Source organism: Engystomops pustulosus, chromosome 1, assembly GCF_040894005.1.
Source record: "Engystomops pustulosus chromosome 1, aEngPut4.maternal, whole genome shotgun sequence".
In the NCBI taxonomy this organism is placed as follows: domain Eukaryota; kingdom Metazoa; phylum Chordata; class Amphibia; order Anura; family Leptodactylidae; genus Engystomops; species Engystomops pustulosus.
This window is the reverse complement of record NC_092411.1, coordinates 242,424,788-242,484,749: the sequence shown is the minus strand read 5'-3', so window position 1 is coordinate 242,484,749 and position 59,962 is coordinate 242,424,788. Positions and strand designations below refer to the sequence as shown.

General features: G+C 41.8%; 1 protein-coding gene across 1 annotated transcript; it reads left to right on the top strand.

Annotated features, from left to right (window-relative positions):
• Positions 1 to 5,595: 5,595 nt before the first annotated feature.
• CYP4V2 (cytochrome P450 family 4 subfamily V member 2) lies at positions 5,596 to 39,974 on the top strand. The gene is made up of 11 exons (XM_072122607.1): positions 5,596 to 5,908; positions 11,409 to 11,521; positions 24,866 to 24,951; positions 26,356 to 26,546; positions 27,049 to 27,118; positions 28,322 to 28,448; positions 30,112 to 30,303; positions 31,859 to 31,961; positions 34,932 to 35,066; positions 35,860 to 36,039; positions 38,778 to 39,974. The coding sequence occupies exons 1-11, from the start codon at positions 5,710 to 5,712 to the stop codon at positions 38,948 to 38,950; spliced, it is 1,569 nt and encodes a 522-aa protein (XP_071978708.1). The 5' UTR covers positions 5,596 to 5,709; the 3' UTR covers positions 38,951 to 39,974.
• Positions 39,975 to 59,962: the final 19,988 nt, after the last annotated feature.

Genomic DNA, 59,962 nt, shown 5'->3' with positions numbered 1-59,962 from the left:
GGTCTCAGTGATGAGTAGCACAGCTCCATAGAGATGGATGTGGATAGGACCTAACTTGTTTGGTGAAAAAAACCCTTTAAAGGGGTTGTACCAACTGATTAAGATAACCCCTATACACAGTATAATATTGTGATTGATGGAGGTTCATCTGCTGGGACCACCAACGTTCATGAGAACGGACACCCAGCAATCTGGAAAATGGGAGTCGAGTTGTCACTAATGGACGGAGTGGTAGGTTGAAAATGCGTCCTACTGCTCCATTCAGTAGTATTAACAGAAATTTCCTAGCACAGCACTCCCCCCCATCTGTGAGAGTGTGCTCTGCAATTTCTGACAATCCCTTACAATTGAACATATGCTTAACCCTAGTTAATGTCCGCATTGCTGGAGGCCCTGTTATTGTGATCGGTGGGGATCCCAGCAGTTGGAGTGTCACTGATCGGCATGTTATGCCCTATCCTATTTTTGTGTCACTAAAACCAATGTGACCAGCAATGACGTAACTTGAAGCTGCTGAGCCCCAGTGCAAAGTCTGTGCCAGGCCCCAGACTATAATGTGTAGTTTATATTACTCATCTTCTCATATTGGAAAGTAACATCGGCCCCATTATGGGCCCCATCAGCCTTTTGGGCCCGGTAGTGACCTTCTGCACCATTTCAAGTTACGCCCCTGTTGACCACAAATTAGCAGAATAATAGTGTTTATGGGAAAAACTTAAGCTCCATTTACAGTAGGTTCACTGCTAGTTAAAAATTAACCACTTAGACCATTGTAAACAGGTATCAAATAACAATATGAAACTTTAGTATGTAATGTTATAAAAGCAATGAATAGAGTTTGGGATATTTTGGGCCAGTATCATATTCTGTATACAATAACAGCAGTATTCACAGTGTAATCCTAACTTTGCCTTGATGCATGTAATAAAAATATCTTTATCGTACTGTACACTCATTTTACTACCTAATCAGTGTGTGTCCATTAAAATGTATATGCTTGTATTTACTTGCCAAAATGATATTTTTATACCCAATATTGAATATATTCGTCTTTTTTACATTTTACGTTATTGTCAGTTATGTATTTAGTTAAAAAATTTAAAAAGAATCTGTCTCTGTATTACTATGACTGTATAAACTGGAAATAAATTGTTGGGTTTTTTTTGTACTTGTTTGTTTCTTTTTATGAAGGATATTTGTTGTCTTTCTGCTGCTATCACAACCTTGAATCGTCTTAGACCAGCGATTTCCGGCAGAAACAGAAGGCTATGTGGGCACAAGGTCCAGCAACACAAATGGGAGAATGTATCATTGTAGATACAAAATTTGCTACATTTGCCAACCTACTGCACTTTGCACTATAGCCTTTTTATGCCAGAATTGTCAAGTGGATCCAGATTTGAAAGATTTATAAAGAGTGATGTTTCAAAAAGTAGTGAGGTCTCCACTATTAATATCTGCTCTAGGGTTTCCAATATAAGGGGGCTGCTCTGGGAGTCTCCACTATTAAATGTGTGCTCTGGGGATGTCCACTAATATACATCTGCTCGGAGGGTCTCCACTTTTATACTTCTGCTTTGGGGGATTCTACTATTATACATTTGCTTTGGGGTTCAATATTAGTATCTGCTTTGGGGTCTCCACAATTATACATCTGCTGTGAGGGTCCTTACTATTATATGTCTTCTCTGGAGTCTCCACTATTGTACATGTACTCCAGGGGTCATTAATTTTGTATATCTACTCTGAGGGTCCTCACTATTATATGTCTGCTCTGGGGGACTACACTATTATATGTCTGCTCCAGGGGTCTCAAGTTTTATACATCTACTCTAAGGGTCCTCTCTATTATGTGTCTGCTCTGGGGTCTCCAATATTATAGGTCTGCTCTGAGGATATTATATGTCAGCTCCAGAGGTCTCCAGTATTATTGGTCTACTCTGGTGCTCTCCACTATTATTGGACTGCTCTGGGGGTCTCCAGTATTATTGGTCTGCTCTGGCTGCCTCTTGTATTGCTGGTCTGGTTTGGGTGGTCTCCAGTATTATAGTCTGCTTTGGGGGCCTTGTGCATTATAGCACGGAACAAAAAATATAGAAAAAACGCTGGCTTACCCGTACTGAAGGTGTCAATAGCACGTCCGTACTCCAAATCACTGCAGGTGTTCCGGAAGCCGGCCTCCATCCACAGGCCCAACAAACATTAGAAACAAATTTGGGATCCAGCACTCTGTACAATACAAGGAGACGGTCCGTTGTCAAACAAGTCTTCTTTTATTGAGATTAAAAGTCATGCGGACACACATAGCTGTAACATAGATCAACGCGTTTCGGCAAGGACTGCCTTAGTCATGATCTGATTTGTACAAATGAACACAATACTTTTAAAACACCCGCTTCATGACGTCACGGGTCAGGTGATCAATGTAGGAGGGGTGATACACACGGAACTAATGCAGAGGCTGTCAATCATTAGAACATGGTGTAAATACATTTTCACATTCCCTAAATAAAGATAGAAGCTTTTTCAAGTTCCCCTTTGTTCGTGTTCATTTTCATATCACTTCTCTAATTGTGCACTTTAATCATTTGACTGGATATCAACTTAAAGGTTGACATTTAGTCATAAGTGAAGTCACAGAGGTTGAAGGCGATAGAAAAATGATTGCAACATTCATCTAAATCAAAATAGTTTTAGGTGGCAAACAGTGGCGGATTAAGTGCCCTGGGCTGTTCACAGGATTAGCGCCCCCCACCACCATCCAAACCAACATATGTTCGAATGTTAGGACTTAAGTACTACTCTATATCCTTAATCTTGTACTGTTTATAAAAGTAATTTAATAGTGAACTACAGGCCCCCTATCAATGAAATGTCAGCCCCTCCATCATTACTGTTATGTCCACAGCCGGGCACTTTTCAAAAAACATTAACAAAAGCTATACTCATGCTCCGTCTTCTCCATCGGCCCGCGGCTACGTCTTCTCCGTCTTGGGTGCATCACTATGACACATGTGTCGGGCCGCATGATGTCATAGCGTAAGGATCCGCACGGCACAAACTATGATGTCACATGGCCGCAACACTGCTGCGTCATAGTGATGTGCCCAGGCTGGAAGAGAAGACGGAGCTGCGGGTCGAGGAGAAGAATCCGGAAGGCGAGCATAGTTTTTTTTTAAGACTGATTGCGGATCTTCATATAGGGCCCAGGTATGGTCGGACATGGGCCCCTCCCATGCTAAAGGCCCCGGGCCCCCATACCCCATACCGCCTATATGAAGATCCACCATTGGTGGCAAAATGGTAAATTGTAATGATATTCTATTCTTCAACTTAACAAATCATATCATGAAAACCAGAATATACCTGTAAATATTTGTACATGATTTGGAGCCAAACATATTGATATGAGAATAACATGAGGATAAGTACAAGAGGGCATATGATGTGTCATTGGTAGAAACTAGTGATTAGTGCCCTTGCTAAATATATGTTGAACAGAACCTGTCATCAGGAAAGTGATTTTTAGCTGGTGACATTTTCCAATAGTCTATGCTGTGCTGATTTTTAAAAATGTCTTTGTCTGCATTGAGTAATAATAATTTCAGTAGTTTATAATAGTTGGCTCCCTGCCAACAGCATGTGGTGTGTCCTGGGGGAGGGGCATCTGCAGCCTTTGTGTGCCTGTGTCTTAGTCTCCTTCACGTTAATGCAGCTCCCTCCCCACTTCCTGTCATGTGCATTGAGTAGACAGGGGAGAGACATGGTGTGGAATAGAGGAAATAGCAACAGAACTCAAACAATATGACCAAAAACGTGCACTACATTCTGTTGTGACCTGTCCAAAAAGTCAGTGGGACTGGGTACATCATGTATCATTAAGAGATTAATGATCCCCACAACATCTGAATAACTCAAAGAACCTTGATAGTATTCAGGAAACAAATAATCAAACCACATCTTGCTTACAAACTTTGAAGTTTCATAAAATGTGGGAAGTTTGATATAATTCCACTCTTGCTGTCATGGGGAAAATATACAAGATGTAAAGGTTGATGCAAGTGGATCAATCCTCCTGTTAACATCTCACTGTCTAACTGGGACTGGGGGCTTCCTGTTGTGTTTCCAAAGTGACAGCAGTGATTGTCATTGGAGCAGACAGTTGGTTAATGTACCCATGCAGTAGTACACTGGGGCACAAGTTCTCTTTTCTGGTGCCCAATTTTAGCAGTGTTTTTCACTGTGATTTTATATTGTTGTGCTCTGCCTTAAAGGGATTGTCCCCTCAAGGCACATTCTTGCATATAATTGATATTGTAAGTACATGTATAATGAAAGTTATACAATTTTCCAATATACCTTCTTTTTCACAGTTTTCTAGATCTCTGCTTGCTGTAATGCAACATGAACTTCCTGAAGATAAACACCAGTCCTTGCCCTAAATATGGGCCTTTTAAATGGTGAATATTGTTATGATACCACATTTCTAATTAGTCAGCATAATATTTGGTCAATTTATTGGCCTTTAATTCTTAATATTCTAATGGTTTGACAATTACTGACTACATATGGTACCAGAACAAAGCTACTTTGTAAAGTAAGAGTGTCCTCCTTATGCTGCCTTTAAGTTCTGCAGTTTAAGGACCTCTGAAGGATCTTCAAAGGTCCAGAAAGGGTTCTAAATGTGTTGTGATTCCACACACATAAATGATGTTTTTTTATCTCAACAGGGCAGTATAAAACCAATTTGGTGGTTTTAGGGGCATGGGCCTTGTGGAATCCTTTGGGGGTGGTGTACCACCGAAACCACCCATATTTTAATCTGCTACTGCCATGGATAGCGCTGGCATGAGGTAACTTCTCTTCTATGTAATATTACATAGTTTCCCTTCTTTGTAATATTACACCCTTCTGTGCAACCCAAGACTATGACCTTATTCCTTTCTTCTATATTTTCTGTGTGCTATGCTCCCCTGTGCTATTAACTCATGTAACCCTCTTTATATACTATTACTCTTGTGTTAAATTCCCCTGTTTCTCCAAACTTATTACACTCTATGCCAGACCCCCTGTGCCAACCCCTCTAAAAACGTATCACCTAAGCCTTATTTTCTATATACTAAGAAGCGCCACCATTGCTGCACTCCTATGAAATATAACCACCTGCGCCCCAACTTCTATGGACTTTTGAGGATCTCAAGTGCCTATTGTCGTATACAGCCCTGATCGGACATTTGTTGGGGTTCTGTATATCAGCTGAAGTGCACAGGTATGCTATGCTGCAGAGATGTGCTGTGAAAGATTGTATCATATATCATTTATACTTGTAAATACCTTTATATTATCAACATGTTATTATTGCACTTGTTCTTCAGCTACAAATCCAATGATCATTACAACATGTTTTGCCTGAAAACATCTGTGCCCTGATGGTTACATAATATAAAGTATATATCAATTGTATTATGTTACAATCTGGATACAGTAATATGTAGAGAGCGTGTAGTGTAAAGTACACACTATGTAATAGCGGAGGAGAGGCCTGCATGCAGTCATGTATAACCCGCCCCTCCAGTCATTGTCATTGGCTGCACACTGACTGGCTGTGTATACAACAGGGAAGCAGAAGAGAGGAAGCAGGGATCATATATACACAAGCAGACACGCTCACTACCACCATCATCATCCACATAAGAGTGTAATCCTCCCATGGAGCTGCTGCGGGGAGAGGTGCATCTGCTGGTCTGGGTTACTGCAGCAGTTGTGCTGCTGACCATCCTACTCTTCTCTACTGCCCCTTTCTTTACTGACTATTTTCGGAAATGGAGAATAATGAGACCAATCCCAGGAGTGGGTCCCAACTATCCTCTGGTGGGAGATGCACTGCTTCTGAAGCCAGGCGGTGGAGGTACAGTATACTGCATTAGTGTTTGCAGTAAGAATTCTGCTACATTAATAGGTTAATGTGATCCGTGGGTCCTATGCACAACTACATACACAACAAATAGTAGATTTAACTCTGCTCTTACACTTGAGGGGGTACAGCGGGAATGTATTAAACTAAATTGTAGATTTCCCTCATAGACCTCAATGTAGCATTCAGTAATGATGAGGTCAGGTCATGCTGTACAATGACATTTATCAATGTTGTGTAATCTGTACTCTTACCTGGAGTCGGAGTTCCCTTTCTGTGTATTTGGTATAGTTATGTCATGCTCCATATACCTGCAATGTAACGTTCAGGGTAGCAGCACAACTGCTAAACATGACTGTCATAACTCATATAGAAGTCCTGCAAATTCTCTATAAAGATACTTTACTTAGCATTATTCGTCATTGCAAATTCTGGAGCAGGGACCCTACTTACTGTAATCTTGTGTGGCAGAGAAGTCACTGACCCCTGGGGTACAAGGGACACTGGAGAACAACTGCTACCTCTAGACCCCCAAGAAATAAATCTCAAGTTCATAGACCAACAACAATGACTAATACAATAGTCCACTTAATATCGGAAAAATTCCAATAATCGATGTTGCTCATCCTTCACCACTTTTGTCACAAACACAGGTAAAAAAATACCATAGGGGTAATTTATCTTATTTCCCCTTCCCTGAGCTCTTTTTGCACCTTTTGTGGGGCTATTTTTTGCACCTTATTTTTTCTTTGCAGTTTTGTCTGTTGTCTGTCAAATGCTGATTTTTTTGAGACTTAATAAGCTAAAAAATTTTGTGCAACTTATACCATTACTTTTCCTACTCATGGTCAAAACTGGGGTGCTTTTTTGTAATTATTTGTGACCTTTTAGCACAAATCATTGTTAAATCAGGCACAAACATCTGGAAGCAGTTGAAATACAAAGACAAATTAGGCGTAAACCAGGATTACTGCTACACAGCGAACTACGACAAACTGCTGGGAAAAGGTGCAATGACACCTGCCCAAAAAGACACTAAAATAAAATCATAAAACGTGCATCAGACAAGATAAAATCATAAAACATGCATCAGACAGAAGATAAATCTGCCCCCATATTATGTAGTATAAGTTTGTACTGCTCTATTTGCATTATTTCTAGTTTTAAAGGCATTATGGGGTATTAAACCTAAAAACAGGTAACTGTCATTGAACCCAGTGGCCCACATTTATCAAAAATAGTGCAAACTGTACTAGGTTTCAGTTTGCCTGTCAAGTGTGCAGGGGGCGCCAGATTCAGAAAAAGTTTTGCACAGTTTTCATGAATCTGGCACCCGCTGCTCTGCTCCGGGTGCACTTTGTTCATGCAGCAGTATTGTGGCGCATGGCCTGACTTAGCACTAACACAGCACTTTTGGTGCACATTTTTCCGTCTTGCCGGACACAGTGCTGCCGTGATACAAAACTGACACAGACTATTCATAAATATATGTGCAAGCAGTTTGCATGTTCTTTCTGGTGCAAAGTCAGACAGAAAACTGCTCAAGCACTTTAAAGGACACCTGTCATCAGGTCTGTGTCACTTGTCCTGTCACTACTACCTGTTGGAGCAGCTCACAAGGATCCCATTCCAGAATTATCTAGTCATTTCATACATTATTCATTGTAAAATCATCTATTTTTTATTATGTAAATGAGGCTGGTCACATGGTCAGAGGCAGTGATGTCACCCCTGTTACTCCTCCCCTCTCCTCCCCCTGCTCATGTCTGTGTGTAATGTATAGTAAAGCATAGTCGGTGCATCTGCTGATATGCTGCATCCTCCTAATACACAGAGACACAGACATCAGCTACACATGAATCTGACATGTTCTGCTGTAACATGGCTGCCTGGAGCTGCTGTATCTCTCCTATACACACACACATACACACACAGGCTGCAGGGGGCGTGGCCACCAGCACCTGGAAGCACATCATTATACAGCCTCACACCATTATATAGGCTGTCAGTCATGCACTGGGGGTTTGGCTGTACCTCCCACTCATGAATAGAGTGGACAGCTTGAATATGCTAATGCTTCATTGGACATTTCACAGGTCATTTGCATACATCTATAGGACCTCATTGCTTAGGTTTACAGGCATGTAGAGGGACAATGAAGGGATAGAGGCAATGCTCTCTAATGGCAGTTTATGAAAATATCTTTAGTTTAGGGGGGTTATTTGGCATGACGGGTTCTCTTTAATACATGTGGGCCATTGCAGGCCCGGCACCAGCACCCAGCTTACCCGGGCAAGTGCCGGGGCCTCGGGGAGCTGGAGGGGCCCACTCGCTTTAAGACACTGGTACAAATGATCCCATTCCGGCTGGTGTGTTTTCTGCCTCTATGCTGAGCTTGTCGGGAGCGCAGCATAGAGGCAGAGTCCGAAATTCACCTGTCCTGTTTCCCCCGAAGCTGTGCTCCGCACGGCTCTCTGTAGCGCTTCCATTTCCCTGCGCTACAGGGAGATGGGGGGCAGTGTAGCTGGAGGGGGGGATACAGTGTGTCTACAGGGAGATGGGGGGCAGTGTAGCTGGAGGGGGGGATACAGTGTTTCTACAGGGAGAGGAGGGCAGTGTAGCTGGAAGGGGAAGAGGCAGTGTGTCTACAGGGAGATGGGGGGCAGTGTAGCTGGAGGGGGGGATACAGTGTGTCTACAGGGAGATGGGGGGCAGTGTAGCTGGAGGGGGGGATACGGTGTGTCTACAGGGAGATGGGGGGCAGTGTAGCTGGAGGGGGGGATACAGTGTGTCTACAGAGAGATGGGGGGCAGTGTAGCTGGAGGGGGGGATACGGTGTGTCTACAGGGAGATGGGGGGCAGTGTAGCTGGAGGGGGGATACAGTGTGTCTACAGGGAGAGGAGGGCAGTGTAGCTGGAAGGGGAAGAGGCAGTGTAGCTGGAGGGGGTGGACACAGTGTGTCTACAGGGATGGGGGGCAGTGTAGCTGGATGGGGGGGGGATACAGTGTGCCTACAGGATGAGGGGGCAGTATGGCTACGGCGGTGGTAGGGGCGGCAGTGTGGTTACTGGAGTGCGGCCCATGAAGGGGCCCACTGAGGCTCTATCCCCCAGGGGCCCACAAAAGCCTGGAGCCGGCCCAGGGCCATTATATTTTACAAACAGGATATAATTGTGCATAGATGTACAGTGAACTCACAACATGGCCTTGTTCAGAGTGTCTCCTGATTTCATATAGAGAGTTGTAATAAGAAATTTTGGTAACAACATTGGGACAATATAATTTGCAAGAAGCACTTAAGGAGTATCGGAGTACATTTTCAACAGGTAGAGTATTTACAGAGGAAATTCTGCTAATCTTAAGAGCATACCATTGTACTTGTATTCTGTGCTAAGCTTTGTATTCTGTAATAGGTATAATACAGCTCAGAATAGGAATACTTAAAGGGGTTTTCACATAAAAAAATGTTAGTGACCCCCCCAGATCACTAGAACAGGGGATCCGATGGGGTCCATGGTATCTCCATCGGACCCCTCGGCCCAAGATGAGATGGCCGCACATGTCCGTTCTGCTCCATTCTATGGAGCTGACGGAGATTGCCGAGGGCAACACCCAGATGTTGCAGATCTATATGGCACTGTGTATTTAAGGATGTATATAGAGGGCTCGTAGGCTTAGCCCTCTTCATATGTACCGGCCGTTGCAGCATAATGCAGCAAAAACTCACTATGGGTGTTAACAGTGGCGTAACTAGGAGAGACAGGGCCCCCTAGCAGGCTACTGCATGGGGCCCCTGTTCCCAATTAAAAAATAAACATATTAGTAAACTCACACATGCGAGTTACAATCACATATAAATACACTCATGTGCACACACAGCATATACACATACATATAGTGCCATATGCAACATACTCACATACAGTGTATACACACATATACTGTGCCATATGCAACATACTTACATACAATGGGGCACATTTACTTACCTGGCCCATTCGCGATCCAGCGGCGCGTTCTCTGCACAGGATTCGGGTCCGGCCGGGATTTATGAAGGTAGTTCCTCCGCCGTCCACCAGGTGGCGCTGCTGCGCTGAAAATCATCTCAACGAGCCAGAATGCACCACCTCGGACCAGGTGAAGGTAAGCGCTTCCCGAGCGACACTTTTTCGGTTTTTAAATGCGGCGGTTTTTCCGAATCCGTCGGGTTTTCGTTCGGCCACGCCCCCCTATTTCCGTCGCACGCATGCCGGCACCGATGCGCCACAATCCGATCACGTGCGCCAAAAACCCGGGGCAATTCAGGTACAATCGGCGCAAATCGGAAATATTCGGGTAACACGTCGGGAAACCGCGAATCGGACCCTTAGTAAATGACCCCCAATGTATGCAGACACCTTATACGCATCACAGATACTGCATATATACATCACAGTATATGTTATATACATATTATGCCGGACATGTGCAGTACAATATAGATATAATGGTGCACATCCTCCATTCTTTATTGTGCCAGGTCGGATGACGGGGGCCCTGACACTGCGGGCCCCATAGTGGCTGCTTTGGCTGCTACCGCTGTAGTTACGCCCCTGGGTGTAAACCATTTAAATGCTTTAGGCAAAGCCATATCCTGCACTTAAATGCTGGGGGGGACATGCGTTATGCCATTTTGGCTCCGACTGACTGCTCACATAGCGTCATCAGGAGGTGCTGAGGTGCAAAAAAATTACACCTTATACATACATCTTAGTACACTCAAGTATGAAAGAGTTAAAGGGGTTGGCCACTTTAAATGAATTCTGCTCTGGGGCTTTTGGAAAAGAAAATTAATTAAATTGCAACTTACCCTCCGATGGAATTCTCCAGTGTTGTTCCGATCCTTTTTGGGGATCAGACTGTGGCTTCTGCATGTTCTGTCTTCTTCTCCTGTTTGCACGTCCAGCTCAGCCCCCAGACAGGAGAAGTACAGAAATCCTGGGTGTGCTCCTGCCACGCAGCCCATCCTGTGCTATGATTGTTTCACAGCTCACAAAGATATGAGGCATAAAATAAGAAAACAGGGATACTATTCATTGCTATTTAAAGATTTTAGTTGGTTGTTTGCTTGTAATTTTTTAAAATAAACTTTATTTATTTATTATTTTTGGCTCAGGGTGGTGCTAGAACCCTTCTATATTTTTCAGTGAGATGTAAGTTAGTGACACAAGGGATTAATGAATAGGCGCATAATCTGAAAGGTTTAGAACTCCCTAGACCAGCTTTTAGTGCTTGCAGTACTTACGCCACAAAAAGTGCCAAAAACTGGTGCATTCACAAGCGGTACCAAAATTTTGCGCCCAAAAATAGAACAAGTGGAGAGTGTTGAAAAACACCAATATTATAGCACAGACACTTCATAAATTCAGCTGCAAGAGGTGCAGAGGGGAAATTTAAACCCTAGTTTTTTGTGTAAAAGTGATAATAAATGCCCCCCTATGTTTTTTTTTCCAGATTTCTTTCAGCAAATCATTGAATTCACTGAGGTGCTGAGAAACCTTCCTCTGATAAAACTTTGGATTGGTCCAATGCCTTTCTTGATTGTGTACCATGCAGAAACAATAGAGGTGAGTGACATTCACTGTTAACTACATGTTCTTTACACTTCCCCCAACCAATTAAAGGGTTATTTTCAGAAAGACAAAATTCTTAAATAAATGGCAAAATAACCCTTTGGGGCAAATTCACTGAAAACAGTGCAGTCTGTACTATGTGCAGTTTGCCAGTGTAGTGTGCAGAGTGTGCCAGATTCAGGATTTCTGGCGCCCGTTCTTCACGAATCTGAAACTTTTTTTTTTGGTGCACCTTTAACATGGGGAGTGTGACACACTTCTGTCAGAATCTGCAGGTTAAATCTGGTGCATGGTCCGACTGAGCACCGGAACGCCCCCTCAAGTGCAGAAATTTGTGTCGCATGAAGAATAGTGCAGCTGCGACACAAAAGGGACACGTGCGACACACATGTGGCGCGGACACTTCTTTAATGCAGTTTGCACTAGAAAAAATGTGCAAAGTCCAACAGAAAACGGCCCTTAGTAAATGTGCCCCATCGTATAACTCAATGACATTTATGAAAAACAGTGCAAATTGTGGAGTGTGAAGTTCGTGTCCTGGAAATAAAGGAACTGTAAGTTTATGGTTGACATCTCTTGTGTCCATGTGATCCCTGCCCCGACGCTGCTGACAACAAGGGCCTCCTATCTATCCTCTAGCCAGGGATCCTTACACACCCATCAGGAGTGACTCAGGGAGAAGTACTATTCATTCGCTGCATCTCCCTACCTTTTCTTGCACCCAGCGACCGTGACCCCGTCAAGCGCTAGACCCACTCAGCAATCCATTCAGGTACCAGAGGCATCCAGCTGCCCCCGAGGTTACACCCACCTACATTCAGGAGAAAAAGCAGCAGTGAAACTGAGTAAAATTGCAAATTAAGGGGTTAAAAGTTATCTTTATCATGTGAGGAATTAAGATTTATGATCTTTTATAGTCAAACTCGTTTAACGTAGGCTTAATTAGCTTACCCCATTTACTTGTGCATTCCCTCAGGGGATCCCCCAGAAAGCAGCAGTCTAATGTGCAGGTAGTACACCAATCTATAGGACACGAGCTACTAGTCATAGGGAGGTTTTACTCAGTGATTGGAGCCCTTACTACATGTTGGTGCATATAGTGAAACCTGTTAAATACTGATAAGACCACAGCCGCAACTTATCCTGAAATTTTTCCCATGAAACTGCTCAGCTGCTTATGTTCATACTGCTGTGCAGATAGGACACTTTATGAGATCTGCTTAGCTACTCCTTCTCATGCTGTTTGCAGACAGGACACTATGGGGCATATTTACTTACCCGTCCTGCCCGATCCCCGAAAATACATTGTCGGACCGCAATGCACATCTGCCTAGATTCACAAACATTGTGCTCCTGATATCCTGCATGTGTTGCTTCTCCACTCAGGTCCGCTGGAGTTCACCTTCTTCTTCCTGGCGCATGTATGTGAATTGTCTTGCGACACAAATTGAAAGTTAAATCCCGCATTCAGTCTGAATCAGTTGGATCGTCCAACGGCCCGCTCCCCGATTTCCGATGCATGAAAGCCAGCGGAGCTGCGCCCCAATCCGATTGCGTGCAACACAATCCCCAGTTAAATACTGCGACGCAATCACCGAAAATGCCGGAAAATCCATGGTCCCTTAGTAAATAAGCCCTTATGTACAGTCTGCTTATCTCATCTATCTGCTGCAGTTAAGACACTAAGGTCCTGTTCTCTGACATGCTGCACTTCCTGCTCTATAACATCCTACCTGCATATAGGGGATCATTTATAATCTGCTTAGCTATTACTATTAAAGAACATGCTGCCTGCAGATAGGACAAAGTATACGATCTCCCCAGTCCCTCCTGCTCTATGAAATGCTGCCTGTGCATGAGACACTAACACAGTCCAGAGCAAGATAAGTGGCGTTGTCACTCTTATCCCATTAAATAGGTCCCTGAACTACCGCAATTCTTGACCTTGCATTATTCTTCATTAGGTCAATATGATGTGGCTTTTTATTTTAATGAAGATGTGGTGCTCCATCTTCCAAAAGTATCACCAATATAAAAAATTCCAGAATAGAAAAAATAGAAGCAAGATGGCAAGAATCAAGAAGTCCAATAGGGCTAGCGTGTAGCCTACCCAGGCAAGTGCCTCTCCGCACCTGACAAGATGTTCCTTTAAAGAGAACCCGTCATGCAAAATAACCCCCTTAAACTAAATATATTTTCATAAACTGCCATTAGAGAGCATTGCCTCTATCCCTTCATTGTCCCTCTACATGCCTGTAAACCTAAGCAATGAGGTCCTAAAGCTGCATGCAAATGACCTGTGAAATGTCCAATGAAGCATTAGCATATTCAAGCTGTCCACTCTATTCATGAGTGGGAGGCACAGCCACACCCCCAGTGCATGACTGACAGCCTGTATAATGGTGTGAGGCTGTATAATGATGTGCTTCCTGGTGCTGGTGGCCACGCCCCCTGCAGCCTGTGTGTGCATGTGTGTGTGTGAGAGATACAGCAGCTCCAGGCAGCCATGTTACAGCAGAACATGTCAGATTCATGTGTAGCTGATGTCTGTGTCTCTCACCTGTATATTAGGAGGATGCAGCATTTACTATACATTACACACAGACATGAGCAGGGGGAGGAGAGGGGAGGGGTAACAGGGGTGACATCACTGCCTCTGACCATGTGACCAGCCTCATTTACATAATAAAGAATAGTTGATTTTACAATGAATAATGTATGAAATAACTAGATAAAGGCTGTGATGGGATCCTTGTGAGCTGCTCCAACAGGTAGTAGTGACAAGACAAGTGACACAGACCTGATGACAGGTGTCCTTTAAAAGCTACTTGTCACATATTAAATCATGGTTTATTCAACTTCATTATGAGCCTGGATATAGTATCACTAGTCCATACTGAGGCCGGATGAATTACTAGCAGACATGAAACTGCCTCATTTATGTCATGAAAAAATTGTTTATGTAACTATTATATCTCAAATAAAAGCCTGAATAATTTGAAGACAGGTGAGTGCTATATTGCTTCTAAATTTTCTCTTATGGAATTTTTTACAGATTAGACACTGTTTACCATTCGCAAATCTCTTCCTCCTCTATAACATGCTGGCTGCAGATAGGACACTATGTACAGTTGGCTCGGCTCCTTCTGCTCTATAACTTACACCATACACCATCTGCACATCTCCTCCTGCTGTATAACATGCTGTCTGCAGATAGAACAGCTCCTATGGTGCTCTATACCATGCTGCCTGCTGGAAGGACACTATGTACAATTTGCTCAGCTCCTCCTGCTCTATACCATGCTGTCTGCAGATAGGACACTATGTACAATCTGCTCAGCTCCTCCTGCTCTATACCATGCTGTCTGCAGATAGAACACCATATACAATCTGCAGATCATACTGCTTTTCCATGGTAAAAGCTGCTTCTGGATGCTTATCCTCGTTGTTACCTGCTGTGTAATACTTGTTAGGCTCATGTGGTCCCGCTACGCAAGTTTCTTGTTGTTCCATACAAGCAGTGTCAACAGAGAAGCAGAATAATTTCCCTGGGGTGCACATAGCGGTTCGAGAACTTGGCAGAAACACAACTGCACTGATAGTAAAAGCTCAAGGGCCTGAAAGAAACAAACCAAATTTATTACAGCAATCATCATAGAGGCGAGACTGTAATAGGGGTGTGCCAGCGCTGGTAAATCAGGTTTACTTACTCTATCACAAAGTGTTATGTAACCTCCTAATCCTTTTTTAATCTGTACATTAAATACCAGAGAAGGGCATAACTAATTCACAATTATAATTTAAAAAACATTGGAATGGGGATTCAAAGCAGACGCAAGTTACCGGATCTCATTGCCCTTTTCATCCAATAACTACAGAACTTGGTAGTAAGCTTAACGGGTTAGAGATCCTAAGCACCAGCTGCTGGTGTGGTAGGTGCTATTCCTGCCAGTCACTGGGGGACATGTATCTTTATTTCTGCTAGTCAAATTTTTTTTTTTTTTTTAAATGTATTGGTTACTTTGTTAACAGTAATGTAATTAGGCAAATCACCTCTCCTCAGCTGTTGTAATGTGTTTCAAAACACAACCAAAACGCCACGTGTGACCTCAACCCTTAGAAGTAACCAATAAATTAAAAAAATAGAATAAAAATGCTAAAATGTATGAATTTTCAAAAAACAGGTAACTATGCAAAATTTTAAACATCTAAAGCATGTGAAATAATTCCAATTTACATGTTAAAACAAGGTCCATGAAAAAAATCCTTCATTTGCACCTGCCCTGGATCATTTGCAGATTTGCACCTAAAAAGTCACAAAAATAAGCAAAAAAAGTGATAAGTAAAAAGTTGCACAGAATATCTGGAAAATAAAGATACATAAAGCATAAAACACAAGGTGCAGAACAAGGTGTACCTGAAAAACAACAGCAAAAGTTGCAGTGAAAGGTCGCAAAAATGACAAAAGTCGCAAAAATGAGACAATTTGGGGCACATGTATCATAGTTTCCTGGCTGTCACTTTTTCGAGTTTCCTGAAGTTCTCCTAGTTAATCATTGCAATGTATCTTATGTTTCCCCCCTTTGTGATACATGTAATGAGTTGCCTGTTTAGTCTCACTTTTGGGACTTTTCGTGATGTGCGACTTTTTAATTCCAAATAGCAGTTTACCAAAAGTAAGTCTGGGTCTATCATGCTCTGTTTTGCAATTTATTAGGCGCAAGAATGGGCAATTCCACGCCAAAAAGTCTCACAAGTTGTACAAACATCTGGGCTACAAAGATAAATACGGCAACTGCATTAAATCCTTGAGGCAGCTAACTGTGGTACACTGCTTGATTCTGTGCCTAAAAAGTTGCAAACTGCAGAAAGTTGCACAAAAAGTTGTACAATAAAAAGAAAAAGGAAGCAATAGGAGTGATACATGTCCACCTTTGACTAGCAGAAATAAAGATACATGCCCTCCACTGCCTCACATGAATAGCACACACCCTACAAAGTTAATTTTATGAGGATAGGAACTATGCATTTTTAAGCTAAAAACTGTGTTGGCACAAGCAGGGGTATAACTTGAAGGGGTGCAGAGGATGCAGTTGCATCCGGCCTAAAGAAGCTTAGAGGGCACTAAATGTATCACTTCTTTAAATGATAAGGATAGTACTATAAACCATGATAGTTAGGCATCTGGCACTGGGGCCCATCGGCTTCAAATCAAGCCACTGGGCACAAGTTAGTATGGTGCTATGGGAACTTGTTTTAAGACTTATTAGTGAAAATCTGGTAACAGGGTCTCTTTAAAGGAGTTGTCCACTTTCAGCAAATAATTGACATGGTTTGTGTAAGAAAAAGTTTTACAATTTTTCAGTATACTTTCTGTATCAAGTCCTCACCATTTTCTAGATCTCTATAAAATGCTATTCTAAAGGAAGCTTCTATATTTGCTTTCAGTAGATATAAACCTGGTCCTGGTCTTGTGATGCACATGCAAGTGCACAAGTCGTTATTATCACAGAGAGTAATAGAAGCCATGTGATACTAACAGCTCATGAACCTGCATGTCCATCACAAGACCAGCAACAGATTTCTATCCAGCGGAAGTTAACATAGAAGATTTCTACAGCAGGACAGCAAGCATCTTGAAGAGATCTTGAAAATCGGGAGGAACTGCTACAGAAAGTAAATTAGAAAATTGTATAACTTTTCCTTGCACAAACCATATTAATTATTTGCTGAAAGTGGACAACCCCTTTAAGATATTTCTCTTTGTAAAACAGTTACTCCAGCACTTAGGTATTACCAGGTCTTAGCGGACATCTACCACCAGTTTCTGGGTAGAAGAAATAAATTAAAACATAAATTAAAACTGCTTTCAAGTTTAGTTAACTACATGTCATTAAAACTGTCAGGAACTGAAAAAGTTTTTGGACACTACACATATATTAGCTATACTGCAGAAAATTCTCAGCTATAAGGCTTGGTCTGTACAGGTTTTCAGCCTCTGGGTAGTGACAAGAATGTGTCTGATTTCTGGCAGCTAAACAATACAAGCAATTTGTGAAGGTAACTAGAAATTACTTGTTAGTGACCATTGACATTCAGCGACTGCCAAGCAAATACAATGGGATGTACCAGGAGAGACATAGATTCTCATGATAAGGATGAAATGTTGCAGTGGAGACAGACACAAATGATGTGTTAAAGATTAAACTTTTACTAAATGATAAAGGAATACAGCAATTTTCTATATGTTAAAGAAATAATGGGGCACCGCTAGGATTTTCAGGGCCCCTAACTGGCAAATTTCCCTCCATTCCCCACTACATGTTACATGTATAGAAGGTCTCCATCCTCCCTCCATTCCCCATAGTGTTACATGTATAGAAGGTCTCCATCCTCCCTCCATTCCCCATAGTGTTACATGTATAGAAGGTCTCCATCTTCCCTCCATTCCCCGTAGTGTTACATGTATAGAAGGTCTCCATCCTCCCTCCTTTCCCCATAGTGTTACATGTATAGAAGGTCTCCATCCTCTCTCCATTCCCCATAGTGTTACATGTATAGAAGGTCTCCATCCTCCCTCCATTCCCCATAGTGTTACATGTATAGAAGGTCTCGATCCTCCCTCCATTCCCCGTAGTGTTACATGTATAGAAGGTCTCCATCCTCCCTCCATTCCCCATAGTGTTACATGTATAGAAGGTCTCCATCCTCTCTCCATTCCCCATAGTGTTACATGTATAGAAGGTCTCCATCCTCCCTCCATTCCCCGTAGTGTTACATATATAGAAGGTCTCCATCCTCCCTCCATTCCCCGTAGTGTTACATATATAGAAGGTCTCCATCCTCCATCCATTCCCCGTAGTGTTACATGTATAGAAGGTCTCCATCCTCCCTCCATTCCCCATAGTGTTACATGTATAGAAGGTCTCCTTTCTCCCTCCATTTCCCATAGTGTTACATGTATAGAAGGTCTCCATCCTCTCTCCATTCCCCATAGTGTTACATGTATAGAAGGTCTCCTTTCTCCCTCCATTCCCCATAGTGTTACATGTATAGAAGGTCTCCATCCTTCTTCTATGCCCCATAGTGTTACATGTATAGACAGTCTCCATCCTCCCTCCATTCCCCATAGTGTTACATGTATAGAAGGTCTTCATCCTCCCTCCATTCTCAATAGTGTTACATGTATAGAAGGTCTCCATCCTCCCTTCATTCTCCAAAGTGTTACATGTATAGAAGGTCTCCATCCTCCCTCCATTCCCCACAGTGTTACATGTATAGAAGGTCTCCCTCCTCCCTCCATTCTCCATAGTGTTACATGTATAGAAGGTCTCCATTCCCCATAGTATTAAATGTATAGAAGGTCCCCATCCTTCTTCTATGCCCCATAGTGTTACATGTATAGAAGGTCTCCATCCTCCCTCCATTCCTCAAAGTTTTACATGTATAGAAGGTCTCCATCCTCCATCCATTCTCCATTGTGTTACATGTATAGAAGGTCTCCATTCCCCATAGTGTTACATGTATAGAAGGTCTCCATCCTCCCTCCATTCTCCATAGTGTTACATGTATAGAAGGTCTCCATCCTCCGTCCATTCCCCATAGTGTTACATGTATAGAAGGTCTCCATCCTCCCTCCATTCCCCGTAGTGTTACATATATAGAAGGTCTCCATCCTCCATCTATTTCCCGTAGTGTTACTTGTATAGAAGGTCTCCATCCTCCCTCCTTTCCCCATAGTGTTACTTGTATAGAAGGTCTCCATCCTCCCTCCATTCCCTGTAGTGTTACATGTATAGAAGGTCTCCATCCTCCCTCCATTCCCCGTAGTGTTACATGTATAGAAGGTCTCCAACCTCCCTCCATTCTCTATTGTGTTACATGTATAGAAGGTCTCCATCCTCCCTCCATTCCCCGTAGTGTTACATATATAGAAGGTCTCCATCCTCCCTCCATTCCCCGTAGTGTTACATATATAGAAGGTCTCCATCCTCCCTCCATTCCCCGTAGTGTTACATGTATAGAAGGTCTCCAACCTCCCTCCATTCTCTATTGTGTTACATGTATAGAAGGTATCCATCCTCCCTTCATTCCCCATAGTGTTACATGTATAGAAGGTCTCCATTCCCCATAGTGTTACATGTATAGAAGGTCTCCATCCTCCATCCTTTCCCCATAGTATTACATGTATAGAAGGTCTCCTTCCTCCCTCCATTCCGCATAGTTTTACATGTATAGAAGGTCTCCATCCTCCATCCATTCCCCGTAGTGTTACATGTATAGAAGGTCTCCATCTTCCCTCCATTCTCCATTGTGTTATATGTATGGAAAGTCTCCATCCTCCCTCCATTCTCCATAGTGTTTTATGTATAGAAAGTCTCCATCCTCCCTCCATTCTCCATAGTTTTACATGTATAGAAGGTCTCCATCTTCCCTCCATTCCCCGTAGTGTTACATGTATAGAAGGTCTCCATCCTCCCTTCATTCTCCATAGTTTTACATGTATAGAAGGTCTCCATCTTCCCTCCATCCCCCGTAGTGTTACATGTATAGAAGGTCTCCATCCTCCCTCCATTCCCCATAGTGTTACATGTATAGAAGGTCTCCATCTTCCCTCCATTCTCCATTGTGTTATATGTATAGAAAGTCTCCATCCTCCCTCCATTCTCCATAGTGTTACATGTATAGAAGGTCTCCATCTTCCCTCCATTCTCCATTGTGTTACATGTATAGAAAGTCTCTATCCTTCCTCCATTCTCCATAGTGTTACATGTATAGAAGGTCTCCATCCTCCCTCCATTCCCCATAGTGTTACATGTATAGAAGGTCTCCATCCTCCCTCCATTCCCCATAGTGTTACATGTATAGAAGGTCTCCATCCTTCTTCTATGCCCCATAGTGTTACATGCATAGACAGTCTCCATCCTCCCTCCATTCCCCATAGTGTTCCATGTATAGAAGGTCTCCATCCTCCCTCCATTCTCCATAGTGTTACATGTACAGAAGGTCTCCATCCTCCCTCCATTCCCCATAGTGTTACATGTATAGAAGGTCTTCATCCTCCCTCCATTCTCCATAGTGTTACATGTACAGAAGGTCTCCATCCTCCCTCCATTCCCCATAGTGTTACATGTATAGAAGGTCTCCATCCTCCATCCATTCCCCATAGTGTTACATGTATAGAAGGTTTCCATCCTTCTTCTATGCCCCATAGTGCTACATGTATAGGCAGTCTCCATCCTCCCTCCATTCCCCATAGTGTTACATGTATAGAAGGTCTTCATCCTCCCTCGATTCTCCATAGTGTTACATGTATAGAAGGTCTCCATCCTTCTTCTATGCCCCATAGTGTTACATGTATAGAAGGTCTCCATCCTCCCTCCATTCCCCATAGTGTTAGATGTATAGAAGGTCGCCATCCTCCATCCATCCCCACAGTGTTACATGTATAGAAGGTCTCCATCCTCCCTCCATTCTCCATAGTGTTACATGTATAGAAGGTCTCCATTCCCCATAGTATTAAATGTATTGAAGGTCCCCATCCTTCTTCTATGCCCCATAGTGTTACATGTATAGAAGGTCTCCATCCTCCCTCCATTCCCCGTAGTGTTACATGTATAGAAGGTCTCCATCCTCCATCCATTCTCCGTTGTGTTACATGTATAGAAGGTCTCCATCCTCCCTCCATTCCCCGTAGTGTTACATGTATAGAAGGTCTCCATCCTCCATCCATTCCCCATAGTGTTACATGTATAGAAGGTTTCCATCCTTCTTCTATGCCCCATAGTGCTACATGTATAGGCAGTCTCCATCCTCCCTCCATTCCCCATAGTGTTACATGTATAGAAGGTCTTCATCCTCCCTCGATTCTCCATAGTGTTACATGTATAGAAGGTCTCCATCCTTCTTCTATGCCCCATAGTGTTACATGTATAGAAGGTCTCCATCCTCCCTCCATTCCCCATAGTGTTAGATGTATAGAAGGTCGCCATCCTCCATCCATCCCCACAGTGTTACATGTATAGAAGGTCTCCATCCTCCCTCCATTCTCCATAGTGTTACATGTATAGAAGGTCTCCATTCCCCATAGTATTAAATGTATTGAAGGTCCCCATCCTTCTTCTATGCCCCATAGTGTTACATGTATAGAAGGTCTCCATCCTCCCTCCATTCCCCGTAGTGTTACATGTATAGAAGGTCTCCATCCTCCATCCATTCTCCGTTGTGTTACATGTATAGAAGGTCTCCATCCTCCCTCCATTCCCCGTAGTGTTACATGTATAGAAGGTCTCCATCCTCCCTCCATTCCCCATTGTGTTACATGTATAGAAGGTCTCCATCCTCCATCCATTCCCCATTGTGTTACATGTATAGAAGGTCTCCATCCTCCCTCCATTCCCCATTGTGTTACATGTATAGAAGGTCTCCATCCTCCATCCATTCCCCATTGTGTTACATGTATAGAAGGTCTCCATCCTTCCTCTATGCCCCATAGTGTTACATGTATAAAAGGACTCCATCCTCCCTCCATTCCCCGTAGCGTTACATGTATAGAAGGTCTCCATCCTCCCTCCATTCTCCATTGTGTTACATGTATAGAAGGTCTCCATCCTCCATCCATTCCCCATAGTGTTACATGTATAGAAGGTCTCCATCCTTCTTCTATGCCCCATAGTGTTACATGTATAGAAGGTCTCCATCCTCCCTCCATTCCCCATAGTGTTCCATGTATAGAAGGTCTCCATCCTCCATCCATTCCCCATAGTGTTCCATGTATAGAAGGTCTCCATCCTTCTTCTATGCCCCATAGTGTTACATGTATAGACAGTCTCCATCCTCCCTCCATTCCCCATAGTGCAACATGTATAGAAGGTCTTCATCCTCCCTCCATTCTCCATAGTGTTACATGTATAGAAGGTCTCCATCCTCCCTCCATTCTCCATAGTGTTACATGTATAGAAGGTCTCCATCCTCCCTCCATTCCCCATAGTGTTACATGTATAGAAGGTCTCCATCCTCCATCCATCCCCATAGTGTTACATGTATAGAAGGTCTCCATCCTCCCTCCATTCTCCATAGTGTTACATGTATAGAAGGTCTCCATTCCCCATAGTATTACATGTGTAGAAGGTCCCCATCCTTCTTCTATGCCCCATAGTGTTACATGTATAGAAGTTCTCCATCCTCCCTCCATTCCCCGTAGTGTTACATGTATAGAAGGTCTCCATCCTCCATCCATTCCCCATAGTGTTACATGTATAGAAGGTCTCCATCCTTCTTCTATGCCCCATAGTGTTACATGTATAGAAGGTCTCCATTCCCCATAGTGTTACATGTATAGAAGGTCTCCATCCTCCCTCCATTCCCCATAGTGTTACATGTATAGAAGGTCTCCATCCTTCCTCCATTCTCCATTGTGTTACATGTATAGAAGGTCTCCATCCTCCATCCATTCCCCATAGTGTTACATGTATAGAAGGTCTCCATCCTCCCTCCATTCTCCATAGTGTTACATGTATAGAAGGTCTCCATCCTCCCTCCATTCCCTATAGTGTTACATGTATAGAAGGTCTCCATCCTCCCTCCATTCTCCATAGTGTTACATGTATAGAAGGTCTCCATTCCCCATAATGTTACATGTATAGAAGGTCCCCATCCTTCTTCTATGCCCCATAGTGTTCAATGTATAGACGGTCTCCATCCTCCATCCATTCTTCATATTGTTACATGTATAGAAGTTCTCCATCCTTCTTCTATGCCTCATAGTGTTACATGTATAGAAGGTCTCCATCCTCCCTCCATTCTCCATAGTGTTACATGTATAGAAGGTCTCCATCCTCCCTCCATTCCCCGTAGTGTTACATGTATAGAAGGTCTCCATCCCCCCTCCATTCTCCATAGTGATACATGTATAGAAGGTCTCCATCCTCCCTCCATTCCCCATAGTGTTACATGTATAGAAGGTCTCCATCCTCCCTCCATTCTCCATAGTGTTACATGTATAGAAGGTCTCCATCCCCCCTCCATTCTCCATAGTGATACATGTATAGAAGGTCTCCATCCTCCCTCCATTCCCCATAGTGTTACATGTATAGAAGGTCTCCATCCTCCCTCCATTCTCCATAGTGTTACATGTATAGAAGGTCTCCATCCTCCCTCCATTCTCCATAATGTTACATCTATAGAAGGTCCCCATCCTTCTACTATGCCCCATAGTGTTACATGTATAGACGGTCTCCATCCTCCATCCATTCTCCATATTGTTACATGTATAGAAGGTCTCCATCCTTCTTCTATGCCCCATAGTGTTACATGTATAGAAGGTCTCCATCCTCCCTCCATTCCCCATAGTGTTACATGTATAGAAGGTCTCTCTCCTCCTTCCCTTGTTTTACATGTATGGGGCTTCCTTCTGTCATATTCTTCTGTTATTTATAGAGCATAAAAATGGGCTGCAGCGTTATTTTTCTATTTTAAATAATGGAAGGACATGATGAAATCTATGCTCACACCAGCATGTTTTCTGTTATGTTATTCTGTTTCCGGAGAGAATAACGGAAACTAAGTGAAAGGTGAACAGAAGCTCTTGCTTTCATCGTTCCCGTGTGGACACATGTACAGGAGGCTCCTTCTAATATGTCTTCCATAAATACAACAGCAATAATTATTTTAACTGCATCTCAATTTTTACTGTTATATATAACAGAACAAGATGATAGACATATACATATATACTGTAAATACCGGTCATTATATCTCTGATAATGTGCCTATATAACTTTTACACAAATAAATCACCTACTCTATACAATTATACAATTACATGATCATACATACAGAGAAATGTACATATTATCATACACACCCAATATAAATATTATATACACACACGGACACATACATGCGGCGATATGTACATACATATATACGCCAGACACATGCACACACACGCACAGATTATGTACAGCATGTTCACAGAAACATACATACAAACACACATATCTCACACATCCTTACCCACAGTGAAGTCTGTCCTGTATGCAGGAGGGCAATCCAGGTTGCAGGAAGCTACATTGGGGAAGACAAAGCCTGGCATGATCTCCAGCTGTGGCCCAGCAAAATGACCTGAACGTGATTGAGGCTTGTGTGGATTTACATACGACTAGGACTTTTTGGGGGTGTTGCTGATAGGGACAGGGCAAGTTTAGGGCTCAAAATTGTCTTCAAAATTTTGACATGTATGCTCATTAGATGTAAAAATAGTTTATTATTCATATTTTGGTACGGGTGTGACAAAAACCCCTTTAATATTGCTATTTACACATTTTTATTTTGTAGCCATTGCTGAGCAGCTCAAAACACATGGACAAATCATTTGCTTACAAGTTCCTTCATCCTTGGCTTGGTTTAGGTCTTCTTACAAGGTAAAAAATGTTCTGTAGCTGCCACTTGCTGAATTGCAATTGCAGAAGTGCATGGTAGTAACACTTTCTCCTCCTCTACAGGATGTGGCCACTTTCACCTTTTTGTTTCTCATTGAGTTGTAAAAGCAATATTATTTTTTATTTTTCCATCTATAACTTAGTGACTGCATTTTATTTCTGGAGAGGTTAAACCCCCATTAATTGTGGCATTTTATTTTTAATTAAAAAATGTGCACCTTTTACCATATGGAATAAATAACATGTTCATAAAATAGCAGAAAATTCTTCATGTTTTGGATAGTGAGGACAATAAGTGCACAACAGAAGCTCCCTCAATCTTCATAGAATACCACAAATATGCACTAAAGATACTTACCGTATATATATTTTCACAAGTTCCTGTTATATTTCTATTCACTGTTCAGTGCACAATCGGAGCTCGGCACATGCGCAGTAGCTTCGGCATCAGTACTGATGCATATGTGTATAGCAGCGCTTCCGTCAGCACTGATGCCAGAGCTACTGCGCATGCACAGACCTCCGATGGTGCACTGAACAGGTACATAAAGTGCAGCTTAATATAGAAAGCGTTAAAAGGTTAGCTAAAGATAGTAGGTTAATAGGAATCTACCATCAGATCTATCTTAACAGATAGATTCCTTTAAGTCGTGGTGTCATAAAGTTTATATTGGTTTTCCCATGCAGATATTGATGAACTATCCATATTCACCCAAATTAGAGCTCATCTGGGAGGAGGATGTCCATATTTTCTAATTGCTAATTAGTCGATAGAGAGGCTCATGGGACAACTAGGTCATCATACATTTCATATTCCAATGAATGTATGCTTCCTTCAATGCAAACCAGAATTATAAGAGGCATCTAGGGGTCACATAGTTAATTGCATGATAACATATATAGAGGTTTCAAGTGTTACCTAAAAAGAGTTGTCTCCTGACATTCTTCACACAAAAATGACACAAGAAATTAGAGACCTCTCCAACCTAGAAGTCCCTACTCTCATCTTTAAGATTGTTTCTCCACTCAATAACCACAAAATGCATTTTTATAATAATATAATGTTAATTATTTTGAATGTACTTCCAGCACCACTTCTTTCACTGGTGATCACCTTGGGTGTCTATGGGGTCTTATTGGTGGCAGCAGTGGTTTAATGGTGGTTTTAGTGCCTTTTTCCCAGTGATGGAGAGCTTTGTAGTTATATTCTGAGCATATTCTGAGCTTATTCTGAGCGGTAAATAAGCAATGACATCATCTATTGTCAGTAGTAAATGTAATGATAGAGGTCTTGTCTTCTACTGTTTTCCTTTCTGTCTTATTTGTGATGTGATGTTGAGATTTTTTTTTATCTTAAAATTGATTTTTCCTATTGTAAACTTTCAGCACTGGAGAGAAGTGGCGCTCCAGAAGAAAGATGATAACCCCATCATTCCACTTTGCGATTCTTGCGGAATTCTTGGAAGTTATGAATGAGCAATCAAAGATATTGGTGGAGAAGCTCAGCAGTCGTGCTGGAAAAGGGTCTTTTAACTGCTTCATGGATGTAACCCTTTGTGCTTTGGATATAATATGTGGTAAGTGGGAATCTTGAGAACACATTCAAAACATCAGGGCATTTTGAAATTGCTTATTGTTAGCATTTGTGACTATTTTGCCCTCTCTGCCACCTTCATGCCAGTAGTGCATAAAGGGGCGTGAGGGGGGTCGTGGCCCTCCAAGTGGAGGGTTCAGCAGGCCGGAAGGGGGCTGGCGATAAATATGCCTATGATAAATATGCCCCATTGTCTTGATGCAAGATCCTCTAAAATATAGAAATGAACAAATGTGTTCTAGTCCCGTAATTTTTTGCTGGCATGACCCACAAGAACTTTTATTTTAAAATCCCTAACACTGGAATGTTATATATGTTTAATTAAAAAGATATTAGTTCCAGTTATTGGGTAATCATTTAGACTGCATCTGTGTAATGACCAGGGAAACGTTTTAAATATACTGTATGTCACCAATTTATTTTTTAAATGTTAATATTTATTTAACATCAATATTGTTGGTAAATATGATTATTCGTATCTATAGAGACAGCCATGGGAAGGAAAATTCAAGCACAAAGTAACAGTGATTCTGACTACATCAAAGCTATTTATGAGTAAGTGTTCAATAAGAGGGTCATATATCTTTAGTCATTTGTGTGTGTGTTTTCTGGGGTTTTTCTGGGGTTTAGACTTGTCTGATTTATCTTAAAGGTCGATATGTCAAGCAGCCGCGTCCGTGGGGTTTATGCAACTTTTTATTAAAAAGTTGCACAAAAATCTGAACTCTTCTGCAACATCTTCTAAAGTTTTTCTTACGCCTGATCAGGACTGCAGCTTATTTGTAACTTTTTAATCACGATTTGCGTCAACATTCTGACTTTCATATACATCCGCATCTGATTTTTAAAGATTTATCGGGTGCAATACTGAAAAGTTTTTGCGTGCCATCTTTGCTAGGCGGGTAGAAAAGTCACCAATATTGGCGCAAATATACAAATGTGCCATATAATGTCGCAAATTTAAGACAGGAAAGAGAAAATACTAAGATAAATGGAGTAAAACGATTTCTGTACATTATACAATTTTTATTCTGCATTTATTAGCAGTTTTTCGCTTTGCACTTATCAGTTTTCTCTGAATAGTGGAGTCCAGCTAGTATAGACTGCACAGCAGAAAAAACACTCTTACTAATTCAGAAGCAGAAGCATGTGAGATGTTCATGGTGTCCCTGTTTCCCTCAGACTTGACTCTTCTTTTAGTATTATTACTAATTCATAGAGCATGAGCATGAATTCCACGGCAATGTACATTCAAAAAGAGGCTTATTAAGAAAAGAACAAATGGAAGTACAAAAAACAATTGAACTGGAACAAGTGGAAGGAGGACCCTGCCCGAGGGCTCACAGTCTATACGGGAGGGTAGATGGAGACACAAGGTGAGGGAGCAGTGCAGTTATTAGGGCACACTTAACACCGCTAAGAGCCAGGATTCCCTATATGGAGGTTGAAACCGAGTGTGAGGAATCCTCTTTACAGAAAGCAGGAGCTGAGTGTGTGGAGATCTCCCATATGGATGGCAGAAGCTAAGTATATGAAACTTCCATATGGGTGATGAGTGCAGTGCATTTTAGGGATGGGGTGCAGGCCTGTATTCCTATATTCCTCTCATTACACAACCACACAACTACACCCCATGTCCCTTTCCTTTTAACATCACCTCAGTCCATTGTCCCTTTATTTCTAGTTAACTTCTACTTAACTGAAGTTTATAAATGATCCATGAATCAACGTATACATATATATATTTTCTCTCATCAGAATGAGTGATTTAATCCATCGTCGTCAGAAGATGCCCTGGCTGTGGCCAGATTTTATTTATCATAATTTAAAAGCTGGAAAGAAACATAACAAAAACTTAGAAATTCTGCATTCATTTACAGACCAGGTTGGTGAGATTGCTATGCGTTTTATTAAAATGTTGCAAGGGTACAAAGGACATTTACCACCAAGATGAAGGATTGTAAACCAAGCACACTTACATGCTGTTGTGCGCCCCTCTGGCAGGATCCGCTCTTCTCTAAGCTCCCTGTGTGCTTGTTCTTTTTACAAATAAAGGTTTTAAAAATTATACAAATGACCCTGAAGGGCTCCAGTCGCCCCTAGCTGTTAATTGAGCCTGGAGCCCTTCAGGTTCATTTGCATATTTTTTAAAGCCTTTTTTCATAAACAAGGTCATAAGAAGCTAAAAGGAAAGTGGATCTTGCCAGAATTGGCACACATCAACATTTAAATGTGCTAAGTCTTCATTCTGGTGGTAGATTACCTTATATTGTTTAGGATTTGCAAAAATCTTAAATAGGTGAATCGAGAAAATATAAAATGAGAGCTCAGATTTCTTACAGTGTCTTAATTAGTGTCCAATTGCACAGTAACCTGTTCTGCTATTCAGATAACATCCCTTTGTTAGTAGGGTCTCCTATTGAAGTGCCCTTGTGTCATTAGTACTACTCAAGTGACCAGCAATCAGAGTTGGTGGAACGTGTAAAGTTTTGTAGTGCTATATGCCCTACAGAAGAGTAATTCCTTACTTGGTAGTGCCTTGTGGTTGCCAAGTGGTACCATTAACCATGTCTCCTGACATTATCATGCTCTGCCATCTTTTTTCAATGTTGACATTTAAAGGGAACCTGTCATAAAGAGTCATTTTCTGGCTCCCCCATGTCCCCATAGAGAATAGTGCACACATTGCCAAAGAGATTTTATAATAATATTGGGTTTTCCAAAAAAAAGAGAAGTTAGATGAAAGTTTACCTTTCTGTATGCATAGCTGTGTCCCTGATCCCCTGGGAGTAGCCAGTGAGGAGTGGGGCAGACATGTATGACGTCCTAAGGGTGGATGAGACTGTGAGGAGGAGACTCAGGGACATGGGAGGGTTATTTGATTTTAAATGGATGCATGACGGAGCGGTTTCCCGAGGGTGGGCGGAAACCAGTTCTCACTGGCCACTACCGGGGGACTCGGGACACAGCAAAGGTAAACTTTCTTCTAACTTATTTTTTTTAGGATAACGGCAGTTTTACTATAAAAACTCTTTGGCGATGTGTACATTATTCTTTATGGGGACATGGGGGAGCCAGAAAAAGGTTCTTCTGATGGCAGTTTCCCTTGCAGGGGTTTGCTTAATTATGAATAATAATAACATTAATTTTTGGAGGAGGGATAGACCTTTGATGGAATATCCTCTGGAGTTTCCATAAATGTCTCTGGAACTAAGGAGTCTAAACTACAAATTAATTTAACAGTTATCTACCTAAGTTCTATGTCTCCTTCTCCTAGTTAAGAAAGTTAAGAAATTGGACTTAATATTGAGATTACTGTCAGCTTAGATTTGAGCATCTTTTGTAGATGTGTGTTGACAAATGACGTCCCTGGCTCCATAGTGGAGATATTTTAGCCGTGGTATTTTCATAGTTTCATTACTATGTTAAGTGGTGGCTAGGGATATCCATTTACTCTAATACCACACAACTTTCATCATCAGATTTTGCCAACAAACCTTAAACTTAACCTTAAACCTTAAACCTTGTATGTTTTTTTGTGTTCTTAGACAATTTTAGAAAGAGCACAAGAAGTAAAGAATGCTAAAGCCAGTGCAGAAAATGTGGATGATGATGGTGAAGAAAAGAAATCCAAGAAAAGAAGTGCCTTCTTAGATATGCTTCTAAAAGTAACTGATGAGGCAGGAAATTCCCTGAGCTATAAGGACATTCGTGAAGAAGTGGATACATTCATGTTTGAGGTATAATCATGTTTAATAACTCTATAATTTTCTTTGTAAGTGTAAACATACCATGTGATATCCACCTCACGGAAATGTTGCATACCATAGTGTGAGTCAAAAACCCATAAAATTGAGGAATATTTTATGGCCACATACTCTAGAATATTGCATGGCTTGAATCTGGGAATTTTGGAAACACCATCAACACTTGATATTGGCTTATTCTATACCACTTCACTCTGGAGAGTTTCTATTACAGTAGCTGTACCAGCTGGGTCACCAACACTTGGCAGCAATGTACTGGTTGTAACTGAATTGGCCTTATTGCAGCTTCTCTATTGCTTTGTGAACTTCATAAAACTAGAGTGCCTCTCAATCACTGAGGTATCATAACTCCCAGGTATCTTTAAGGTGGCACTCTTCTTCTCACTCATGCATCCGCTCCCAGACCATGGTGTAGTAACTTAAAGGGAACCTGTCACCAGGGACCTCATTTTCACTAAAAACAGATTGTAAAAGCCCATGACACCTGCATTGCAACAATGCCTCTCTGCCTTTTCTAAGCATTTGCATTACAATATAATTGTGTGTTATAACTTACTCTTGTATCCTGGGGTAGTCACAGGGGCTGGACTTTGGTTTGGATGCATTTCAAAAAACAACATGTGACTTGTCTGAGCTGCAGGCTGCCTCCATCTTTGTGCTCCTGTACAGCTCTGTCCCTCCTCCACTGATGTCAGGCTGACCAGTCTGAGAAAGAGCAGGAAGTGGAGCTGTACAGGAGCACAAAGGTGGGGGGCTAAGCCCTGAGGAGTGAGTAACACAGACAAGGCACATGTTGTTCTTTGAAATGCATCCAAACCAAAGTCCAGCCCCTGTGATTACCCCAGGATTTTGTCAGGATGCAAGGTAAGTTATAACACACAATTATATTATACATATATATAATTATACAAATGCTTAGAGAAAGCAGAATGACATATTTGCACTGCAGGTGTAATGGGCTTCTGCAACCTGTCTTTAGTGAAAATGAGGTCCCTGGTGACAGGTTCCCTTTAATTCTTCAGTAGGTGAACTGACTTCCCCTAATAGAAGATACTGGGGGTCATTTACTAAGGGCCCGATTCGCGTTTTCCCGACGCGTTACCCGAATATTTCCGGTTTGCGCCGATTGTACCTGAATTTCCCCGGGATTTTGGCGCTCGCGATCGGATTGTGGCGCATCGGCGCTGGCATGCGCGCGACGGAAATCGGGGGGCGTGGTCGAGCGAAAACCCGACGGATTCGGAAAACCCGCCGCATTTAAAAACCGAAAATGTGTCGCTTGGGAAGCGCTTACCTTCACCTGGTCCAGCTTGGTGTATTCCGGTGCGTTCAGATGATTTTCAGTGCAGCAGCGACACCTGGTGGACGGCAGAGGAACTACCTTCATAAATCCCGTCCGGACCCAAATCCTGTTCAGAGAACGCACCGCTGGATCGCGAATGGACCGGGTAAGTAAATCTGCCCCACTGTTTCTCTTTTGTAAACTGCAACCTCCTGTTAACATGTTAACATTTGTTCACTTTTTCAGGGTCATGATACCACTGCTGCTGCTCTTAACTGGTCCTTGTTTTTATTGGGTTCTCATCCAGAGGTTCAGAAAAAGGTGCACAAAGAATTAGATGACACCTTTGGTAAGATGGTTTTCCAAAAAATTCCCTAACCTTATCATTACTTGCTGAATGATTTGAACTAGTTCTAAGTACCTGAATTCTCATACTATAAGACGAAAATTATTAAGACACACAGCCAATTTGCATATCAAAAAAGGAAAAATATATTTTGCACCAATTAAACTATCCATGGGGCTCATACTCACATGTCTTCAATAGCTCCGCTACACACACACAGTCATAGCCCTGCTACACTCGTTTACAGAGAGCTTTGCTACATTCACACACACTAGTGATGGGCAATCCAGCTCTTTATAGCCGGTTCATTTAACTCAGCTCATTATAAAAAGCCAGCTCTTCTGGCTCCTGAGCAGCTCCCTATGTAATAACGACCCATTATTAACACACACAGCCCTGCTACATTCACACAGCTATGCTATATTGGGCACCACCATTAGCCCTACATATCCTCAGCTTAGTATGCCTTCAGATTACCCACGCAACACATACACACACACACACACACAGACAGGGGCACATTTACTAAGGGTCCGAACAGAGCATTTCCTTCGGGTTTCCCGACTTTTTACCGTTTTGCCCTTAATTGCCCTGGGTTTTTGGCGCACGCGATCGGATTGTGGCGCTTAGGCATCAGCTTGCATGCGACTCAAATCGGGGGGCCTGGATGCCGGACAACCCGACTGATTCGGACAACCTGCCGAATTTAAAAACCAAATTATGTTGCAAGATCAGCACTCACATGCACCGGGAAGAAGAAGGGGAACTCTGGCGGACATCAGTGGGGGAAGCGCTAGATGCAGGAAATTGGACGCACGATCTTAGTGAATCGTGGCAGACCCAAATCCTCGTCGGACAACGCACAGCGGGAATTGCGACATGACAGGTAATAAAATGTGCCCCATAGTATCAGCTCACAAACCCTTCAAAATAATACTCCCTATCACCTTCCCCTGCAGCTCCACAGCCTGCATAACCACAAGCAACTCATCCTGTGTAGCCAGCCAAGATCTTCATTTTCAGGTCATGTGACTTGAGATTGCCTTTGAGGTTTGAGCATAGGAAGAGCTGCTGATTGGTGGGAGCCATTTAAGTTGCAACTCCATGCATTCTTCATGCCGGATATACTCGAGCACTCTGCTAATCAATGTTCATCAGTCTCAGATAAAATGAATTGGCTGGCAATGTCCATGCATACTTTTCAGGATCGATAAGGGTTATAGGGTCAGGGACGGTAGGCCTATCCTGTAGACAAGTCATTATTTGTTTTAAAGTATAAATCGTTAATAAATTCTTAGTGTTTTCTAGAAAATTATAATATATGATTTCCCCTTTCAAAACAAACAAAATGGTGCCCATAACTTGCTGCTCACCATTGGGTTATAGTTTTTTCTGTTCTGAAGCTACTTGTCAGAAATCTTCCTCAGCAGCAAGAGACAAGCCTCTCTATGTCATTGCCCTACAGTTCAGACAATTATAGACAGCCCCCAGTTCCCATGATGCTTTATGTTCTTTTGTAAAGTTACTTAGCAGTAAATCCAGTGAGATTCCCACATTAAATAAATTACATAGTGGTTACACAGGAACTATATAGCCTGGCAGCGTCATCACCTAGAAGAAAGATGGAAGGCCCAGATTTTCTGTGTTTACGTCAGAATTGGGTCAGTAGGCAATGTTAGATTTCCCTCAATGTTCGGAGTACAGATGCTGGATAAAGGAGTGAAAATTCGATGACACATTTTGAGGTGCAAAGAGAGATATTGAAAGTTTTGCAGGATCATAGATTGGGATGGAAGGACTCATAGTGAACAGAGGAGGCCTTCTACCTCTATTCTTTTGCAGGAGTCTTCTGCATCCACAGAGCTGCAGTCACAGGGTGAAGAACACTGCTGTAGATGAAAGTAATAGGCAAAGTTATATTAGCTGCAATGATACATTGTAGTGGAGGAGCCTGGTAAAGATTTTGCATTCAAGCTCATCATATTCAAGCCTCTAAGTTGAACCACTGGGATTTCCACATATCCAAAAACATGGTCCCATGTTAACTCTATAATGGAGTAATAGGCTGCACTTATGTATTAATATTACAATTATCTATTTGGGAACTGGCTGGAGATAAACTGTCTCCCTAAAACTCTAAGAGTAGGCAATGGCAAAGGCAAAGGCCTTTTCTTGTTCAGTGGCTATTCTACCAGTGAGACTGACCACCAAAGTATCTGCATTTCTGTAGATCATTGACATAACTTGCATAGTCTTTAAGGGGTCATTCATAACTGGAAATTTCTAATAAATTTTCATAACTAGTCAAACGGATATACCAAAAATTTCAGATAGATGTCCGCTTTGGAGACCTCCCCTTCCTTTTCCCAACTGCTGAAAATGGTGATGTTTATATGCATGTGTGGCTCTGATGCTCAACTTCACGCCTGCCAGGACTTTTTTAAATGGGTTGTCCAGAGATGAAAAAACATGTCTGCTTTCTTCCAAAAACTGCACCACACCTGACCATGGTTTGTGCCAGTATTGCAACTGAGCTCCTGGCAGGAGGGATTGTGAGCATTAGAGCCACACATATACACATCAACATTTACAGCAGGCATGTGACATGGGTTGAGTACAGGAAGGGGAGGTCTCAGAAGTGGATATTCAATGTTGATATCAACAGTAATGATCCAATAAATAAGATGATATACTGTATATTTGGGTAATTACCATGACAAAAAAAGAGTCTTTGTGTTCCTCACCTCAACTTATTACTGGTACATACTGTATATAACAAAATTTCTGGCCTAAAGCCCAGGATCAGGTTCTAGTTTCCATCCAGCATGGGTTGCTTTTTAATGTATTATTCTCTGATATTCTTATAATCACTGGTATAGGGTACTGAAAGTTGTGCCACCTCTTAATAAATCAGACAAAGTATCTTTTTTTTCTCATGTCCTAAAACAACTTTCATTGTGCTTTCCATATTAGGTCTGTCTGACCGGCCGGTGACAATGGATGATATGAAGAAGCTTCGATATCTTGAAGCAGTGGTGAAAGAAGCTCTTCGACTTTACCCTTCAGTGCCATTCTTCGCACGCACCATTACTGAAGATTGCACCATTAGTAAGGAACATTAACTTAATGCAAATCTGTCATCTAGAAAAAGTACTGTTCATATAAATGTGAATAAATATTATGCATTTGCATAAATTTATACATGAAAATTTGGAAGGTGTTATATGCAGTAAAATGCTTCTTTTATGAGCTTACTATAAGCATGGCTACCATGACCTCTGACATGCTTGGCACATTAGGTGCCACATCTGAGAAAAATTCGAACTTAGGCCTTATGTTCATGAACATAAACTGCTTCCAGGCTACAAACAACAGGTCTATGTTTCTTTGTCCATCCTTATTTACATGCCGTTGGCAGGAGAAAAGGACTACCGAGCTGCAAATTCGGACAGGCATAGGACCTGTGCTATAATTCGAGGCCTGGGCAGTTGGCTCATGCACTGGACCATGGAATCCATGGCGTTGGCATGAACTAATAGATGTAAATCGGGATGTAAGCTAGATGCTAAAACAATGGCTAACACACCTCCACATCATATGGTTATGTGTGTGATGTATTCAATCGGCACAGTGCGGCACATGAAGATAAGCACTTGGAATAGGCCCACACTAAAGGGGGAAGTCAACCATTGGAGACCCCAGCAGTTGTAAAGTTTTGCTTGTTGGGTTAATTTTCATGTGTGAAGTTGCCCTGCCAAGTCTTGACAGTAGGTCTCAGCTGAGAACCTCATCTTTAATTGATTCCTTTGGCTTGCCATACAAACAGGGTACCTACCTGTGACATGTCATATGGTTATAATGTAGAAAAGTAGGACTTATGTGTATATGTTTGACATTGCAGGAGGTTTTGCTGTGCCGAAAGGTGTGAATGTAGTCATTGTGCCTTTTGCCCTTCACCGGGATCCAGAATTTTTTCCTCAGCCTGAAGAATTTAAGCCTGAAAGATTCCTTCCTGAGAATGCAAGTGGGCGTAATCCCTATGCATATATCCCTTTCTCTGCCGGTCTTAGGAACTGCATTGGTAAGTTATGAAATGGATAATAATATCATAAATGTAATATGTAGCACTTTTTGTAACATTATTTAAGAGAACATTTTTTCCATGAGAATATTATATAATTATTTTTATTAGTTTATAGAGCCTCATTAATTCCACGGTGCAGTACAATCAGTAGTGGTTGACATAGATTACATTATGACAAAAACAGGTGCAAGTACATAATACAAAACTACATTGATCAGCAGACAAGTAGGAGAATGACCCTGCCCATGAGGACTCACAATCTATATGGGGGGGGGGGGGAGATAGAGACATTAGGTGAGGGAGCAGTGCAGTTAATGTGCGTTGTAGGCGATCCTAAACAGGTGGGTTTTTAGGTTAGGTTTGGAAAGTGGGGGACAGTCTCTCACATTTGGGTAAAGAGTTTTAGATTATTGGTGAAGCACGATTGTAATAAGAGCAGATGGTAATAGATTCAAGCTAAAAAGTCCTGTGAGGAATGGAGATTACATGTGGGTTGGTATTGCCTGATGAGTTCAGAGATATATGGAGGGGACAGGTTGTGGACAGCTTTGTAGATCATGGTTAGTATTTTAAATTGAATTGGCTGTACAATGGGTAACCAGATTACAAAACTTAGTATAAAAGGATATACAAAAAGGTACCAAGAAAAAAAAGTTATATCGGGCAAGTCACTCTATAAAGGGATTGACCCCCTTGTACTGGTCAAGACACAGAAAATCCTGTAATGCCAATGAAACATAAGACATAAATAGTAACACAAATTTTTGCAATACTAAGGTATAGATAGACAGTTTGTGGTGCCCCTACGAACTCAATAAAACAAAATAACTGTCGGCACAGCAGGACCGAGTAAGAGAAATAGTAAAGCATACCAACAAGAAGTGAAGGGGGAGGGATAAGGAAACACACAGAGGAGGGGCACAAACAGAAAAAGGTGGGGGAGCTGAGTGTTGGGGAAGTCAGAGGGACCCACAGGTAAAAGTTTATATTCAATTAATACTCAGATGCTCAAAAGATGTGACAGGTATTAGCCAAACCTTGCAGTAGGAGTCCTTGGTATTTATAAGATCTGCTGTCAATTCTTCCATATGTTGTAGGTGCATGATCTCCCGCAATTATTCATTAATTGTGTGGACGTGGGGCTGGGATTTTGCAATGATGGGAAATTACTGTTACTAGAAAAAGAAAACCAGTCAGTGTGTAATTCACCAAGCCCAATACAATGGAGAGAAGTACTGCTTTAAGAGAATTAGTAATAGCGAAAGCTGTCACTTGGCACATAGTAATACTAACCAAGGACTAAAAAGGATTAGTATGGGGCACTGTAGGTAGAACTTTTAAGCAAACATTCACCTTTTTACTGTTTTTAGAGTTGAGTTACTTTGTTAGTGTTATGTTTTGTGGTTCTTGCACAATGTTATGTAGTTTTTACAGAAACTTATTGACACCCAGTACATCCATCGTGTTGTACTAATGCTCCATGCATATGGAGATACAGAAAAAAACATATTAATCATATGCATAAATCATTACTTTCTGGGATTGAGAAATAATTACCCATCAACAGGAGCGCCACAAACAACAAGCCTATACTTGCCTATCTTCTCCACTGCAGTCCAGGTTTTTGTATACAGAAACAGCAGCAGTAATGTCATATTGATAACATGTGACCACTGCAACATAGCAATGGTCTCAGCATTGTTAAAGGAAACCTACCACCACAGATCTACCTATTAAAGTAGATTGGGTGGAATGTGCCTCTATTGTATGTGAGGATAGCCCTTTTAAGGGCTAATCCTCACGTCCCCTATATCTTTTTCTAACTTTTATTGTACTAATATGCAAATTTTCTCTTTGATCCTCCTACCCACGCAGCTACGAGGAGCACCATAGTCAGCGAAGCCGACATTCTGCACAGAACGCCGAAAATATGCGGGTAGGAGGATCAAAGATGCTACTCGGGGTGTGGAGTAACCGCGCTGTATAGCCTCAGCTCTGGCTACTCCACGTCCCAATAGCCTCTTTAGAAAATTTGCATATTAGGGCAATAAAAGTTATAAAAATATACAGGGGACATGAGGATTAGCCCTTAAAAGGGCTATCCTCACGTCAAATAGAGGCATCTATCACCCTATTTACCTTAATAGGTAGATCCGTGGTGGTAAGTTTCCTTTAAAGGAAAGCTGTGTGGAAGATTTAGGTCACTAAGCCACTCACAAGTCCATGTGGCTTAGCGATTTAACGTCTCAAATTTATCTCTGTTTTTAATAATGACCACGCCCTGACATGATATAGGGCATTGGTTGTGAACGTCTCTGGGGTTAACCAGGCCATGACCCCAGCAGTGAGTTTGCCAGGGGGGAGTGAGAGGTGCAGACAGGGCTGGGTTATCATTGGAGCTCTTTCTGCAGGCCCAGCAATTCTTTACGTCTGAAAATAAGCTACAATGATAATCCAAATGTTCTCCTTCTCTGGTGCCTCCGGCTCATTTGCATATTGTTATAAAGTCGTTTATTTGGTGTAGTAGACGTGCCGGAACGTACCAGAAGGGCTCCCACTCAAACCCTAAGATAACAAGCATTCCTTTGGTGACAGTCTAGATGTCCTTTAACGTGAGGCCACTATTTTGGATTTGTGTCATATAAAGAAATTCATAACTGTGAACTTAATTACCAAACTGTATTATTTTCTTAGTAGATTGAATCATGATCTCTCATATGTCTTGTCACACACAGGCCAACGATTTGCACTAATGGAGGAGAAGGTGGTGTTAGCAGCCATTTTGAGAAACTTTTCTGTAAAAGCAAACCAGGATCGTGAACAACTCCGTCTGGTGGGAGAACTCATTCTACGTCCACAGGATGGCATTTGGATTGAACTAGAGAAAAGAAAAGCCAATTCTTTTTGATAAACCTAATGGAATAACCTCATTTCTCTCAAATTGTTATTAATTGTAAATATTTTAGTGTATGTGACTGGTGATGTTGAGAATTTACTGGCTGGATGTTTCATCAATGTCTGAGCCTAGTGTGAAGGTTGTCTTTACTTGTATGTATTGCTCAGGACACTTTATTTGATGGTATGCAACAATTACAGCTGAAACTTAAAAAAAACCACACCAGCAGAGCTGACTGGACCCGGACTTCCCGTTTGGGTTCAGGCGTGCGCTGCAGGACCATGACATGTTGCTGGATTGGCTTCCAATCCTGCGAATTAACCCCCGCTAGCAGCTAGCCATCACTTCGATTGGCCTGTTGTGTCATCTTGGCCGTGCAAGGAGCCCGTTCAACTATAGAAGTGCCCCTGCGGCACTTATTTGAGTCAGTGGCATGAAAAGTAGCAAAAAAAATAGACCAAGGTAGGGACTGGCATCAATTTGGGCCAAAACTTGTGACTAAGCGGAAAGTTGCAAATCTTAAATTCAGTCCTATTGTAAAAACTAGTCTATGCAAATAATGAATATGGCGCAAGCAGGGTCTATTTCAAAATGACTTTAAATTGCATATGGAAAGTCGCAAAACAGCATTTGCACCAAAACAACGGCAAACGTAGATAGAAAAAGCAATGATAAATTACCCCCAATGAATCTGCTCTAGTACTGTGTTTTTACAGGAACAGCAACTGCTAATGTGAAGATCCGACCTCTTAATGGATACGACGGGGGGTCTTCGTAGTGTTTATTTCTACGCTGAGCCCTACTTGGCATAGAAATAGACGCAACAGGTGAATTTTCACATATAAATATAAATACCCCCCATTGCCTTTTTATTCACTTGAAAACAATATTTATACAGTTAATTAGCCAGTTGTCTGTGAGATGTGTACTAGAATTTAGCTAATACTGTCTATAGACTGAATATTTAATGTTCAATTATCATATGTTAATTAGGAAAATATGTAAAATTTCAATAAAATGTGATAATATCTTTTAATTTGGTCAATGCCTCTCTGTAGTTGTATTCTATTGCATGCCACAGGTTGTCACCCCGACATGTTATACATAATATTCCAGTTGGAGAATACAAAAGTTCTCGGTCTAGGAACATTAACCCCTTAAGGACGCAGCCATTTTACAGCTTAAGGCTCAGCCCGATTTTTTGGATTCTGACTTGCTTCGCTTTATATGGTTATAACTTTTGAACACTGTTACTTATCAAAACGATTCTGAGATTGTTTTTTCCCCACATGTTGTACTTCATTTTAGTGGTAAATTTTGGCAGATAAGTTTTGCGTTTATTTACAAAAAAAAGAAAATGTGATGAATTTTTTGAAAAATTTGCCATTTTCGAAATTCTAAATCATCACGTTTTCAGGCAGATAGATTTACCAGCTAAATAAGTTGCTGAATAACATTTCCCATTTGTCTACTTTACATTTTCATAATTTCTGAAATATCTGGATAATTTATTTTGACGTCACGCGGCTTGCAAATAGAATATCGCTTTTCCGGATTTTCAGAATTGACTATTTTGGGGATAAATACAGTTTTGAATGAAATTTTACATATTTAGCATCAAAACCCCCTATATAACCAACCCATTTTCAAATCTGCACCCCTCAAGCTATCAGAAACAGCTTTTACGAAGATTGTTAACCCCTTGAGATCTTCATAGTAATTGAATCAAAATGGAGGTGAAATTTAGAATGGTCATATTGTTCCCTTATACGTTCATTTAGCACCAAAATTTACACATTTCCAAAATATAAAAAGAGAAAACCCACCATACAATTTGTTCTGCAATTTCTCCTGAGTACAAAGACCCCCCACATGTGGCCGTTACTTGTTTTATGGGGGCACAGCGAGGCGCAGAAGGGAAGGAGGGCGCTGCAGCTGCCAGGAATTTAGTTTCCTCATTGGCCCCTTTTGAAGGCTATAAAATTTTCGCTTTTTCGTTATTGGGGCCATGTGACGGCATTTTTTTTGCGGGATGAGATGCTTTTTCCATTGTTACCATTTTGGGGTTGGTATCACCTATTGTTGAAAATTTAGAAACTTTTTTTGAGGGCAGGAGTAGAAAAGCATCAATTCTGTACTGGATTTTTGACTTTTTTTTTTTTGGTGTTCACCGTATAGACTAATAGTCATGTTATCTTTATTCTATGGGTTGATACGATTACGGGGATACCAGACATGAATATATTTTCTTACGTTTTACTAAATTTGTCAAACAAAACCCTAATGTGGGGAAAAATCTATAATTTTTGTATTGCCATCTTCCAAGTGGCATAACTTTGTTACGTTTTTGGCTACGGAGCTGGTTGATGGCTTGTTTTTTGCGGGACATGTTGTACTTTGCACCAGTATCATGTCTGAGTACATATGGTTTTTTGGTCGCATTTTATATCATTTTTTGTGGGATTGAAAAGGTAAAAATCATAATTTTTGGAGGGTTTATAACAGTTTTTTTTTACGGCGTTTATCGTGGGGGTTCAATAATGATTTACTTTTATTCTACGGGTTGTTACGGACGCGGTGATACTATATATGTGGGGTTTGTGTTATGATTTAGACTTTTTTTTTGAGTTATATGTCTCTTTATATGTTTTGGGGGTTTGGGGCATTTTTAGTGATTTATGACTTTATTTTTTTATTGAATAACTTTTTTTTTTACTTTTTCACTTTTACACCATGGGACATGAAGAAGCAATCTTCTGATTGCTTCTTCATGATAATATTCTGCAATACTCATGTATTGCAGAGTATTATCAGTGTCAGCCTATGCACTTGCATAGGCTGGCACTTTGCCAGTAAGATGACGTCACAGACGCCATCTTACTGGCAATTCTTGCTAGTAACTCTGGGGTCCAGATCGGACCCCAGAGTTACTATAGCAACGATCGGCGCCCCCCGAAAACGGTTCGGGGGGGCCGATCGTGGGGGAAAGACCCCCCAGATACTTGTTAGATGCCGCGGTCGCGCTGACCGCGGCATCTAACGGGTTAAGCACCCGCGATCGGAGACAACTCCGATCGCGGGTGTTACACTGGGGTGCCGGCTATTAGTTACAGCCGGCACCCCGTGTTTCCCGATGCCGGTTCGGCTCTGATCCAGAGCCGAGCCGGCATAGGAGCCGTGGCGGATATATCCGCCACTGAGCGCTAAGTCACTGCGCTCCGTGGCGGATATATCCGCCGCGGAGCGCGAAGGGGTTAATACAAACAAATAGGTCATTTTTTTTTCTACTACATATATTTAAGATTTTCAATTGATTGCTAAGATTAGAAGAAAATATTTACCCATGTTAACAGCTGCTGAACATCTTTTTTCTATTTTGCAGTCGAGATGTAAATTCATTGCTTGTAGGACTCAAACTATCAGTAATATAGTAGCCCCTTCAATACTTGCCTCACACATGGTTACCTGTCAAAGGTTCATATTCCTGTAGTGGGAATAGATATAGAGGGTCATTTACTAAGGGCCCGAATCGCTATTTGATTCCCGAAAATTAAGTTTTGTGCCGAATTGCCCGGGGTTTTTGGCGCACGCGATCGGATTGTGGCCACAAACCACAGGCTGGGAATAACTCCTTCCTTTAGAGGCTAGCAGACTGTAGAATTGGCTGTCTGTAGGCAATAATGAGCACCAGCGGCTTGCAGGACAGAGTGGACCAATGGTCAGATTTGCTCAGGAGATCTCCTATGGAGTTAGGTGGGCTCTGCTGCCTCTGCAGCAAAACAGCAATTTCTGTGGTGGCAGCACCTGGAGACACAAAGGGGCAGATTTACTTACCCGGTCCATTCGCGATCCAGCGGCGTGTTCTCTGCGGTGGATTCGGGTCCGGCTGGGATTCACTAAGGTAGTTCCTCCGACGTCCACCAGGTGGTGCTGCTGCGCTAAAGGAACTCAAGTACACCGGGCTATTCCTAGTGAAGGTAAGTGCAAGCTCCGCAACACTTTTTTTAAAAAAAATGCGGCGGTTTTTCCGAATCCGTCGGGTTTTCGTTCCGCCACGCCCCCCGATTTCCGTCGCATGCATGCCAACGCCGATGCGCCAAAATCCGATCGCGTGCGCCAAAATCACGGTGCAATACAGGGAAAATCAGCGCAAATCAGAAATATTCGGGTAACACGTCGGGAAAACGCGAATCGGGCCCTTAGTAAATGACCCCCAAAGTCTTCACACTAAAATCTTCAGAGGGAGACCATGCGTGAGATTTATCACTGCTTCTATGTGGCTATGCCACTTCCACGGCATGTGGACGTGGAGGAGGTGTATAGGGGCGCGGCGGCTGGAAGAGTGAGTGGGAACAGGACTTTCACACCCCATGTCTGTGTACTTTTGGAAAACCTAAGAATGAAACTTTTTGCTCACAACTATGCTGTATCTGGCTGGACATGGGGGGCGTTGCCACTATCATACGCCGGTGCAAAAACGCTGGGGTAAAATAAATCTCCCCTCAAGCATTCAGACCAGTCTCAAGAATGATACATAGAACTCCAGACAGACCCTATATTTATAGGTTCAATCCATCTAGACACCCTGGCCCAGCCTATAAAAACATGTAAACACACATTAAGGCTACATTCACACGAACGTATGGAGGACGTATATACGGCCGACGTATATACGGCCAATATACGTCCCCCATACACTCCTATGGGCGCACGGCACCCTACAGGAGCGGTACGGTGCAGCACACGTGCGGCACCGTACCGTTCCGTACCCGGGAAAAAGATAGGACATGTCCTATCTTTTCCCGTAATACGGCGCCGTGCGCCATAGGTTGCTATGGAGAGGGGCGGGGGTGAGCTGCGCTCACCTCTTCCTCCTCTCCCCGTACACTGCCGTTGCCCGCTACGGTACGGGCGGGCAACGGCAGTGTGAATATAGCCTAACCCTTCCAGGTTACAGATGTATAAAATACATTCAAATATTGCACATGCAGTAACGTATTTGAGCCACTTGGTGGTAGTGTGGTACCCTGCAGCCTAACCAGGGAAATAAGTATGCAGTTCAATACACAATTAAAGTAATCCCGAGTGCAGTGGCCTAACTAGGAGAGGCAGGGCCCCATAGCAGACTTCTGAATGGGGCCCTCCTTCCCCCTTAAAAAATATACATATTTATTTACTCACAAAATGTGAATTACAGTTACACAGTATACACAGTACACATATAGAGCATAATGCAGTTGTAACAGGTCACACAGACAACAGAACCAAAAGTCTCTATGGGAAGAGACCAAGCCTGGGATGACAGCAGCAACACAGAGGAACACTGGTAACGCTGGCACGGACTGCAGACACCGCTGGACTGGAACCCTGGAAGGCACAGCAGGAAGCGTATGGGAACGCTGGTGACAGGAAACACGGAGGCATCTGGAAACGCTGGAGGAAGGACACACCAGGAGCGTATGCAGGGCCGATTCTAGCATATTTGCTACCTGAGGCGAATATTAAAATGCTGCCCCCCCCCCACTCCCTGTTCAGTAAATGCTGAAAACTTTAATAACAAGTAACATCCCTACAGACAGCTCCCTGACACTGTGTGACTGGCTACAGGATCTGGGAGTCATTAGTGGCATCTAGTACCTTATAGATGACAATCTCTTCCATCAGGAGAACTTTATTCCGGGTTCTCCAATCCATGACGTATCACTGCTGAGGTCACGGCCAGATATCTTCAGCTCCGTGCAGCATCTCCACCCGGCGTCCCTAAAAATACCACAGTCACTTACAGTATAAAGTCTCCTGGATAACAACACTGCGCTCCTAAATAATATATACCCCTCACAACACAACTGACCGCACTCTCCCCACATATAACACATCCCTTCATTATATATATATATATATATATATTAGTCTACTGGAATTATAGCATGCTAAGCACCAATCAATATACAACACCCCCAATTTATTAATACAGACCCCCGCCCAACATTTGGTTTACATGAGGCAAAGTAATCCTAAGTATGGTATCCTATAACTAATATATCCCACCCTGTTATTATGTTACATGTGAATTTATATAGAGTGCTACCCTGATTAATGTAAATATATAGCACCCCCTAATGAATATATATATATTTTATTTTTATAGCCCCCCCCCCCCAGTATAAACAGTATCCGGCCCCATATAAATATATACAGCCCCCCAGAATAAACAGAGTATGGTCCCCCATATAAATATATAAAGCCCCCCAGAATAAACAGAAAACGGCCCCCCCATATAAATATATACAGCCCCCCAGAATAAACAGAGTATGGTCCCCCATATAAATATATAAAGCCCCCCAGAATAAACAGAATACGGCCCCCCCATATAAATATATACAGCTCCACAGAATAAACAGAATACGCCCCGCCCCCATATAAATATATATACGGCCCCCCCCAGAATAAACAGAATACGGCCCCCCATATAAATATATACAGCCCCCCCCAAGTGTAAAAAGAATTTGGCCCCTCATATAAATATATACAGCCCCCCCAGAATAAACGGAATCTGGCCCCCCATATAAATATATACAGCCCCCCCCCCCCAGGAAAAATTGGATCTGGCCCTTTATAAATGTACACAGGCTCCTCAGTAAAAAAAAAAAAAAAAAAAGGAATCTGGCCTCATATAAGCATATACAGAAGATCTACTAGTACCACTACAACCCCCCCCCCCACCCCCCCGTTACAGGAGTAATCGCCCCCTAATATATATATGGCCACATTTATTTGATTGGAAGGTAAAAATAATAAAACTTCTACTTACCCCCGGGCAGGGTGGTCCCACGGCGCGCGGCTCCCGTCTTCAGGCGCCTCTTCTGGCAGCCGCGGCTCCGCTGAGTGACACTGAGCATTACGTCATCATCAGCCGCCTGTGTCACTGCACTGTACGGAGCGACGCCAGCAGCCGGAAAGGCGCTGTGTCGCTCCGCATGTAAATCGCACCTGTTTCTTAAACGGGCGCCCAAATCGTCCGTATGGGAGCGGCAAAATGCCGCTTTTAAAGAGGTACGCATTCTGCCGCCATCTCATGGCAGATGCGGCCCTGAGCGTATGGGAATGCTGGAGACACACAGGAACACAGGAAAGCGTTTGGAAACGCTAATGGGCTTTCTCTTCCACAGGAACGGCTTAGGGAAGCCTGGCATGGAAGCCATAGGAGATCCTAGGAGAAGATCCGGTGGGGAGTGAAGGGAGGTGCTGGATTATAAGGGCGAGCCGGATTAGCAGGAGCCAATCAGGAGGACGCTGGCCCTTTAAGGCTTGAGAAGTTCGCGCGCGCGCCCCGTAGTGGTGAGAGCGCGCGACTGCAGGCAAGGAGACGTGTTGCCTACACGCCGGGAGCCGGAGCACAGACAGGAGCCAAGAGAGGTAAGTGAGGGCAGGGAGGCGGGAACCGGCAGGCAGCGGAGCACAGGTGTACCCGCGATCCGCGTCATGAATCGCAGGAGCACCCGTGACAGCAGTATATATACACATCATACATTCTGTACACATAAAGCATATATACATCACAGATACAGCATATATACATCACATGTATGTCATACACATATTATGTTGTACAATGTGCAGCATAATATGTAAATAATGGGGTACATCCTCCATTCGTTAGTGTGCCAGGTTGGATGATGGGGCCCCCTGACACTATGGGCCCATAGCAGCTGCTATGGCTGCTACCACTTCAGTTACGCCCCTGCCCGAGTTAATTTCGTAATGACCCAAGTTCAGGACATTACAACTTTTCCCTTACTCCAATGACATATTTTCAGTTCCACTATTTACGTGGAGACAAAGGCAAATAGAATATATTACCCTTCTTAATGGAGTATGTCAGTAATATCAACTTATCGCCTATTCACCTCTACATTGACATAGCTACAATATTTGGATGGGGTCTGATGTTTCTTGTTTTCCCAGCAGCTAGGCCAAGGCCTGGAGGAACTGAAGAGAGTTGTGAAGATCACCTCCCTAGAAGTCCCATTTTTATATTACATAGAGTCGTATTCACAAAAAGTGCTCATTGTATTCCTTATCATTTTTCATGAAGGTTTTCTGCTTCATGTATGTTTCATGATTCATGGGATCAGTTGGACTAGATAGGCAGTGACTATCAAATATTTATGGATATATAGATATAATATTTCCATGGTGTATTGGAATGAAATGCCTCAACCAAGATGTGTAACTCTCCAATCCCCCTGAGGCGCCCATGACATCCCCAAGTGTTAGCCATGGAATCCAGTAGTTCATGAATTTCATTTCATGTCACATTGGCACAGATGATAATATGAACATAAGACAACGTATAATAGATATTACAGCACAGTGATTTATAGTATAAATCTCTACTGTACTGTATGATGAATTGCTTCATGATGCTCCCAGTATAATCCTAATTGTATGAATAAAAGTATAAAGAAGGCAAAGGACCAGATCTAGTAAAGTGGCTGCACAAGTTTTCTGTTGTAGTTTGCACGAGAACGAAAGTCTTTGGAGCTTACACATGTACAGTATTTAAGAAGTGTTTGTGCCAGTTTTGTGTTGCGGCTGCAATGTGGTGACAAGGCAGAAAAATGTGCACTAAAAGCCTCACTTTTTATAGATCTGAGCCAAAAAGTCCATTAACTGCACCGAAAACATAGTTGGATGGGAAATCAGTATAAAAATTCTACCACTTAATTGGAATGTTTTTTAGACCTAGAGGAGTGTTATGTGACTATAGATCATATATCTATGATTGGAAGAAGTAAGGAAATCTAGGACAGCATGATGCATAGATATCAACCCTGTGTACTATACAGTATAAAGTACAGAAACAGTGATTAATAACTTTTCAGAAGTAGAGTAGGACTGGGATTTGGTTTAGGGAATTTCTGTTCATATAGGACCATAACCTGCAATTACTCATGTGTCACTGCAGAGGGAAATGTGAACTAACAATTCTGCTGTGCATATATATACTATACACTGGAATGGTTTGTGTCTTAGTATCAGGGTAGGGGTATGATTACATAGTGTAATTGTAGGTTCATACAACCCCTACAAACTATAATTTATGGGATGGTCCATGTTACTAAATGAAGGGTGCAAGATAAAGATGAAAACGCTACTTCTTTATTATTTTTTCCAAATAAAAAAATACACCCTATTTAGTAGAGTCGTAGTATATGGTTGGTGACTTCAACTTAACCAAATTTGCACATATACAGCCAGTGACAGGTTCCTATAGAGCTCTATTAACTGACTGAAACCTTTCTTTTAGCTAAAAATTGTTTACATCCACATAAATCACATTTTATCTAATATTACCTGGCATCAAATAGGGCATGTCCTGCTCATCTAATACTCCCTATGCCTTATGCCTCCCTACTGGTCACAGTTCATGTCATGTGACTAGAGTGACATCATCTCAGGTCCTTTAGCCTCTTAACAATAGCAAACTGTACCCCATGCATGTATCTGACCACGTGAAGTCACAGTAGCCTCCGTGGACTTCTACTTCTTTCCATCCTCTATGGAGACTTCTGTGATTTCATGTAATCACATACATGGGGTACAGTTTGCTATTATTAGAAGGCTAAAGGACCTGCGAAGATGTCACTCTGGTCACAAGTCATGAATATTCTATATATGTAATAATTTTCATATATGCTGCACTATTTGCACTTTACAGATCTAAGCTATATACATGTTTCAAGCACGTATAGATAGGGCCTGAGCTCACATACTTAACCCTTCAGGATTTGGCATATCGCTATTAGATTATCACAGGACATTAATGCGAATGCATGGCTCTGTTATTCACCGATACCGGAAGAGACGCATCGCCACTTTTCGCGATATCCCACAAACAACGAGGCAGACATGGGTGCTGTAGGCATGGCATCACCAATGTACACAGGTATTTATGCACAGGCACCCCTGAGGAAGCCGTGTTTCCCGGGGATACGCGTGGGGCACATTGAGCCCTGATTCTCCACACTGTTCGGGCTACATGGTATTATATATTTTTTCAGAGCAGGTTCATTTTTTCACATGTGCTTTTTCCATTCTGTGGGTCTTTTTGGATCACATTATTCATGCTTGTAGGCTGTTGGCGTATATATAGTCAATGAATATTTTTTTGGCACTAGCATGTGCTCTTTGGTTTGGTTTATTTCATACTGCCATTATTTTTTGAACATTAATGTAATTTTTTCCCAGTAGTTTCGGGAACTGTGTGCTTTATTAATAGAGATTTGACTTTTTGCTACTTAACACATGGTTTTTGTATATTTTTCATGAAATTGTTTTTCATGTGTGTAGGCATTTAAACTCATTATTTTTGTGTGTTATGGTCCCATTTTTCAGTCTACATGTCATGAATGTAACACCATGTAAAAAAATTTAACACACTGGTGCAAATTTACTTACCTTGTCCAGTCGCGATCCCTGATTAGGACCGTCGGACGAGGATGAAGTCCGGCACGATTCCTGAAGATCGTGCGCCCAAGTTCCTGCATCTGTCGCTTCTGCGCCAAGGTCCACCGGAGTTCACCTGCATCTTCCAGGTGCTTGTAAGTGCGTGTATTGCGACACAATTCTAAATGTTAAATCTTGCGTGTTGTCCGAATCCGCCCCCCAATTTCTGTCGCGTGCAAGCCTGCGCCGAGGCATAAAAATCCAATCGCGTATGACACAATTCTCGGCGCAATTCGCCCCAAGTAAAAACGCGCTCCGCAGACCCTTAGTAAATGAGCCCCAATATTTCCCATCTGCACAGAGAGCTTAAAATGTCTGTAGTTGAATATGAGCAGACAGTCCCAAAGTACAAGGATGCAGATCAATGATTTAAAGAGACACGGAGCTGCCAGTCACAATAATGGGGCTTGATTCACTGCTAGCCTGGTAGAGAGACACAGACACCAGACATGAGTCATAAAAGCTAATTTGCATATCAGAAAATTAATGTACAGTGCCCCACTGGCAGCTAATTTTAGGTGATTTTATCAGCAGGCCTTGTCACTCAGGGTCAAAATCTGGGAACAGGTCCTCTTTAAGCCCTAGGCAAGAAAAATAGAAGACTGTCTCTCAAACCTATGCTGTGGTCCTCGTAAGCAGTTGATTCATGTGTATGTGTTACATTAGTGATGGTGTCTTCCTCGGTTTGTGCTGGGAGACTGAGGAAACATTCATTTTCTATGGGTCTCTCATCTGTGTGCTTCTCTTTCTTTGGCAGTGTGAACACTGGTTTAGTTGCTGGGCTGCTAATTGAATTCACCACACACATCTCTCTGCAGCTGTGCTTTGGATCAGAAACGGTTCACACACTGTGACTGACTGAACTCTGATCCAATCCAATCTGATCCAATCACCTAGGACAGATTTCTGTCTGTCTACAAAGATCCTGGTAAAAAACAATCCCACACCGGCTACATCTTCTAGGCAAGCGGGAAGTGCGTGACTTGGAGGCTTACTGGAGCAGTGTGAGGCAATCAAAGACAAAGTAGAAGAAATCCTCTGGCACAGCAGTTGCTCAGTGAAAACTTCATAAATTTATTGAAAAAATAGTAAAGAATCATCACAATATGGTCACTGACTGACATATCAGTCAGTGACCATGTAGTACTGATTCTTTATTTTTTTTAATTTTTTTTTAAATGGAGGGGTCATCTGCTGAGCCACTTCCAATTGGCCAAGGTTTGAGCGGAATGTAGTGACATGAACCTCAGGAGCAAATGAGGGGCAGTATTGTGATATTCTGATACTCTCTCATCTCGTTCGGGGGTGAACAGCCTTCCCAGGTGAATAACAGAGACGGTGTCCTACAAGTACAGAACCCCCCACTCTACCGCTCTGGGTACGTTGGCTTCAGAAATTCCGGTTTTCTTCACTACTAAATTTCTCTTTGGCCCAGGTTAAAATAACATCTAACACTTTTTTTTTTAAAAAAGTCAGCGCGGTGAGACATGATTAGATAGTACACATAAAGATATTTGTTTTAGCACAAGTAGTGTCCTCTGGGGGAGCATACAGAGTATACAAAAAGTCCCAGAACTCCATGTTCTTTAAAGAAAATCTTCTATTAAAGTACATCATTATAAATCAGGGAGACTTGCTCATAGAACCTGACATTGTGACTGAGGTAATATTTGTTATTCATGGTCTCAATGATGCAGATTCACATGGTGTTACAATGAGCAGAACATGTCTCACCCAACCCCTGCTCTCTCCCTCCTTCCTCTGCCTGTGTAATCTAGCAGCAGTAGGAAGTACAGGGTGAGACGTTTTCTGCTCATAGTGACAGCCTGTGAAGCTAGAGCACTGAGGGGCTCTGAAAACAACCCACAAAACCCTTCAGTCTCATTAGTATAATTATCACAATAACTTTTTAAAGGAGGTCGGACATGGAGAACACATATAAGAAGATTACCACAGTCACAGTGCCTGGATCTATGAGAGAGGGTGGTTTCATAACTGAAGTGTGTGTGGCAAGTCCATTGCGCATCAGTTCTTTTTTGTCTCTGTTTTACTTACATTTTGTCATTGCGGCCACAAAAAACGGAACTTTAGAAAACATAACACCTGGTTCCCCAGCCTCATCAGTGAAAAAAAACTGACCTGTCATCAGTTTTTTTTTGAGGACCCATAGACTTCTATTGCCTTCTGAGACCTGCAACAGTGAAAAACAGCAGACTGGTTTCAAAATGGATCCTTGAAAACCATGGCTCAGTAAGGTATCCTTGAAAATTATTGAACATTTCCAATATAAAAGAGCCATAAATTCCCTGTTTAACATACTTTGATTGTAGATTTCCTTAAAGGGGTATTCCAGGAATCAGCATAATTCATATATAAATGGGTACTCAAAATATAAGCTAATGTGTAATTAGTTGTTATTTAAAATTTTGCCCCGCTTAGCAGAAAAATGCTGGTGACATAGACTGTACTGGAGAATTAAAATGTTACTGGCCCTTTAATCAGTCCGTAGATTCCCTCCGCGCGGTCCGTTGCAGAGCATACACAGAACAGAAGATGGCCGCTGGTCACATGTCCACATCACATGTCCTGCAGCTGCCTGGGCAGGTCATGTGATCACCACTATGTTTGGCTGTTGTCGGTTGGTTGCAGTGCATCCAGTATGGCCGGTGTTGTGGTGATGGCAGTTATATACCATTACTATGGTAACAGAGCAAGAAAGTCTGTTATATCATCACTGGGAGCAGAGCATAAGAGGGAGGAGGAGTTACTGAGAACTAAAGGATCATGGAACTTGTAGTTTCCAGTGGCGGCCATCTTAGTGATAACTCCACCTACTTTAGAGAGGCCATACATTTTCTAAATCATAAAATCAAACTATTTAAGCTCCATTGTGTGACTAATGACATTGAGTATTGTTGTATTCATTTATTTATATCATCATAGGTTTTTGTGTCAGACGTTCATATTCCCGGAATACCCCTTTAAAGTTGACCAGTGATGACCAGATAGGGGGTGATTTCAAATTTTACTTTTTATTTGTTTGAACTTTTTTATACAATTTTTGTAGGCCCCCTAGGGTACTTAACCCCTTAACGCCGAAGCCACTTTTCATCTTCCTGACACGGCCCATTTTTTCAAATCTGATTTTTTTCAAGTGATTTTAAATTTGTTTTCTCGTGACACTTTGTACTTCATGTTAGTTTAAAAATTTTGGTAGTATGTTTTGCATTTATTTATGAGAAAATCAGATATTTTGTGAAAATTTGGAAAAATTCTTGATTTTCGAACTTCATAATGTTCTACTTTTTCCACACATAGTCATAACCGCAAAAAAACGTAATAACTAACATTCACTGAATGTCTATTTTATGTGGACATGGGTTTTTATGCATACTCTTATTTTTGTTGGATGCTATGGGGCTTTGAACGTTAGGTGCGATTTTTCACATTTTCATAAAAAACGCAAAATCCTGCTATTGAGGGAGCTGCTCAGGTTTCAAGTCACTTTGAGAGACCTAAATAAAAGTGAAACCCCATAAATGACCCCATTATAGAAAGTACACCCCTCAACGTACGAGAAACAACTTTTATGAAGTATGTTAACCCTTTAATTGTTTTTATAGGGGTTAAAACAAAATCAAATGCAATTTTGAAAGTAAAATTTTTTTGGCTAAATTAATGTGTTTTTCAAAAAATTTACAAATTCTCAGTGGATAAAATACCAAAATGCTCCACAAAATTTGATACCCAATCCCTCCCGCGTATAACAATACCCCATATGTGGTGGTAACCTGCTGTATGGGCACACGCCAGGGCATCGAAAGGAAGCTGCGGCATTCAGAACAGATTATGCATTGTCACTTTTTATTGGCTATATAATCTTTATTTTTTTGGCAATTTGGACATACACTCACCGGCCACTTTATTAGGTACACCATCCTAGTAAGGGGTTGGACCCCCTTTTGCCTTCAGAACTGCCTCAATTCTTCATGGCATAGATTCAACAAGGTGCTGGAAGCATTCCTCAGAGATTTTGGTCCATATTGACATGATGGCATCACACAGTTGCCGCAGATTTGTCGGCTGCACATCCATGATGCGAATCTCCCGTTCCACCACATCCCAAAGATGCTCTATTGGATTGAGATCTGGTGACTGTGGAGGCCATTTGAGTACAGTGACCTCATTGTCATGTTCAAGAAACCAGTCTGAGATGATTCCAGCTTTATGACATGGCGCATTATCCTGCTCAAAGTAGCCATCAGATGTTGGGTACATTGTGGTCATAAAGGGATGCACATGGTCAGCAACAATACTCAGGTAGGCTGTGGCGTTGCAACGATGCTCAATTGGTACCAAGGGGCCCAAAGAGTGCCAAGAAAATATTCCCCACACCATGACACCACCACCACCAGCCTGAACCGTGTATACAAGGCAGGATGGATACATGCTTTCATGTTGTTGACGCCAAATTCTGACCCTACCAAAAGAATGTCGCAGCAGAAATCGAGACTCATCAGACCAGGCAACGTTTTTCCAATCTTCTACTGTCCAATTTCGATGAGCTTGTGCAAATTGTAGTCTCAATTTCCTGTTCTTAGCTGAAAGGAGTGGCACCCGGTGTGGTCTTCTGCTGCTGTAGCCCATCTGCCTCAAAGTTCGACGTACTGTACGTTCAGAGATGCTCTTCTGCCTACCTTGGTTGTAACGTGTGGCGATTTGAGTCACTGTTGCCTTTCTATCAGCTCGAACCAGTCTGCCCATTCTCCTCTGACCTCTGGCATCAACAAGGCATTTCTGCCCACAGAACTGCCGCTCACTGGATGTTTTTTCTTTTTCGGACCATTCTATGTAAACACTAGAGATGGTTGTGCGTGAAAATCCCAGTAGATCAGCAGTTTCTGAAATACTCAGACCAGCCCTTCTGGCACCAACAACCATGCCACGTTCAAAGGCACTCAAATCACCTTTCTTCCCCATACTGATGCTCGGTTAGAACTGCAGGAGATTGTCTTGACCATGTCTACATGCCTAAATGCACTGAGTTGCCGCCATGTGATTGGCTGATTAGAAATTAAGTGTTAACGAGCAGTTGGACAGGTGTACCTAATAAAGTGGCCGGTGAGTGTATATTATCTCTTGCTTTCAATGCCTTATTTATTTCCATACCAAGTAATGTTTCTTATTTTAAATTTTTTCATAGAAACCGGAAACTGCCATGGGAAGGAAAATTTACGCCCAGAATAACAGCAGTTCTGAGTATATATAAGTGATTTATAAGTAATTGTTTCACTTTTTCCTACTTTTTTTTACCAAAAATGCCCAATATAGGGTGCTGACATAATAATCAATTGATCTGTTCGGCATTGGAAATCCAATTGGCCTGACATTGATGACCTCTCTTAAGGTATTCTTAGTTGGACAGGCCATCAATCATGGCCATTGACTATAAAAGTTTGCATGTAAACTACCAACTGAGAAGAGCAATATGGCCATTAAACATCGAAAGAAACACTTACCCCCAGTAATTGGCCCTTCATATATATCCAACATATATTTTGAGTACTGTGAAAAGATATACAGATACCATTTTACTTATGTGCTTTCGTCCAGGTTACATAGTCTAGACGGTTGAAAAAAGACAACCAAAGAAGCGAAGGGATTGGATGAGGAAGAGATACAGGTAAAACAATTGTCATGTCACAAGATGATTAAAGGTGCTGTCTAAATATTAATTGTCATCCCTCATTACCGGATAGCTGATTGCATTCTGATTGCTTTGGTTCGAACCACTGGAACTCCCATACTCAAAAAATGGAAATCCTGTTCCCCCTGTTTGTGCACAATCATTGGTTACTTTGTGCAGTGCAAACTTGTAAGAATTTCAAGGATTGACTAAGCCTGGGCAAATCTTCCAATATATTTTATATAATGTCCTGTATGTATATTGGTCTGTGTCTTAAGATAATGCAGTAGCCAAATAAACTGATATTTGTATCACAGGATGAGCGATATCCTTCATGGTAGACAAGAAATGCCCTGCTGCCAGACTTTCTGTACTCGAGGTTTAAAGAAGGAAAGGAGCGTGATAAGAACCTGGGCATCCTTCATTTATTTACTCACAGTGTAAGTTTGATATCTCTACATTTATTTAATTCACTAAAATTGAATGTGTCCATGCATGATTTACAGGTATTTACATACAAAGTCATGGCATAAAAAGGAGAAACAGAAAAGGAGAAAAAAAGAGAACAGAACACACACTGAACATTGGAGGAGAGATGTTGGGTTCTTGTATTCCTAGAACCCTGGTTTTTTCGTTAAAAACTTTGATGGATTTGGGAATTAAGGGGTTGTAGAATCTCACAGTTTGGCAGGATATGTGAGAGTAGCAATTACTGATGGTGCTCCATTGCAGTTGTAATGTAGAGAACATGGAGTGCCCATGTACTCAAGTACCTCAATTGTGCTCTGTGCCCTTTTAATGTTTTATGTCACTGTTTTTTTCCCTTCCACAACTGTGAAGAAGATGATACTTAGAATAGTGGACTCATAGAACGTTAGAATATTTTGCGATCCTATTGAAGATATTTGGGTACCTAAAAATCACTTAATTATCATTATCGCTGATACTCTCAGAAGATACAGGTTGAGGGAGGCATGGGAACGGATAAAGAGTGGTCCACACAACTTGCAAAACCACATGTTTCCACAACCCTGAAAGGTTAAGAGAATGTTTTCATTCACCTTAGGGAAATAGGGCTCTGCCAGCAGCTTGCCACCATCTCTTCAGTTAGTAATAATGAGATTATTTGGGCCTGAAGCCAGTCCTGGTAGTATAAATCTAAGAGCAAAAGAACACGGACATGTGAATTCCTGGACTGGAATAAAAGAACAACCTGGGTTGAATTAGAAACACTAGGCAAACACAAAGCACACAAGGGAATATATGTACAGTGGATAGGGTTGCAAGATACAGGCGAAATCTTAATACATCTAAGTAAGTCAATTGGTTACGTGATGCTGCCAACACAGGAAGAGTGTGGTGGGTGGTCCTAGTTTTTCCTCCAGCACAATGTTCGGCATGACCTTCTCCAGGAGAGAACAAAGACCCAAAAGCTCCAGGGGTCTTAAAGGAAACCTACCACTTGAAGTGACAGGTATAAGAGGGAACTACCGAGCACCAGCTCAGAGTGAGCTGGTGCCGGAGCTTAGTTTTGTTAGTGTTTTAAACCACAGTATCGCGGTTTAAAACACTTTTTAAACTGTATGGCCGAAGCTGCTTCGGCGCAGGGAGGTACGCGCTCGGCGCACCATGCACGCGACCGTGCACGCAGCTACATAGGAAGTGAATGAGAGCCGCGGGCATGGTGCGCCAAGTGCGTACCTCCCTGCACCGAAGCAGCTTCGGCCATACAGTTTAAAAAGTGTTTTAAACCGCGATACTGCGGTTTAAAACACTAACAAAGCTAAGCTCCGGCTGGTGCTCGGTAGTTCCCTCTTATACCTGCCACTTCAAGTGGTAGGTTTCCTTTAAGGGCTATATTAGACATGCCCTAACCACAGTGGTCCAGTCACTGGAATTCTAGAACCTTGAAAGAATCAAAATTCTTCAGTGGAAGATCATAGAGCAACTTTTCGTGTACCATCGGATCGTACTGGACCTCCAATTTATTTGGAAAAGAAGGAAGGAACTGAGACCCATGTTCCAGCCCCCAGATAATAGAAATGTATCCGGTATATGGCTAGGACATATCTTACGATTTAATGATTCTTTTAAATTTTGACGCTGTATCTCTAGGAAAGTTTTGGTTCCATCAGGTCTGAAAAAGTGGAAACCTTTTACTCGCTGTGGTTAAACGATACGATGATGCAATAAGATGATACTTGGTGCATACTCCTACGGTATACTCCACACCTGCACCTATAGCGCCAACCTTAATGCATTCCAAAAAGAAGCATGTTCTATGATATCAATGTCCAGTATGGTTGTGTATGTAACACTGTAGCTATGGGTAATCTACTACTTAGGACTTGCAGGTAATGCTGCATAAGTACCACAATTCTTGTCTTGACTTCATCCTTTACATTTTTAAAAAGTATACAAAAAAGTTTATTGCTCTACATTAACTACTGAGATTTCTCAGAAACTTTCATCATTGTTCGGCTTAGGAATTGCTGCTGACTAATATACATTTATATTAAAAGACCAGCAATTTAATGTGCCGTTCTGACCTACATTATAGCCAGGATATACAGTAAATGACACCAGACAAAAGAAGCCGTACATTGATATGATGAGAGATCACAGGATGTTAATCTATTTTAATTCTTAAATATAATGCTCTTTCATAACTAAAATGCATGGTAATGAATGTAATTATAGGAACAGACTTTAATGATATCTATTATTACATGTATTATACAAGGAGGAACAAAATGGCCCATATACTACTTTCTACTTCCAAATACAAAAGAAACGTAAGGACTGTTACTTGTAATGATGCACAAGATATAAATGATACCCGTGTCAGATGCAGAGAGTAAAATGAGCTTGAGGTTCTATTCATATCTGTTTTGGTGACAAAGATAATGATGTACAGAAGGATTTGTTGCCAAGGACATAATGCTATTAAAGATGTAACAGGTGCCAAACAAACACTAGCCTACTGCTATATAACATCGCTTTCTAGTATAGAAGTTGTACAACACAAATAATATTCATGATTGAAGAAGTTACATGTAAATTTCTTGCTGAGTGTTTATTTTATTGATTTTGCACTTTTCTATTTTAATACCATTATTAATTTGGAAGTTGTTGCCAATAACACACATACTTCTTCAAAAGTGCAAAAACAGTAGTACAGGGTGAATAGGAGTGTGACACGTGTGACCTGTGACCAAAATCTGTATTCTGTTTTTATAGCAGTTTTCCCTTCTAGGCTCAGTGTGTGATTCTCTGTCCTTAGGCCCAATTCATATCTCGGTTAGGTTTTCAGCAATTTGAAACAGTTGTTATAAGTAGTGATGGGTGGGCATGTCAAAATTCGAGTTCAGCTGAACTCAAATTGTAAAACCCTGTTTGGGTCCTGGTTCGAGTACTGAACCCGGATGCCCCACCAGTGACAGCCACAATTGGTGCCAGCACTGATTGCAAGATTTAACTGTCATCATAAGCACTTAAATGACTCAAGCTACACATGTGCCAACACTAACATGCTGGCCCCACCATTTAGTGGAGGATCATCCCTTCTGATGCAACTGTTGGTGTGTGGGGGCTAGCCATTTAAATGCATCTTCCGACTGTCACTGTCTTGATCAGTGACAGCACCAATCATAGGCATTAATGCCAGTGGAGGGAAAGGTGTATGAGCCCAATGCAGTTCTGATCTTTGCGGTTCGGGTCTACTCATAACTAATTATGAGCCAAAACCAGGAACACAGGGAACAGGTGCAAGTCTTTTCATTATAGCTTAGCTCTGTATAAATACTGGAAAGATCTTTGGTACCAGCATCGATCACAGGCATTAACAGAAGAGGGGGTAAGCAAAACTGAGCATAGACTTCTGACTGAAGTTCTGGTTCTGGGTGCCAAAAACAGCAATATTCAGTTCAGGCCCGGTCATCACTATTGAAGATGTAACAGAGATGGGCCTTACTTAGGAAATCCACCATCAAAATTGAGCATGATAAACCAGGGAAACGTACATATTGATCAAATCATCATGACCGGTAATCTTCTTATATTTGTTATCCTTGGGCTCCTTCCTTCTAAAAGCAACTTTCAGAATTATGGTAATGAGCCAGAAGGGCTCTGGGGGGCATTACCAGAGCCCAGCCTGCAGAGAGCCTGTGTAACAGCCTTCTGGCTCATTAGCAGAATTAAAAATTGAATTAAATATAACAAGATTACCACAGTCACTGTGCCTAAATCTGTGGTGTACTGTCCCTGGTTTATCTATGCTTAATTTTAATGGTAGATTTCCTTTGATGGAGGATTTTCGGACACCTTCATTAGTTCTGCTTGTCTGAATAGTAAGATGGAATTTATATTATAGTGTCCAAATTAGTATAGTATCCTTATCGTCTAGGGATGTTGTAATATGGACACTCTACAGAGGAGGGAAAAGTCAATTTATCTGGATGGCGTATGAGGAGATGGAAACTCTTTTCTCTGATAAAATATATCACAAAGTAACTTTTCTTGTACTTATACAAAGTTTCTGGAACAGTTAGGGACTATTTTTCAGTCATTTTAACCTAAGAAAGTGAGTGATCCACAAGTCTGTTTACTTACATATATTACAAGGATAAACAATTAAGAATATCAATTACGGTATATCGATTGAAAAATATTTCTCAACATTTTTTCTCCCTAATAAAAGGTCAGAGTGAGAGAGTTGAAGTTATGGTGTTCAGAAGGACAAAAAGCAACCACCGAGTGAGACTATGTGAAATGCAAGCAGAGACTGCAAAGAAAAATAATTCAATATGTTATTGAATTAAAAAGATCAC

What these genes read in the sequence shown, in the direction of transcription:
- CYP4V2 (XM_072122607.1), top strand. Translation starts at nt 5,710, where the DNA reads ATGGAGCTGCTGCGGGGAGAGGTGCATCTGCTGGTCTGGGTTACTGCA. An exon ending in GGTTTAGGTCTTCTTACAAG is followed by an intron (nt 24,952 to 26,355) that starts GTAAAAAATGTT and finishes GTAAACTTTCAG; the next exon opens with CACTGGAGAGAAGTGGCGCT. An exon ending in TGGATACATTCATGTTTGAG is followed by an intron (nt 30,304 to 31,858) that starts GTATAATCATGT and finishes TCACTTTTTCAG; the next exon opens with GGTCATGATACCACTGCTGC.